This window comes from Papaver somniferum, unplaced genomic scaffold (assembly GCF_003573695.1).
Source record: "Papaver somniferum cultivar HN1 unplaced genomic scaffold, ASM357369v1 unplaced-scaffold_107, whole genome shotgun sequence".
Classification (NCBI taxonomy): domain Eukaryota; kingdom Viridiplantae; phylum Streptophyta; class Magnoliopsida; order Ranunculales; family Papaveraceae; genus Papaver; species Papaver somniferum.
In genome coordinates, this window is record NW_020619603.1 from 6,206,954 (window position 1) to 6,279,042 (window position 72,089).

The 72,089-nt window shown below is 36.4% G+C and overlaps 2 protein-coding genes, 1 long non-coding RNA gene and 1 other non-coding gene across 4 annotated transcripts; 2 read left to right on the forward strand and 2 right to left on the reverse strand.

Annotated features, from left to right (window-relative positions):
• The first annotated feature begins 21,770 nt into the window (after nt 1-21,770).
• LOC113328277 (wall-associated receptor kinase 2-like) lies at nt 21,771-24,763 on the forward strand. The gene is made up of 4 exons (XM_026575393.1): nt 21,771-22,681; nt 23,035-23,214; nt 23,295-24,152; nt 24,261-24,763. Exons 1-4 carry the CDS (start codon nt 21,784-21,786, stop codon nt 24,299-24,301), a joined length of 1,977 nt encoding a protein of 658 aa, XP_026431178.1. The 5' UTR covers nt 21,771-21,783; the 3' UTR covers nt 24,302-24,763.
• LOC113328278 lies at nt 24,526-26,442 on the forward strand. Its single transcript, XM_026575394.1, has 6 exons — nt 24,526-24,615; nt 24,746-24,819; nt 25,238-25,478; nt 25,582-25,695; nt 25,843-25,912; nt 26,011-26,442. The coding sequence occupies exons 1-5, from the start codon at nt 24,600-24,602 to the stop codon at nt 25,896-25,898; spliced, it is 501 nt and encodes a 166-aa protein (XP_026431179.1). The 5' UTR covers nt 24,526-24,599; the 3' UTR covers nt 25,899-25,912; nt 26,011-26,442.
• A 1,710-nt stretch (nt 26,443-28,152) lies between these two features.
• Nucleotides 28,153-29,745, reverse strand: LOC113328394. The gene is made up of 2 exons (XR_003349383.1): nt 29,539-29,745; nt 28,153-28,742 (listed from the first exon to the last, which is right to left on the reverse strand). It is a non-coding gene; the product is annotated as an uncharacterized LOC113328394 (long non-coding RNA).
• Nucleotides 29,746-54,314: 24,569 nt separating this feature from the next.
• On the reverse strand, nt 54,315-54,385 carry TRNASTOP-UCA. The gene has a single exon. It is a non-coding gene; the product is annotated as a tRNA-Sec (tRNA).
• Between the last annotated feature and the right edge of the window lie 17,704 nt (nt 54,386-72,089).

Genomic DNA, 72,089 nt, shown 5'->3' on the forward strand with positions numbered 1-72,089 from the left:
GATAAAAGGAGTATTTATACCAAATGACTGCTCAAAACGACCAACGACTGAAGAATATGAACCAGTAATCGACGGTTACGAGGAAAAGAGAACCACGTGGAAGACGAAGAAAGGGAGTAAAGGCGGTTATCAAACTTCAGACGGTTCTTATTCTTCTCTCTTTATGATCGAGCAGAATAAGAAAAGGAAAAATATAGTTACCAAAGTATAAGCCGACACATGGCCATAGGAAGACGCGGGAATCTGGTGAAAAGATCTTACTTCAAGCCCCGAGATTCGTCGTCAGGGACTTGTCAAATCAAGTCAGATTTATCCTTATCCGCACGGCAGCGAAGTAAAGTTGGAGACGAGGTAACTCGCCAAAAGGGGGAGTAAAGTGCGAGAAGAATCATATGTCTATTACGAAGTAACCACGAAATAACGAGACTTGGCTTGGAAGAAAAGCTACCCTCACGAAGTAGATAAATTATCGGGCAAAATAAGGACAAGTGTCCCGACAAGACCACGTGAAGTCAGCGAAAGTTGGGGGAAAACTTTATGGAATATGCTTCAGGCGAAGCATAAAGTAACCTCAGCGAGATGATATGAGTTGTATGACACTAAGGTTGCTTAGGCCTATAAATAGAGACCTTTGAACAATGTAAAGGGAGAGATTTTTTGGACAGGAAAAGGTCTAGGATATGAGAGAGAGATTTAGGGTTTCCTAGTAACCCCACGAGTGTAACTTGTATTTCGCTTGAGATTAATAAATAAATTTAAGTTCTAGTGTTTATTATGTCTTAGATCTTGCTTATTCTCCATTTGGGTATGTTGCTGGATTTCCAGTAATCACATGAACAGTTATGAAAAGACTTGTGGTTCTCAATAAATAAGACCTCCAAACTCTTCCTCAAATCATCAAGATATCAACCATCATCATATTACGTACTCAAAACTGCTCAAAGTAGAAAAACAACACTCATATATAATTTAACAAGATGGAAGGAAAATCCCCTGCTCTCATTGCTGCGATGATCAGAGTACTCCTAATGGGACTGTTCATTGCATGGACTCCAGTTGAAGATTCTAGTTGCACTCATAATGGCTGTTATATAGCGTGCATGCACGAACCAAATATGTTCCGCGCATTTTGTGAGAACAGGTGTGATTGTGAAGTTACACCGGGTATGTATATAATTACCCTAAAATAAGCATTTTTTTTTGCAGTGGGTGGGAAAGATAAAGAGGAACAAGAGAAGGAGATTATATTCATTAGAGGTGATATGTGTTACATGGATACAGTCTTTATAAACAATAGGAATAAAGCCATAGATACTATATTGGGCCGCACATCCATGGGCGAAATCCCTACAACACTCCCCCTTGTGCGGTTCAATAGAATTTCATACTCAGTACTTCACATACATTGTGTAGGTCTTCAAATGTCTGCTCTCCTTGATGACTTATGTAGAAATCAATTTCCTAATTAAAACTTCGAAAAGGAAAAACCCAGTGAGATAAAACCTTGGTACAAATCTTCATATGTAGTACTTCACATGTTGTCTCATACTTTACATTTAGTTCATCACATGCAATACGATATTCAAAGATTGACGAGCCAAAGGAAATTGCCTCGTTAAAACTTCGTCAGGAAAACCCAAAGGGACAAAACCTGAATTAAAGAAAAAGAGTACAATATTAAGCAAACTTAGAACATAGTTGGACTCAAATATGTTGTCTCATTAAAACCCTGACAAGGAAAACCCAGTGGGAGAAAACCTTGAGGGATGGAAAAGAGTACAACGCGACAGATGCAAGTAAAGGTGATCAGTTGCATATGAAAACTTTGCTCCATTTAAGTTGACTAGTTTTTTCACAACTCTTAAGGCATAAAATCCCCGTGGAAAAGACAATAGCCTTAGCTGGGAAATTACATTCCCGGTGTTTGTTGTTGTCTCATTAAAAACCTTATCGAGCAATAAAACCTTGTGGGTAAAAGTAACCTCGGTGAAGGAAAAGAGTTCAACACACCATTAGATGCTCCTCCTGATGTCAGACAATTTTCATTAGTCTAATGCAGTCAAAAGGAGTTTATCACACTTTACTTTGGTGACTTGGATGTTTATAGAACCATATTGTTGATTCTGGAAGTTACGTTGCTTATCGGACTATCGTGTTTCATTTCTTTGATTCAGATATTTTCAATAACATCAACGCGATCTTTATGTCTTCAATGTTCAACATACTTGATGCTTTTAGTGTTGTCTCGCTAAAAACCTTGTCGAGTAACAAAACTCTTTGGCGAAAACTATTCTCGATCGAAGGGAAAAAGAGTACAACACAACTTCAATTTCAAAGTACAATATGTCGACATCATATCCTTGGATCCTCCCCCTGATGTCGGCATCTCCCCCTGATTACTAGCTTTCAGAGTTGTTCCAGACAGTTCCTTTAGTTATGTATTTTTCGAAACTGAATATGGGTAATGACATAGAAAATAGTCTACCATATCTCCCCCTGATTACTTTCATTGGATAAGAGATTATTGTTCCTTCATAATCAAAAACTTTTGGGTTGCACTTTCATTAGCATTCCTTTTTATGTCTTTGCAGGGATAAAACAAATTTATGTCAATGGTTGCTTTTAAGTAACTGATTACATTCAATATACCATTCCAATGATGTTACGTTGGCGCGGAGCTATATCTAGATAACAAGTTCCCTGAGGATGTAAAATTTAATCGAGTACATTATTATACTAAGTAGAACAATGCGTCTATTGTACTTAGATATGGGAATTTCATCTCCCAACACATCTTCGTCATATTCCTTTGGATGAAATGGTTACTTACTTACATTTGAACCTCGACTAATCATGGGAGTGCTATCAGAATGCATGTCTTTGTTAAATTGCCTGAAAACTTTAGACATATGCAAACTGGTGGAATAATATACCACAATCTCAATATTCGATCGAGCTTTCCCTTGATTTTTCATCTCAAATTCGGATTTTAAATAGCTTTTAAGGTCTCTTATCACATCAAGAGTACACATCATGTCTGTACCATCAACATAAATAGCTGCAATTCCAAATCAGGAAATTTCTTATGAATACGGAAGGAAAAATAACTTACTTGTCTATCCCCTCCAATTCAAATAATCACTTAGACGGGTATACCACATCCGTCTGGTTACTTGAATCTATAAGTGACCGTTCTATCTAACTGTAAACGCACTCCGTGCTTTAGAGTCATTTGATTTGGGAAACAAAAGTCTATCAAGTACTTTTGTAAATATCTTCTATCTCTTTCAGAGATACGTAACAACCACATACATATGCTGCATTTCAAGTCCTTTTGAAATTACCAAGCTAACTAGGTAGCGGAACTCTATAACGTTCATTACAAGAGAACAATTCCAGGGCTTTGTGAGAAACCTCGCGCCACAAGGCGAGTCTTTGTACTTTAAGACTACTTTCTTCTCATTATGCTTTATGACAAATTAATTATGGATGTCCAATAGGCTTTACACTTGGTTGGTTAGTACTACCACACCAAATACCCGTATATTTGCCAAAGAACTAAGTTATACCTGGATTGTGTAGGCCAAATATGCAGTTTATTTGAAATTAATCAAAATAAAGCATGGTTCGATCTTATTGTGCTCTACTTCTGAAGCAACTATTTATAGATTATATCATCATTGTGCACGCATGATCCTTCCATCGACTCATGTGCATTCTCATAATATGTTAGGATTTCATTGTTCTCTAGAATCATTTAAAACTTCGGAGCGTCCTCCAGTATTAATTCATGGACATAGTCAAAGACAATCAAATGAGATGATTTCATTGATGATACAAATTAGGTGGTGCCTTACTCATATACTTCCATTCTAGGTGAGCATTGATCGAACCTGATGGTCTCTCCATTTTCCTTTATGGAGCCACAGCCTCAACTACACTTCCACCAAGTGTAGTTGCAACACCTTAGTCTATGGTGTACCCCATACCGTGGATTTCTAACCTTGCAGGAATATTTGCAGCTGGTATGTGTGATCTTGTCACTTTAGCGACATCAGTGTACATTTTAAAAATTGATTATTCTTTGTCACTTCATATTTACATTTATGGATTACAAGAAACAATATGAGACACAGTGGGAACACACCACGAAAATTCATGTTGTTACCTTAGAAAATACTTCTTATCTCCCCCTAACGACGGGAAGACTGTCTCATTAAAGTGATAACCTGCAAATCTAGCAGTAAGAGATCTCCTGCCAAAGGTTTTTAAAATGCGGAAAATTGTTGAGAGTAAATATCCAACAAAATTACTTAATCATTTTCGTGACCTTAAATTCAGTTACCAACTGGTACGTAGAACAGGTTGACTAATATTGGGTTCTAAAACGAATTAAGTAAATATGCGCGTAATATTGCATATCCCCAAAGCAATAAAAGGTAGGTTGGTACACATAACCTATTCCTTAGACACCATCTGTAACCTTTGATAGTAGCCTTTGCGAGACCATTGGGTATAAGATGTTCTATATTGATCTTATTAAACATGCAATATTCATCAAGTTCTTTTGATGTAAATTCTCTAGCATTAACAAGGGTGGTGATCCTTTGCACTTTGCTTTGTGTAATATGTTTTAGGAATTCTAAAAAAATTAAACGCATCGTTTGTTCGGAACAACAACTGATTCAATGCGTCGAATCATCCACCAGAGCCATAAATCACTTTGAATGGTCCGCATTCTGCGTGTATATATATTCACTAACAACACTTTATTTCTTTAGAGAATGAGTTATTTAACATTTGCATCTAAGTAAAACAGGATGGTCTCAATCATGTTTCACTAAAGAGAGACTTTGTAAGATGAGTGACGTGCTTTCTTACTCTAAAGCATAATGGGGAGAGGCAGTGCAAATCTAGTAACTTTAGAAATCACTGATTATGATAGATGTCGTAACTTCGCATTCTATTAGTTCATTTTCTTATACACTCAAATGAAGTGATGCTCGTGTTAGTACTTTCAAAACGGAACATCGTGTCACAACCAATGTGCCTTATGGTTATGTAAAAGTATTTATGAATCAATCCCAATCATTTCATTATTGGGGTTAATAAGGATTCAGTAATTCAAGTTCCAGTGATTTACAATTCACTAGATTGACACATTAATTTTCTAAGAATATGCTTCATTTCACATTCATTAGAAACAATTTATAGATGCAATCAAATCCATTCTCACTGTAAGGGAAGACATATGATCTAGTTCAATTAAATAGTCAATTGGCCAGGCAATGTTCTTGTTGCTATTAAAGTTGATGTGAAAATTGGTTGCTACTATGATACACACTACATTGTATATATCAACACCTATGTCCAGGTGCATTTCCAACTATTTCATTTATGATGGGAGCTAGAATTATATCTTACCTTCATCCCATATTCAGCTGATACCGGTACTTTGGTGTCATTACTACTGGGAAAAAATACATTTCCGTCTCATGATATATATGTCCCTTTTCACATGCTTTACATGAGTCATTACGTCTAACCCTTATCACTTCGGGGTTCTTTCCATTTTCAATTTTGCTACATTTAGCTTAATTTGAGAAATTTATTTATCTCAATAGGCCAAGAGAATCTCACTACACATGTCAACCACTTACTTTGGGTTGAATATATTATTAAAATTAGTTAATTCTCTTGTTGTCATACTTCAACATATACTGGTTTGTCAGTATTATGGATGAGGTGGAGAAATGAAAATTTTCTGACTCATATCATCTTTTGTGAGTTCTTCCACAAAAATTGGAATACATGTGATTTTATTTGAACGTATGTTTTGAAACAACTGACATATTAATAGTCGAGCAAGTGGATACATTTCAAGGAACATTCAAATTTTGGGAGAAAAATATCAAGTACACAATAATGATCCAAGTACTTCTAAACCCCAAATAAATACATTGGAGTTGGTACAACCAATTGAACAAAAGACACCATCCAACTATAACCAATATCATATTCAAGAGACTAAAATAGCATTAAGACCAATATTCTTAATGATCGAGATTAGCAATCATAATTTAAATTGACCACTTATATACCGTGGAATTATCTTAAGACAAAAATAAACAAAACTAGGCATATTCTTTAAAAAAAAAAAATAAGCCTAGCAAGTAATCAATGTAAAGATCCCACATTATGGTTACATACCTCGTACTTAATTTTAAGGAAGCGTTCAATTCTTCTCAGTGATTCCATTTAACCCTTAGCCTGCTGTTAAGCTATACAACGGCTTATTGAACCGTGTATGTTGTTCCTTTGTTCCAACGACTTACTCCAGCCCCTGTGTACTTAAGATAAAGGTCAATAACCATTCAAAAAGGCTAAAAATAAGTTGTCATGTCATAACTAAGAACATCAAAAGTATTTTGTATAGTTGCTTGTGAACTAAACACATATTTCTATTATAATAAGATGGATATGCCATTAGACATGATGGATTGCATTCAACTAATTTAAAAACCGTGCAACATGAAAAATTTTAGATATAGGGAGATAAGAATGTTCCCTGCTTAGTTTGTTGTTCTCCAAGTGATTCGAGTATCGTGGTGAGTTTGGAGAGCATGGATGCACCATCGTTGATGATCCAAAAGGAATGGTTTTGGCAGCATATGATCATTGGCTTTGAGATGACCATCTAAGATAGACTCCATAGAAGAGTGCCTTTCCAGAGCATATTTGTATACACTTGTTGTGCATGAAGTGTATCAAATTTCCTTTAATTCAAACAACAATCATTTAAGTATTTATGAATCAGCCATTTAACTATTATTAACCAAAGAACTGATTAGTGTAGCATGTATGCAATAATCCAAAAGAAATCAGTAAAGAAAGATGGGATAGTATGTTATCCTGGTCCGATGTGAATCACGAGTCAGGTCTGATGTCACTGTCACGATTCGAGTTGAGTTCGAGCCCGAGTTTTCCCTGGTTGGATCGGGACAAGCAGGAATGGAACTGGACCAGACAGGCTTGGACTGCAGCCGGGACTGGACAGGCAGGAATGCGACTGGACGGGACAGGTTTTGCTTTTCGTTTTCTTTTTCCTCCAGAAGATTACAGCCGACGGAGAACATGAACAGACGGGTGTTCTTTCTTCTTGATTGGCTAATCCCAACAGCTGACCTACAGCTGCCATTCCCAATCTTAATATAATCAATCAAAATATCTCCTCCTCGAGAATTAATCCACCATAATCAAATGCAAAAAATTGATCAAATGGAAAAAATTGAAGTATCAGATCTAATTAGTAGTGAACAGTACCAAAAAAAAATTAAACCAAAATAATTCCTTATTACACACGATTAATCAAAATAATCCCTAATTCCTAATTAAATCAATTTTCGCCACAGATTTAATATACCCAATATATATGCCAAAATCAAAAACAAGTGAAAAGAAAAAAAAAAAAAAAAAAAAAAAAAAAAATCCAACTTAGCTTATTTGATTCCAGCGTTGATGGAAATCATCCATGCAGAAAAAGAGAAAAAAAATCAATCGTTCCCATATAGCTCTGGGGTACGCTTCGTGGCATGATAACGTTTTGCAGTGGATGTGAAAGATAAAGAGGCACAAGAGAAGGAGATTTTATCCATTACAGATAATATGTGTTACATGGATACAGTCCTTTATATACAATAGGAATAAAGCCATAGATACTATATTGGACCGCACATCCATAGGCGAAAGCCCTACAACACATTTTTTGAAAACCGGTATATATATGATGTAAATAATAACAAGTAAGTAATCAGTGACGGATGTGGAGGGTGGCTTACCTAGGATGTAACCCACCCCAAATCCAACAAAACCTTACTTACGCCATGGGAATTATTTACAGAAAATGAAAAGTCCAGGTAGAAATTTGGACAACCCACTACTATCTGGAGAAAGCGAAGTAAAATTGTTGTATCTCGAATAAAATCCAACGGCATACAATACATGTATAGGTTTGTTATGTTTTTAACCAAGATCCAACGGTATTATAGATTACAGTTAGTCACATGAGAGGAGAGTAAAGCACGCATCTCAAACTATATACTTGTCCCATATTGATTCAACCACGTATTTGTACTTATGATATAATACGAATATGTCCTAAAAATGAAAATCTAGCATTTATTCATTGTTTCTATGTAATTGAAAATGTTAAAATTCATTGATTCAACCGTGTATATCTAGATTAGCCTTACATTATAAATTGTTTCTATGTAATTGAAAATCTAAAAATGCATATTTTATCATTAAATAATTATTTTAATATTTTCGCAAACCAAAAAATAACTTAATAAACCGGAAAAAATTGGGGCCTTCGGCCGCAAATTAAATCAAGATTATTATTGTCGATATACAAATTTGAATTTCTGTTTCCGTCTCTGCTGCTCGTGTATATAATGTAACGTCATTCTAGATATATCGTTGTTTACAAGGTAAACAAATTTGATTCTAAGCTTTGGACTTGAAGGGAAGAACATAGTATTATGCACCGTGTTCAAGTTAGGTATTCCCCAGCGGTTGAGACGAAAGAAATCGAGTAACTGTTGAAACAATTGTTGAAGTATGCCTGCAAAATAATCAACAAAAAACAAACAAAACATTGTTATGGCTGAGTCGAGGACTAAGTCGCTTTCTTTAAAACGTTTCGCGGCTCTGCCAAGATTGTGCAAGCAGTTCTTCAATGGCGCGTCGTCTCCAGGATAAAACAGCCGAGATCAATATCTCTTTCACAATCACTCTTGCACGGTGAGAGGATGTGAAACTTCTACTCTTTATTCTTGCTCAGAAACTCATTTAGAAAAATAAGAGATGTTCACACACTTATTTTGCTTTCACTAAAAATCTTTTCTTTTTTAAACTCACGTCATATAAGAAAAACTTTCAAAGACTCTCCAAGTTCTTTTTAACACCAACAACATAAAAGAAAAACTCTTTCATAAGAAAATTTTCTACAACTCCTCTAACCCATTTTTCATAAAAAAATTCTGATTTTATTTTTAATATCCAAGGAAATAAATATGAGTAAATGAAGGACATTATTAAGATGTTAATTATCTTCATTAACCCACTCAATAAAAAACAGTTTTTGGCATTAAAACAAAATAAATTCATTTCTTAAGAAAAAGAATAACGGTCACATTAAAACCCTTCAATTGTGAAGATAAAATTGGAAATTTATTAATATTTTTAAAACATATATCTCAACAGTAACCATGAAAAAAAAATTAGCACACCCGAATAGAAATTCCTCGTTCCGTGGCTGTCAGTAATATTTTTGTTTATAACCCATTGATTCAATTCATTTAATCAAAGTTGTTTTGGACACCAATAGAAGTTATTAATGAAGCCAACACAGAAAAGAAGACATACGCGGCAAATGACTTCTGCAAGATGGGATGTGTGTCCTCTGTCTGCAGTAGCATTATCCCTCTTCAGAAATCTGCAGGTAAAACAATGAATATCAAATGCGGAGTATATTTTATTTGTTTGTTACTTGTATATGCATACTAGTTTTGCCTAACAGTAAAAATAGCCAGAATTTTTCATTATTCTATTTAATGCTAGTTGGACAAGAAGCGGCTGAGGGCCGTTGTTAGTTTAGTCGGTGGAAAAGAGTTTGGATTTGCTTCAACTCTACGTTGACTAAATTTGTGCCTAAAGTTTAGTTACTTCTAAATTAAGTTAGGAAACCTTGTTCCTAAAGTAATGATTTTTTAAGGGCTAAGTTTGTGTCTCTATATTTAGGACTAGACTCGTAGGTTTGTGAATAATTCAACCTAGAAAAATGGTAAATCCTTGTGCTTGAAATTTTGGTCTCTTTGTGAGGGAGGATCGTGTGCTACCGTGAAGGTCAATATCCGTGTAAGAAAAAAACTTGCAGAGAGAGGATTTTGGTGTTCTAGTGATTAGGGTTTGGGGCTTTGCCCTAAACCTACTTTCTAGTGTTTCCATGTTTCTTTTCTGTTACTAGCGACTATGGAGACGGTGTAGAAGAGAAGATATGAGCTGGTTTGGAGAACGGTTTAGAGAGTTGGTTTATATGGTTTCTTCGATGGTGTTATCGGGTATGTCTTGTTAACTCTTTGGTCTTGTCTTCGATTGCGGAAAGAACATGTAATGGTCTTTGATTTAATAGAAGTTTTTCTAGTGGTGTTGGCCGTGGATGTAGCCTGTAAAGGTGAACCACGTATATCTTGTGTTGTGGTTGTGTGCTTGTATATCTTTTGTCTCTTTCTTATTATTTCTCCCATATTTGATTCAAATCACCAATTTTCTTTTGTGATCCTGATTTCCGTTGTATTCGGGGTGCCAATTTTCCCAACAGCTGTAACAAAGCCTGCTTGCTGCTGCTTAGTAAGCAAAGACATGCTGACATGCTTGTGTGGAGAGATATCACGTCCAAATGATATTTGTCGTCCTAGCCACGTCCTTTCCACCTGTGTTTGCTTATGTCGTTTATTTCTTCTGTTGAAGGGTCTGGATTGTAATCATAAAACCAAAGTGATATTTTCTCTTATAGACATGGAATTTTGCTAGTCTCATATGTATTCCTGTGATCTTTGTTCTTGTCCAATGAAGTCCTCTCCTTAATTACCCAAAAAAATTATTTTTCATTTCGGCATTACTTTAGCAACTCGCCCGTTTAGAGAAAAGGAGGATAGCCGATTTAGAAAAAACAATGTAAAACATTTTTCTGATAACATGAATAACATTAAAATCACTTTTTCTCGCCACATTGGTTGCCACGTTAAAATCAGCTGTCAAGTAGCTATTAAGCTGCCGGTCACATTTTCGCGTCCCATGACACTACACAGACTTCAAAAAAAAATAATCACCATAAACAAGTCAAGACTTCAAGTTGATTATGTTTTCTTAGATGATAAAGCAGAAGCATCACAGAACAAGGCCAAGAGAAGCAACCGCAATTTGCTAGCAACCACGAAGATAATTAATCTGGATCAGTGAGATTAGGAAAGGATGTCCCTAAAAAACAGACATATAGCCATTTTATGGTGTTAGGTATACAAATTTATGGGTGTCGTTCATACCGACGTGTTTACTGTGAAAAGGCTTAAAAATGATGCAAAAAAATATTTTATGGAAAATGGGTCATTTGTCCAAATATGTTTAAATCAAATGGACGAGTAAAAAATAGTTTGGGTGAAATGGCCAAAAAAAATAGTAAGTTTCATCCTAACTTAAATTTAAAAAATAACAAGGATGAAACTAGATACATCCTGTGTAAATTAAAAATAAGAAAAAATATTTGAAAATGGGCACGATGAAACTGGTTACATCCTGCCTATTTTTACATTTTTGTCCATTTAAACAGTATCAAAATCTAACTGTCTATTTCACCCAGGAATTGTTGATTTTGGTCTTTTTAACCAATTTTATGAATATTTTACTATTCTTTATCAGAAATTCCAAAAGCTGACATTTTGACTGTTTTCAATGCGTTTATACCTTTTTTTTTTTACTTTCTACGGCAGTAGACGTTCACAATGTTTTTGGTCAGCGAGTCCTCTTAAAGTCGACAAAGGCTAGTTGACCAGTCAAGGATTGGTAGACCTGTCAGAGCAAGTTTTATGGTGGAATCCATCCTATTCCAAGTGTGAAAAAATTGTGCAATGTCAAGTCTAGTGGCTTCCAAATTGGTGTTTTTCATGAAAAATCCAAACAGGATTCCAAAATTTCGTGAAAGGATGCGCGGAAGATAAATGAAAACGCTAATCTGATTCGCATCTAGCGCTATTCAAAATAGCATAATATTTGCCACAAAAAAAAGCAAAGAACGCTAAAAGGAGCGCGTCAAGCGCTAATCAAATTGGCGTTTCTAGAAGTTATATACCTCTAGATTAAATCAACGGCTGTGAGTCAATTGTATGGACGGCTTTTAATCAATCTAACAGACGCAGTAGCTTAGGTGTACCACTTTTCTTCCTTTCTAGTTTGCATAGGAATCATTCTTAACAGACCACGTTCAAAAACAATGCAAAAACCGTCATTTCATATGGGACGGATCTCATCCTATTTGAAGTTGAGCAAGGGGCCACTGTAGGGCCCACCATAGGAAGACTGTGAGGGGTGTAGTTTTTGTGTGGTTTTCCACTGAGACTCAGTTTGTTAAGAATTTTTGTTTGGCGTAGTAAACACGTGGAAGAATAAGATATTTAGTAATAGTTGACTCAGTCAAATGCTAAAAAATGTTGGCATTTTTTTTTTGAATTTCACCGTTAGACATGCACTTCCATGATCTATTCCAACTAATGAGGTGGCATATAATTTGGAAGATGGAATTCTTTCACCATAAGACTTATTCTCAATGGTACTTATCGAAAAGAATATAAACTTTATTTTATCCGTTAGAGCATCTCCAACAGTGGATGCTAAAAATCCTACGTGGAATTTTTTATTTAGATCATTATTTATGGGGTTTTTATATGTTGGAAAAATAACAATATTTCTCATGTACCATTGGAGATGGTACACGAGCAATATTGTTATTTTTCTCTTCATTTCATAATTGCAAAAAATTTCTGCTTTTCTCATGACTGACAAAACAAGTTGTATTTTTGTTCTTCCATAATATTTTTATGTCTTCATATATTACCAAGTTAACTACTAAATATATTGTTCAGAAAAAGAAAAAATGTTTAGATTTGCACTAGTTAACATATATCGAATATTTTCTTATAGGATAACCCATTTTTCGTGTTCGTTTTATTAAGATAAAGAATATAGGATAAGGTATCTGTATCAGAAACTTCAGATGATATTTGTTGTGCCAACTATTTAAACGTGTTGTGTCGAGCTGTGCTTTACTAGTCAAAAGCTAGGCACAACACAGCCCACGGGCACAACACACGAATAAACGTGTTGTGCTATGCCATGCTGGCACACGTGCTATAAACAATTTGAAATCACTTAATGTATACTCTAAGTTGGACATTATCACGATATTTTAAATAGACAACATATCATTTGAAATTATTTCATGTAAAATTAACAAGTTTATTCAATAAAAACAAATAGCTCATCAAATATATAATTGGATCATTGTCATGTAAATTAATGTTCTAGTCAAATATAGGTAACGACATTATAACAACGATATTGAAATATATTTTCCAAATATTAAGGTATTTTATGTGTTGTTGTAAAAACAAGTCAGCATAAAATGTCAAAAATTAGTTAGAATAGTGACTCTTTTGTGAAATATACACAAAATGTGATGTATTATGCCTTGTTATATGATTACATGTGCATGTTATGACGTGCTTTCTTAACTTGTTAGGCTGGGCTGGGCCACGTGCTTATCGTGCCGCGTGCTGTGCTGTGCTACTGTGCCGATTAGGGTAACTCAATACAACCCACGAAACTAACGTGCTAGGCCGTGCTGAGCTAAATCACATGTTGGACTGGGCTGGGCTCAGATTTTAGCGTGCAGTGTTGGGTTGTGCTCGTGCTAGCACAGCCCAATTTACACCTCTAACTGCCGCACTCGAATAATGTAGTTGACCAGTTAAATGAGTGTAATTGACCAGTCAATAATCAGAACGCATTATTAGTGCAATTCAAAAGGTATTCTTGCTGCAGTCATATATGACATCATCTCAGCGATATCAGTGGTATCTTCTGGTCTTATTTTGGTTACATGTTCCTGGTTAGAAATTGTCAAATTGACGAAGAGGGCACAAAATTTTACCTTATTTTAAGCCCCACTGCCACAAAAATCTCGTTTATTCATACTTTAGGTTGAATTAGTTTAAACGGAAATGACGTTCAGATATCCTTCACATCCGGCCAGTTGCATATGTGGCCATCCATCTACACTAAAATACAAAAAGTTCAAACCGTACTGATTTTGGGGAATTTGGTAACAATAAAAACATTAAACATCTGCACTAAAATTCAAAAAGCTCAAAGCCTCGAACCGTAATGATTTGTGGACCTTGGTAACAATAAAAACACCTTTCTCTGAAGGATATATTATGCAGATTCTCTTTGACTCTCGTTCATTTTATAATCCAAAATAATTTACATCCCGCATGTTTAATTTCACAGGTTGTACAACAAGAAACAACAGGATGAGATCTACACTAAACCCACCCCTGCAAATCTTCCGGATCACAAGGGACCACCCCCATTTCTTTCTTGCGGTACAACCGGTGGGATTGTGCTTGTGGGATATGTGTCACTTCCGTTTTATAATCGAAAGTCATCCCAGCTCTCTTTCCTTCATTTTTTTTTCTTCCAAGTAAAGTAGATGATGCCTATATGTCTTCTTACTAGTGTTTATAAGATCTTAGCCAAAGTTCTATCTACAAGGTTGAAGTTAGTCATGACAAACTTATATCTCCGGTTCAGTGTGTTTATATTGAAGGGAGACAAATTATTGACGGCACACTCATTGCAAATGAGTTGGTGGGCTCAAGGTTAAAATCTAACAAGACGGGAGTTATATGCAAGATAGACTTAGAGAAGGAATTTGATAGGGTGAATTGGAGTCATCAGGAGTTTATGATGCAAAAGATGGGCTTCAGTAGTAAGTGGCGTATTTGGATGAAATTTTGTTACTCTACAACCACTTTCTCTGTTCTTATAAATGGATCTTCTTTTGCTTTTTCGGCAGTACAAGGGCTGTCCATTATCACCTTTGCTTTTCAATATCGCAATGGAAGGATTCTCAAAATATATTGACAGGACTGCAAATGAAAATCTTTTTAGTGGTTTCTCTATGGTGGACAATGGCACTATAGTGAATCACTTGTATTATGCTGACGACACAATTTTCTTTGTTGAGAGTAAAAAAGAATAGCCCATTAATCTATTTTCTATTTTACATTATTTTGAGTACATTGCAGGTCTTAAGGTTAACACCGCAAAAATAAGACTTATTGCAATAGGTGATGTGCCTCATATAAAGGTTTGGGAAGAAGAGTTGGTTGTGTAACAGATTCTCTGCCATTCATGTATCTAGGTATGCCTCTTGGTGCTAAGCCTACCTCAAAATCTATTTGGGTGCCAATTGAAAGATTTGATGCACGTCTCTCCATTTGGAATCAAATTTCTCTTTCTGTGGAAAACTTGCATTGCTTAATGTATTACTTCTCTCTTTTTAAAGCTCCAATATCTATTATTAAGATAGTTGAAAAGAAAATGAGGAATTTCTTATCGGAATATAGTGGAGGCCGTGGTTGTTCTCATTTAATCAAGTGGACTATTATTTGTGCAAGTAAGGAAAATGGAGGTCTTGGGGTTCTCCATCTAAGACTTATGAATCAGGCATTACTCGCAAAATGGTGTTGGAGATTTGGCATTGAAAAAGCTCATCTGTGGTATAAGCTCATGGTGGAAAAATACGGTAGTGATTAATCAAATTGGGTTCCGAGTAAAATTACAACTTCTCATGGTGTCTTGTTGGCGAACCATCGCTGATACGACAACACTCATCTCAAAAAAACTTTACATTAACTCTGCACTCTGGTAATCTCATCTCTTACTGGCATGATGAGTGGGTGGCTAATATTTGTCTTGCAAGTGCTTTCCCTTCCATTTACATGTTAGACAGATTACTATGTGGCAATGTGAGGGATCATATAACGGCAGATGGATCATGGTGTTTCGATTTTAAAAGAAATTTAACGTCAGCTGAAACGAACCAATTTGCCGACTTGATTACGGTGGTTGGTTCTAATCCTCCTATCAGAGATACACTTAAAGATACAAGAAGATGGTCTCTGAATTCCACAGGCCAATTTTCAGTCAAATCATCGTATAGATCTATGTCATCTGGAGAAGGAGTGGATGAGTTCCCGTATAAGTTTGTTTGGAAGACTGAAGTTCCTTCCAAGATAAACTTCTTATTATGGTGTGTTGTGCACGGTAAATTGAATTCTCTTGATATGCTGCAATATAAAGGTATTGACATTGACAATTCTTGTATTTCGTGTGGAGATAGTACGGAATCACAGTATCACATTTTGCTCCACTGCAAGGTTGCATACAATGTGTTGATGTCTATAACTCCTGCAAAGGTGTGGTCTTGGGTTTTCCCGGAGACGTTGCAGTCCTTTGCTCACACCTGGCCAAATAATTCTCTTTCAAACACTGCACAAATTGTATGGGATTTAATTCCGGCAGCTGTTATTTGGGTCCTTTGGAGAGAAAGGAACTGTCGTACTTTTGAAATCAACAACAACTTTAAGACTGATAAGGATTTGGCGAATGATGCTAAAGCTCTAGTATTGTCTAGGTCCGCTGCTTATGGGACGAGAATACACATCAACTTCTCGTATACACTGAACAATTGGGAAACTATCTTTGATTGATTTAGTATTGTACTTGTTTTCTGCTTTTGTTTCTGTTATCTTATCTGTCTACGTTTGGTAGACTGTGTACATTCTATCTCTTTAATAAAATCTCTCTTCTCATCAAAGAGATGACGCCTACAGGGGCAGAATCAGGAACCGAATCTAGGAGCGCATCAAAAAAGAATTTATATGAATATTTGAATATATTTATACTGGTTTGACAATAGATTCTACTTGATGTAAGCTAAACTGGGGTAAACATTAAGCCTAATATACTGAAATCTTTTTGTTTGGGGGTGGGTTAAGCCTATAACCAATTCTTCCAATAGGGTTGGGAGGAATGTGTACCCCCGTTTTAGAGGGGTGCACAAATTTGGATTCCTTCTACGGGATATAATCTTTTGGTAATGTTGTGTCAACCGACAGGGGCGGAGCCAAGAATCATGGGAAGAGGGTGCAAAAAGTTGCTATGGGTGTTGGATTAACTTCAACATAGAAGTCACTAACAAGCTGGTTAGGACAAGATTAGGAAATTGATGTAATCCTAAGGGAATTAGAAGTCATCTAGTTCTAAGAAAAGGAAAGACATGTAATAAGGTAATAGGACTAGAAAAAGGAATTCATAGTTCTATATATATATGATCACCAAAGTTGTGGTTGATCATAAGAGCAAGATTAGAGCTTGTTTTTAGTTTTGAGAGATTTTCTAAACATCAATAAAGAGAGTAGTCTTTATACAAGCTAAGTTTGATCTTGCAGTTGCCATTAATTGGTATCAGAGCTTGTTTCTGAGCCATGGAAAACGAAACCACCATTGTGGGTTCAAAACAGTTCACGCCACCATCAATACAAGTTCCAATCCTCAACGCCACAAACTACACAGTATGGGCCATGAGAATGAAGGTACTGATGAAAATCTACAAGGTGTGGGAAACAATTGATTGGACCCAGACAAAAACAACGTTGCCATTGGATTACTCTTTCAAGCAATACCAGAATGTCTTGTTCTACAAGTTGGTGAAAATGAAACTTCAAAGACAATTTGGGATGCAATAAAGGCACGTAATCTCGGAGCTGATCGAGTTAAAGAAGCCCGTCTGCAAACCTTAATGTCTGAATTTGAAAGAGTGAAGATGAAAGACACTGATACTATTGATAGATTTGCAGGAAAGCTATCAGAGATAGCTTCAAAAGTTGTGTCACTTGGACAATCCATTGATGAAGATAAACTGGTAAAGAAGTTTCTCAATAGTTTACCAAGATCCAAGTATATTCATATCATAGCTTCTCTCGAACAAGTCTTAGATTTAAAGAAGGCTAGCTAGGAAGATATAATTGGAAGATTGAAAGCATATGAAGAGAGAATCCTTGATGAAGAAAACAATGGAGAAACTCAAGGAAAACTCTTGTACACAAACTCCTACCAACAAAACTCTACGACAAGAGGAAGAGGTCGTGGAAGAGGTGGTAGAGTAAACAGAGGCCGAGGAAGGGGAGGAAGGTTTAACTCACAAGATAGAACAACAAGTCAAAATGATCAAAACCAAGGGAAAGAAAAGAAGGATAGATCAAACATTATTTGTTACAGATGTGATAAACCAGGACACTTCTCCTCTGTGTCCCCTGAAAGAATACAAAAGATGGAAGAAACAATTAAGAATGAAACAAGGGAAGCAGATACAGCTCTTTTCATGCACAAAGTTGTATTCTTAAACGAAGGGAAACTAATACCAAAGAACTACGAATCAAAGGATGGTGAAGAAGGAATCTGGTATTTAGATAATGGAGCCAGCAATCACATGACTGGTAAGAGACACTACTTTTCTGAACTCAATGAGAAAATCAAAGGACAAGTGAAGTTTGGGGATGGATCTTCTGTAGAAATTGAAGGGAAAGGATCAATTCTATTTCAGAGCAAGACCGGAGAACAGAAGCTTGTCACAAACATCTACTTCATCCCAAACTTACAAAGCAACATTCTAAGTTTAGGAAAAGCTACAGAAGTTGGATGTGATGTTAGAATGCGACAAGATTATCTAACAGTTCATGACCCAAGTGGAAGACTTTTAGTTAGAGTCTCACGCTCACATAATAGACTCTACAAGATAAGTCTCGTGATTGGAAGGCCATTGTGTCTGAATATGATACTGGAAGATCAGACATGGAATTGGCACGCAAGGTTAGGACACATAAGTTTCAGAACCTTAAAAACTATGTCTCAGAACAAGATGGTTCGAGGGATCCACAACAAAACAGAGTGGTGGAGAGGAGAAACATGAATCTAATGGAGATGACAAGAAGTTATTTAAAGGCTATACAGGTACCTAATTATCTATGGGGAGAAGTTTTACGACACTCCACATACCTAATAAACAGGATACCTACGAAAGCTCTGAAAGACATGACTCCATATGAAAGTTTGCGAAAGAGAAAACCACACATAGATCATTCAAGAGTGTTTGGTTGCAAAGCATACGCAAAAGTTGATTCTGCAAATTTTAAGAAACTGGATGATCGATCTCAGACTCTTGTGCATCTAGGAATTGAGCCTGGATCCAAAGCTTACAGATTATTCAATCCAACAACGAAAAGAGTAATAGTGAGTCGAGATGTGGTATTCGACGAAAAAGCAAACTGGAACTGGAAAGAAACTAATGATGGACCAAGTAGGGATCCAGGAATGTTTCACATGAAATGGAGTCAAGTAATTGATGAAGGCGAAGGACCCAAAATCATCAATACTAATGGAAACAATGATGTTAATCAAGAAGATAATAATGAAAACACTGAGAATAACGAAGAAGTAGAAGACGAAGATGAAGAAGAAGATGAGATCGATGAAATAACTCAACCCATTCCACTGCGAAAATCAACAAGACAGATACAAAATCCACAGTATCTGGAGGATTATGTTCTTCAAGCTGCAGAAGAATGTGAGATTATGCTACTTTCTGTTAATGATGAACCAAGGAATTTTCAGGAAGCAAAGGTCTCGACTAAATGGACACAAGCATGTAGAGAAGAGATTAATTCAATAAACAGAAACAAGACTTGGTTTCTAGTTGATAAGCCTGGTGGGGTAAAAGTGATTGGCCTCAAGTGGATCTTCAAGGTTAGAAGAAATGCTGATGGAACTAGTAACAAATATAAGGAAAGACTTGTAGCTAAGGGATACGTTCAAGAATCAGGCATAAACTTTGATGAAGATTTCGCACCAGTTGCTAGACTAGAGACAATTCGTCTCTTAATAGCAGAAGCTGCGTCAAACTCTTGGGAAATACATCATTTAGACGTAAAGACGACATTCTTGCATAGCGAACTAAGTGAAGATGTGTATGTTGAACAACCAGAAGGTTTCGAAGTAAAGGGACAAGAACATAGAGTTTACAAGTTGACAAAAGCTCTCTATGGTCTAAGACAAGCCCCTCGATCCTGGAATACAAAGTTAGATCAAATCTTAAGAGAAATCAGATTTGTTAAGTGCTCTAAAGAAACATCAGTATACAGAAGAGAAGAAAAGGGAACGCTTCTTGTGATTGTAGTCTATATAAATGATCTATTTTTGACTGGCAACTCCCTTAAGGTGATCAATGAGTTCAAGAGAGAAATGTCATCAAAGTTTGAGATGTCAGACCTCGGAAAACTCACTTATTACCTTGGCATAGAAGTCCATCAAGGAGTAGATGGGATTCAGATTAAACAAGAAGCTTATGCAAGGAGAATTCTGAAAGAAGCAGGACTTGAAACTTGTAATCCAACTAAGATACCAATGGAGTTTGAACTTAAAGTTTCAAAGGCACAAGAAGAAGCAGAGATTGATTCAACGAGTTATAAAAGAAATGTTGGATGCCTAAGATATTTATTACACACAAGACCAGATTTGGCTTTCTCTGTGGGAGTAGCAAGACGTTATATGTAGAGTCCACGCAAGTCTCATGGTGATGTAATAAAGCAGATATTGAGATATCTAAGAGGAACAATCAGCTGTGGATTGGAGTATGGTCGAGGAGGATTAAAAGGAATTGTTGGGTTTAGTGACAACAGTCATAATATTGACCAAGATGATGTAAAAGGTACAACTGGTCATATATTTTATCTAAGAGAAGCACCTATTACATGGTGTTCACAGAAGCAAGACACTGTTACCCTCTCATCCTGTGAAGCTGAGTTTATGGCTGCAACAGAAGCATCTAAACAATCAATATGGCTTCAAGAACTGTTGAGGTGAAATCAAAGGAAGAGAACCTGAAAAATTTCTCATCAAGATTGATAATAAGTCTGCAATTGCACTCACTGAATATCCAGTGTTTCATGGTAAGACGAAACACATTCACAAAAGGTATCATTTCATACGAGAATGTATCGAGAAGGAGATCATCAACGTTGAACACATACCAGGAACTGAGCAGAAATCAGATATACTGACAAAGGCACTAGGTCGGATCAAGTTTGAAGAAATGAGAAAACTGATTGGAGTACACGACATGTCACAAGTGCAGTTGAAGCTTAAGGGGGAGAATGTTGGATTAACTTCAACATAGAAGTCACTAACAAGATGGTTATGACAAGATTAGGAAATTGATGTAATCCTAAGGGAATTAGAAGTCATCTAGTTCTAAGAAAAGGAAAGACATGTAATAAGGTAATAGGATTAGGAAAAGGAATTCATAGTTCTATATATATATGATCACCAAAGTTGTGGTTGATCATAAGAGCAAGATTAGAGCTTGTGTTTAGTTTTGAGAGATTTTCTAAACATCAATAAAGAGAGTAGTCTTTATACAAGCTAAGTTTGATCTTGCAGTTACCATTAATGGGTGCAATCCAAAATTTTAGGGGTGCAAAAATGCAATAACATGCTTAACTAAAAAAAATAATTCTTAAAGGGCTTAAAATGGGATTTGGAGACAGCTGAGAAGGGGTCCAAATACACATCCTTGTTATGGGCTGGCTCCGCCAATCAACTGACAAATGTAATTTTAACAGCAATGAAGTAACTTAAGTTAAAACAGGGTTGGATGGTGATCATAATAAGGTGGGTACGTGTATAAATCTGTTTAGTAGGCTGTTGCATGCATTAACTTCTATTTAAAGACTTTTTGGCAATAATCGAGTCGAGTGGCAGAAAAGAATTCATCTAACAATTGAAGTGGTTGCAGTGTAGATGATAGTGAAAAGTGATAACTATTGAAAGAACTTAATAAGCGTAGTGTAATCCTCCACGTCCCATGCCAAATCAATACAATGAAAAAAGTCCTCTTGGCACATAAATGAACGCAAGTTCCGGATTGGACCACGAGTATGACTGTCTAGCGAGTTGGTTGGTGCGTAAGGCTTAAGAATACAGATAGATACAACTACCAACATTAAGATGCATTTGATATGTAGGAAGAAATTTGTAAAATACCCAATGGGGGATTCACATGTTCTTGTGAAGTTTCAGTGTTTCACTTTCTTATGGCTATGGCTGCAAGTAGGAGCTGCAGAAATACCAACCAATACTTCCCGTCCAATAACCAAACCTGGTTGCCGAGATCGCTGCGGGAATGTCAGCATACCTTACCCATTTGGTATTGGTGAAGGTTGTTCTGCAGGTGGTTACTTCGAGTTAACATGCGAAGATAGTTACTTCGATTCCGCCCTACCCACTTACGAGGACTACAATTTCTCAAAGATATCAATACCGGACGGCCATATAACGGCGCTTCTCTGGGTTTCCATGGATTGTTCCGATGAGAAAATGCCAGGCTGGACAACGTTTAACCATTTTTCACCGTTCACATTGTCTAATACAAAAAACAAGTTCATAGCCATGGGTTGCGACACCTACGCATTTCTACAACTTGGAGATAAACGAGATAATACAGCCCTGGGATGTACGTCAGTCTGTGATACCATGGAAGATATCAGTGATGGTTCATGCACTGGTTTTGGTTGCTGTGAGGCCTCAATTCCACCTGGAATAGGTTCATATAACATCACAGTTCGAAGCGTGGGTGAAACCCGAAGGAATTTGAGTTTCAATCCGTGCAGTTATGCCTTTTTGATTGAAGAAAGTTCGTTTCAGTTTTCTAAATCTTACCTCAAAGATTTCTTGAATAATGGGAACGGAGTGGTTCCGGTGGTCGTCGATTGGACTATTGGTACTGAAACATGTGAAATAGCTAAAACAAATCTGACTAGCTATGCATGTGGACCAAATACTATCTGCACATCCAGTAATGTTTCGTCAGGTTATCGTTGTAACTGTAAAAAGGGATATGAAGGGAATCCTTACCTGAACAGTAGTACCGGTGGTGAATGCCAAGGTAATATTTACATTGTGTTTTTCTTTTTTTTTTTCGGACTTGCGTCTGGATCTGACTCAGGCCGTTTATTTTTTTGTTTTGAGTCAGATCAGACTCCCAACTGAGCCAAATCTAATTTCTGACTCGGACCCGTTTAAGTCGGATAATCAAGTACTCCTGATTCATGAGAACAAATCACCGACTCATTTTCTGAGTCAGATGAGACCAATCTAACTCAAACAACAAATATATTGAGTTAAATCTAGATGAATTGGGTGATTTTTGTCCGATCCAATAATGATTTGAACTTAACTAAGCATTATATTATTAAATTCGATTTTGTTTTCTTTTGGCTGTTTATTTGTGTGGGATAGATGTTGATGAATGCTATGAGAAACGATATGAGAAACGATGTAGAATTGAAACAAATATTTGCATTAATACGGAAGGGGGATACACATGTCCTTGCAAACATGGATTCTATTCTCAACACGAAAAAAATGGCATCTCAGATTGCATTCCCCGTCTGAGTAACTCCAACAGGATTGTTGTTGGTATGTAGTTTAGTTTCAAAATAATCTATGCTAAATCGCCAAAACAAAATTCTCTTTAACTTTTAATTGTTTGCATGCAGGTGTGTGCTTAGGCTTAGCTCTTCTAGTGGTGAGCCTTGTGGCTAGCTTCTGGTTGTACTGGGGATATAGGAAAAGAAAGCACATGCAAGTTAAGGAGGAATTCTTCAAGCAAAATGGTGGGTTGATTTTGAATCGTCTTCTTTATGAACGGGAAGAAGATACTGAGACGTTTCGAAATAGAAGGGGAGGAAGAAAACACCGGTCAGTTGCTACAATATACACCGAGAAGGAGCTGAGGAAGGCGACAGATAACTATCATGAAAGTCACATTCTTGGACGAGGAGGGTTTGGCACGGTGTATAAAGGCATCTTATCTAACGGAACCGTGGTTGCAATTAAGAAGACAAAAGTTGTCGATATGAACCAAAATGAGCAGTTCATAAATGAAATTGCTGTTCTGTCACAAATTAATCACAAAAATGTGGTGCAGCTCTTGGGTTGTTGTCTAGAAACCGAAGTTCCTTTACTAGTTTATGAATTTGTAACTAACGGGACGCTTCACCAGCACTTGCACAAAGGACGTGACAACCAGACTGGTTATGCAACACTCTCATGGGAAAATCGTTTGAGGATAGCATTGGAAGTTGCAGGAGCATTAACTTACTTGCACGCTGAAGCTTCCATACCCATCATCCATAGAGACGTCAAGTCAAGTAATGTACTTCTAGATGATGATTACAAAGCAAAAGTTTCGGATTTCGGTGCTTCTAGGCTAAACCCTACGGATCAAGCTCAGCTAAGCACAGTAGTTCAAGGCACTTTTGGGTACTTGGACCCAGAATATATGCAGTCTAACAAGCTAACAGAGAAAAGCGACGTGTACAGCTTTGGTGTTTTGCTTGTGGAATTGCTAACAGGTAAAACAGTATTTTGTCTAAGCAGGGTTGAAGAGGAAAGAAATCTGGCAAGTTATTTTCTTTCCATGATATGATGAAAACCAACAGGCTGTTTGTAATCCTTGACAGAAATTTGGCAAGGTATGATAATGAACGGATCAGTAGTGTAGATGGACACCGACAGATCCAACAAACGGCTGAACTAGCACAAAAATGTTTAAGCATAAAGGGAGAGAATAGGCCTACAATGAAAGAAGTAGCAATGGCATTACACGGATTGATGATGACGTCTTCTAGTTACTCTGGCGGTGTCCTATCGAATGATATTCAGGATTTATATCCGATTACTAGCAACGGAGGATGGATGCTCTTGTCAGAATCAGCAAAAAATTTATCTTACACAGATAGCTGTACTACAATTGGTGACAGCAGCAAGGAGATTTCGGCTTTAGAAACTGAGGGACGTCAATGGATTATATATACAGTGAGTAGTACTCCTCTACTGGTTCACATTCATTATCAAGGGTTGTATCGGAGTATTTTTTTTGTTTCTAATACAAAGTTCAGTGAACTTATCGGACTTCTATAATGGTACTTAAACCTGCAAAATGCAGGCGTGCTTTGTCATTGCCTATTTTTAGTTGGCCATCAAATATGCGCGAATTTTAGGCTTAAAGCGGAAATCGGGGTATGAAAATGCTTAACGCAACTGGCAACATTTTTTGATTTACCTAGGCTGGCATCTCTTTAAAATTTTGAAAAATTTCATGTCACTTTAAAAATAGGAAATTCTAACGGTCCCGTTAGAGATGCTCTTAATTTAGTATAGCTAGGCTGTTATCTCTGTTACACTTGTCGAAGAATTAATCCTCCTCCTCACAGAAACTTTGCTGCCATCTAAGAAGAGGTAAGAAAAACTCGTCTGTATATGTCTTATCAACTGGCAACACTTGTTAATTTAGTTTAGTTAGTCTGTAATTTAAGACTTTTAAAAGGACTTCTCCTGGCAGAAACTTTGCCATCCAAGAAGAAAATTCTCAGGAAAAAAAGAAACCCAACTTATATCATCATTCATGGCTTTATTACGTGCTCTATTAATGTTCCAGTGCTCTGTCTTATTACTGTGGCTGCAACTGGCTTCTGCAAAAAACTCGCCGGTTCATCACAGTCCCCCACCTGCTGCTCCCGATATGGTTCCAAACTGCACTGCTGACGGCATCGCGTTAACGAATTGTACGAAACTTCCTAATACTGACTGTTATCAATTAAAATTTGGTGAACTACCAATTTTTACATGTTTGTGTAGGAAAGGCTATGCGAGAGATCTTGGTGGTGTAGGCTGCCGAAGTAATATTTACTATACTATCCTCATGAATGTTTTAATTAGATAGAAATTGACAGATTTAACCTCAAGTAACAACTGACATTTTCTTTTTACCTCTTTTCTCAGAGATGTATGACCCAAAATGCGATCCTAGAACGGTTCGGGATGGTTGCTTAGCTCCGCCTCCTAAAACAGATAATGAAAGCTTTCCTCGGAGTAAATTAAACAAGATCGTTGCTGGTAAGTAGTTATCTAAGCAAATTTTTAAGTGCTAACCTATATATATCTACGAGACCGGATCATTATATATTGCGGCTAGCTATGTTGAAGGGCGCCTCACAGTGTGCATCATGTAAATTTGCTTTTGGTGGTTCTTCTACGTTACAGGTGCCTGCCTAAGCTTATCTCTTCTACTGGTGACCAGTTTTATTCTGGGGATATAGAAGAAGGAAAAAAGGTATATACAGAAACTCATCAAGCGAATTAAAGGTTGTTTTGATTTTAAAATTGATTACTTGATGAACGAAAGACTAACAGAACAATTAATCCCTGCAGAAGACAAGAAGAGTGCGATCAATTTCCCAAAGGCGGATCTCTGCATCGGCTACCCTTACATCCTTGGCTGCGTGCAGCCTATAGTCTGTAATGTAATGTGATGTTGATGTTGATGTTAACGTAATGTAATGTTGATGTTAAGCGTACAACTTACTGTTAAGTGCATATTTACTGGAAGTGCGTATTTTTTTATTCTTTGTTTTGGTAAAGGGGGTAAACTTGTTCACAGTTTCCACGCGGATGTAGAAGCTGCTTGTTTGTAGACCCTTTCATTTTTCTAGCAATTCGCGTTAACACCAACATGTGTTACGGTCAAGGGTTCCACACATGAGCGCGGACATGTGTGTACCAATATAAGTGTACTCTATGATGGTCCTTGAGCCGGGTGGTTATATTGTATCATCGTCATAAAGTTTGTAAAGAGCCTTTTAGACTCAGAATCGGCACTGATTAAACCTCTCATTCGAAAAAGTAACGCAGTCGCTTTCAAACGTATTGCTATTTGATAATGAGTTATTCCATAAAAATCTCAAATATATCGGTTGTGACACCCCTGTCTAGTTAGATGGTTGCAACTTGCAAGCATTAACTTCTGCACTTTTCGGCAGTTTGTCTCAACCGACAAATGTAATTTAAATAACAATATAGTAGCTTAACTTCTATTAAAATCAATTGTTAACAAAAGCATTAACTTCTATTAAAAGGCTTTTAAACTTTCAACGAAAATTTTAGGGACAGCAAAAAAAATTCATCTAACAATTGAAGCGCTAGCAGCCTAGCATTGTGAAATGCAGTAAGTATTGAAAGACCTTAATAAGCGCGGACTCCTCCGCATCCAGATTAGTTGTCCAATGCCCATTCAATACGTCGAACAAAGGCAGAAAACAATTCTGTTTCTAAGTGCTGGATTAGACCACGGACATAAGTACTGTTTAGCATGTCGGTAGGGTAATCTAGGACTTACAATGAAGTTTGGGGCACTGATATAACCGGGTACATATAATGCAATATGATGTTTACGATTTATCATAGAGTGGGAGAAAAAACAAAACATGTCATCTATGGCTTTATAACATGTTCTGCTGAAGTTTCAGTGTCTTGTTAGTACTTTGGATCCTATTAGCTTCGGCACAAATATTGATCCCTGCTTCTAGCAAAACCGAGATAGGAACTAGGGAGTCGAGCATATTGCACCTTACATAAGTCCATAGATTTATGCAGGAACTAGTAAACTCATATAAGCAGGTATTTTTAGAAGAAACAAATGCAACAGACCAGTGTTATGTGCAGGTTAGACATTGTTGGCAGATCCAATCAGGGTGAAATGTATATATGCGGATCTAACTGAACCTCAGAGTTTAAAATGATGCACTTTAAGATGTATATGAACCTCAGAGTTCAACAAGAGTGGAAGTAGGCATGAAGTATGCGGAGAAATCATCCATTTAGCGAGAGATTAGCTTTCAAGCAGATATGGAAACATGGCATTATTAGAAGAAAAACAATTAGCTTAGTTGAATTTAGACAGGTGAAACGTAAATCTTGATAGCTTTCACATAGATCCCTACCTACTTGACTCTATAGTTTACTGAATTTACTGATGAATGATTGATGACAGACTTTAGTGTTGTTAACTATTCACACTTTCAATTTTGTGGTAGGAAAGGAAAGTGATTGAACCTTGACATAAAATACGGTCCAAATTTGGATTCCCCTATGATCTATCAATTATATGAAGCAAGTTACTAAATGTGCATAATATTCTCCAACTGGATTTATATCGAGCCCGCATCAAATTGCACATCCTCAAAGCTTAACCAAAATAAACTGATGACCCCAAGTTGAAATTGATGAAACAAAAACTTAAAAACACGGTAAGATTCATATAATACTAATTAAGATAATGCCAAAAGGTTTAGTAAACTATCAAGTTATAACCCATACTAATTAAGATTCATAACCTATAATGTTACTTCAGAAGCACAGAGAAGATTACCAGTTATTAAGTGCATCAGCGATCTGCTAGATGGTTTGTCTGAAAATCACAGCTTTTGTCTCCTCATTGTCGTCAATTTCAGCTAGCTCCATTGGTTTTACATCATTTTCTCCTAATTCTTTCAATGAAACTAAGGTGCTCTTGTCTAAAAGAGAAACATTAACATCACTACTAATGTCTAAAAGAGCACAACAGTTGAAACATCCAAAACATTAACATCACCAGCCATGCCTAACAAACACCACAATCCATAAACAAAGACAAAATAAAATAAATCAAACATCATAAGGAACCTTGGCCTTTCTCTGCCTTTTGGAAGAGAGCTCAGAACTGTTAAATGACTGTTTAAAGTTAACAGTCACACTTGAACCACTACATGAACCTGCCGTGAAATTAGAAGTTAGGGTCTTCTTACTCCTCTTTGGAACTGCAGTTGCAGAAGGCGATGTTTGACGTCTTCTTTGTAGCAACAGTTGAAGTAGATGTTGCATATTTCTTCAGCTTTCTCAACAAATGACACACCATCAACTTGACACTCTGTTCGTGCTCCTTTATTCTTAGTATTAGATCCAACTGCTCCACCTTGACAAGTAGATATGTTGTGATTTTCTCCATCACATCTAGTACAACATCTAGGCTTTTTATGTTTGTCCATCTCTGTCCCAGACCACTTCCTATTCACAGAAGGTCTACCTGGTTCTCTCAAGAGCACTGGATGTCTGATTTTAGTTTTTGCCTGTAGAAGATAAAGAAAGATAGAAGATGCAGAAAAGGCGGAGGATACAATTAGAATTGGTAGAAGATGCAGAAAAGGCGGAGGATACAATTAGAATTGGTATTCTTTAGATATATCTAAAAAGAAACAGTAAAAAGATTCTTAAAACATTCATGATGTAATTACATAATTTTAAGAAATACACAACAATTAAAATAAGACTACGTGAGTGCTCACAGCCACAACTAGGCTAGATTCTTCATGTCGATAGAATATGACTGCTACTTAATTTCTGGTGACAAAAATAATAATCAGTCTTCATTGTAATATCTCTCTCTCACTGGTATAGCTTTGAAAATCTAGACTGGATTTTTATGTAGAATCTTGGACTGTAACCAGTCAACTGAACATATCTATACCACAGACAGGGCATGAACAAGAATTAAAAGAAAGATTTAAGGGAAAAATATTGTAGAATTATTATTTTTAGGCAAAGACCATTCCATCATGAAAATGATATAGAAGTGACACAAAGACCATGGCCAACAAAGACATAACATACAAATTTTCAAATAATCTCATTCAATTTTCAAGTAATCTCAAGTGTTAATACCTAACAGAGGTTGATAAGAGCCGAGCTTTACTTTCTGCACTGTCAAATGTTGTCGTTACCCTAATTTTACCATTTGAAACCCTAATTTTGATTTTACCCAAATATGAAAAGAAACCTTAAGTGAAATCGAAACGTAATAACTAGAAATAAACACAAAATTTCAGTAAAACAAATAGAACTAGAAATGGGTTTCATAAAACTTACGGTTTATCCTTCTCCATTTCTTCGACTCTTCTCTCAATCGCAACCCGTAGTTGTTTTTCTTTTTATTTGTTTGTGAAAAGAGAAAGGAAGGAGATGAAGAGCGAAATAAGAAGCATACTCTTGATTAACTCCTCACCATCTTCTCTTCTCTGAATCGCAACCTATGGTTGTGTTGTTTCTCCATCTTTTCTGGTGTCTGGATGAAGAAGATAGAGATCGATACCAACAAAAGAGAGGTAGAATACTGTGATATACGTGTGGCCAGTTTTGGGTAAAATGTGGACGAGATCTAGCGTCCAAAATCCACGTGTCACAACAGGACCAAATAAAGTGTGGGTAGTAAAACAATAATTATAGTGTTGCCATTTTCTGGTACCAGCAGAAGGAAGGTTAATCTGGTAATTTTGCCCCTAAATAATATCTTTGCAGATGAGATACTGACCGGTCAATATCGTGATTTTGACTATTTAACAACATATGGATGGAAAAGTTGACCGTGCGACATTTTTTCATAACTTTTTTTTATAGGGCATTTTTTCAATGGGGCATCGAAATATGGGGCATTTTCCCAATTATCTCTAACAATATATGTCCAATGTTTACAAACTAATTTGCACTCTAGAATTCATTAAGCTGGTAAACGAGCTATAATGTCGAGTAAAAGTTCTGTTGGCAGATTCTTCAAATTCCCATCGACAATCGGACCTGAATACCTGTTTGTAGGAAATGAGAAAAAAAATCTAGGGATTTTAGAAACGGAAAATTTTCTAGGGTTTGGAGAAAATTTGGTTGCGAAGAAGATGAAGAAACGAAGGTGGGTCGGTCAATGTATTTAAATGGAGAGGATAAAACCCCAAGTGGCTATATAGTCTTATAGCCCAAGTGCCTAACATTGTTGACCCGTAAAACCCATCAACCTGCTTGCCGACCAAATTTTGGGGTGAGCATGAGCTCTATAGACCGATTTTTCACAAATCAGCATCTAATCCCGATTTTTCACTATAGTTTTATTTTCCTTTCTTTGTTTCATTGTTGCTCTCATAAACAACAGTACGATGTAATATGTAGAATTATGGATAACTTACGATCATTGGTTCTTTATTACAGGATACACTAAAATCAAGCTCACCAAAAACAACTTAATAATGAAAAAGACGTGTACCATTAGAGTTGCGACTACATCTAGGAGTGAGTTAAATACGTTCTGTAGAATGATGGATGATGAGTAACAATATGTGTTCAAAGTTTGCAAACTAATTTGCAATCTAGAGTACATTCAGCTGGTAAACGTGCTATAATATCGTGTAAAAGTTCTGTTGGCTGATTCTTCAAATTCCCCATGAACAATCGTACTTGAGTACGCGTTTGTGGGGAAACGAAACAAAAATTTAGGGTTTTTAGAAATGAAATTTTTTCTAGGGTAAGAAATTTTGGGTGTGAAGAAGATAAAGGAACTAGGGTGGGTCGGTTAGTGTATATAAATGAAACCTGTTTTGAAGCATACTGATTTTTTTGGGGACATACTCATTCATTATCCCATCTGGTACGTTTATAAGGGGTGACTAAAGATAGTGCAATTACCTATATATCCTTAAACAACTTAAATTACTAGAGTGCCCTTATCCTCAAAAACCTAAAATCAAAAATGAAAATAACTTTTAAACTTAAGCATCTTTGACTTCAATTCAATCAAGCAATTAATCAAGCAAAGGAAACATGAATCGAAGTGAGCGATGTTGGAAGAAATCCAAATTTCAGTTTCTCTCAAATGTATTTTAGAATGTATTTGTAACAAACCCATCTTGTTTTTGATTGATTTTATTTTGTTTGACCGGTAGCATATGATTTCAAAGATGAAATTAGGGTTTTTAGAAGATCAGTTCGGATGATCTTGGAATATCAATTTTGAGCCGAACCATGTATATGATTTAGAGAAACACTATGTTCGGCTAATGCGATTCTGCTAGATTTTGTTCGAATCAGCCGAACCTAGCCTTCTTCTTCGTTTTAAATTTTCAAAAGATCAGTTCGCCCGATCTTGGGATATCAATTTTGAGTCGAACCTAGTATATGATTTAGAGAAACACTATGTTCGGCTGATGCGATTTTGCTAGATTTTGTTCAAATCATCAAAATCTAAAATTCTTCAGTTACAGAGTGAAGTTCGGCTGATAACTTTTCAGTCGAACCTCTGTTTTTCAAAATATAACTAGGTTCGGCTGACAAGTTGTTAGCTGAACCTAGGTATATTTTCAAAACCAGAGGTTCGGCAGATCTTATGCAATTGCTTTAGACAATGATAGGAAACTTCACAAGTTGCAAGCTGAGAATACTAGACTGAAACATGAGAAGTCTACTCTTTCAGATGCGAATGTGATCCTTGCGAACGAGAATACCAAACTTAAAAATGAGAATTCAACTGATTCTCAATTGGTCCTTCAAACTCGAGAAAGAAACAAGGAACTCATTGGTATGTAATTCAGACTTTCTCACACTTTTTCCTTCATTCAATCATTCGCACTTCTTACTTAATTGTCTTCTCAGACCTGTATAACCTTTCAGATGAAGCGGCTAATCTTCCCGATGCTGAAACTCTTTTAGAACATCTCAATTCCTCTTTAAGTAATTTCCCCACTCGAAGATTTGAAAACCTTAGCTTAGAAGAATTAAGATTAAAATATAATACTCTTAGAGAACGCCATAAAAATGCATTATCCGCTGCGAACAATTTTAAACGACGCTTTTATGAGGAGAAAGAAGCAGTTCAAATATTTGAGGCAAAGAAGAACGATCTTATTACTGAAAAAGATGAAATTGCTCTTAGGGGTGCGAAAGCATTAGAAAAATTTCAAGAATCCCTTATTCAGATTAAGATAGAGCGTGATTCAGCTTCTCGTGAGAGAGATATTCTTGTTGAGGAAAGAAACTTAGTTCGATCTTAACTCTTTATAGAAAGTGAAACTGAGTTCAATTGGGCTGCTAGAGTTCTGAACGATGCTAGAAATAATTTAGGTGCAAATGTTAGTCTTCATACTGAGCATTCTACACTGGTCGCAAACATTATTTCCAATTATGAAGGTCATCTGTTGTTCTTTGATCTTCATTTTTATATATCATTTTTTTGTTTTTATATCCCTTAACTGTTTTTTTTTTTTGTTAATACTTCGCAGAGAAAGAGAAGGAACAACAAAAGAGAATTTCAGAACTAGAAACTCGCTTAGCTGCTAAAGAAGAAGAATCGTCTGCTCGTAATTCAAAGTATCACAAACTGAAGCAGAATTGGTTTAATTTAGTCCAGAACAACAACAACGATGCTAATCGTTCTCGTGAGGCTGCTGTTAAGCGAGTTTGTGTCGAGAATGGTATTCCTTTGTCGAAGTACGATTTCCCAGCTATCCCTGAAAATGTTCCAATCCCTGATATCCAAGTTACTGATGAAGAAGAAGATTCTGAAGAAGAAGTCAGCGATTCTGAGTCTGAGCGAAATGAGAAAGATGAAAATTGATTGCTTCTTCTTGTTGTAATATACTTGTAAATTCTTGTAAACTCAGGTTTCATCTTTTTAATATGATTCTTCTTTTCTTCGCTTCGTATTTGTGACTTCTTCATATGCAAGTAAGATTATCAAAATGTGGCAAATAACACTTCTTTCGCATTCTCATTCTTGCCTCTTGTTATTTGTTGTATCTTTGATTATACCAAGATAATTGCTATCCTTTATCCAGAGATTCTCTTGGTGCGAACATATGAGAAACTTTTAGAATTAACTTTATGTATTATTCGTGAGGTCTTATTTGCGCCTTCCTATGTAAAGGTCTTTATGTTGCCTCTTTTGTGTGCGATGAAATCGCAGGCAGTCGTTACACCATAGTGTATTGACCCATTGATCTCATCTTACCATTTTCTCTTTGTATTATTTCCTCTTCAGGTTAATTCGCATAAATATCTCAAGTCTTAGTACTCCCTTGAGTAAAAGTCTTGGAACATTTACATCTTTTGACACAATTCAGCTCCATAATGGAGGGTACCGTCCTTATCTTCCCCCTGGTTGCCCATTCAAGGAAGCTTACCTCTATCTTGTTAAGATTATGGCTCTTCTCATCCGGATTTTCGACAACCAGTTGACTTCGCAATATCGCATACACTACCTATAGGGTTTATGGCAGCAAGATCGCACCCTAAGTGGGGTATCTTCGGACCGAGTGCATCATCGTCAGGACTTGTCAAGAGTGGCAAGGTACGCTCCAGACGTCCCGGGCACTCTTGACTCAACCGTGTACCTCGGTTCCCTGATCGAGTTTCTGCACTCCTTAGGAGAGCCTTTCTCACCTTAGGCTCTCAATCTAAGATTAGTATCTTAGACTGAAAATTTAAGGTATCTCTCCCGGATGGGAATTATCGTTTAATTCTCACCCCAAATCTCCACAACTCAAGTTCCGGGGTCGGCGTAGCCTTCCTTTGAGTCATGCCTTCTAGGTCTTTCCAATTATGACGTGCGTTAGGTCTTACTATTTTGCCTCTTGCATATGAGCGAACTAGGGTGCACGCCATATTTGGATTCCTAGCCAATGTGATAATAAATATCATTTTCTGTAGCCTTTTATAAAGGTCTTATTATGAAGACTTCTCTTTGTATTTTCTTATTATGGATTTACCCTATGAATTTAAAGTTTTTCATTTCAATCAACTGTAGTACATAAATGTTGTTATCAAATCATTTGATTCAAAGAAAATCATACACATTCGTTATATGCATTTGTCTTACTCATTTCTGACTCTTCCGAAATTCGCACGTGTGCGACATACCATACGAATATGTCGCACATGTTTATAATCATTCAATTGGCATTGTGCGAACATCCTTTTGCTTTCCACCTTATGATGTTTTGTCTCCACTTATTTTGTTGCTTTTGTTGCTATTCATCTGCATCTTTTATTATCCATTTTTACTACTTCCATTATTGATTTCTTCTACCAACTTCCTTCCACCATGAACTTTCCATCAAATGTTGTTTTCTTTACTTCTGTTACTCGATTTCATTATACTTCCTCAGACATCGACCATTAATCTCTCTGCTCTTTTACTATCTGCTGCATTCTTTTGTCAATTTCTTCGCTTAGACTCCCTTGCTTCGCATCTATCAATATCAATTTCTTGACAGCTTTTACTTTTAACTGTGTCCCCTCTTATAATTCCAACACCCTTAGATAAAGGAAACTTGATACACTGATGAAACGTTGATGCAACAGCTAGTATACTATGCAGCCATGGTCTTCCAATTAAAGCATTGTATGGTAACTCAACATCCACTACACAGAATGTGATATCTTTCGGTAAGCTTTGTAGAATAATCCTCATAGTCACCTCCCCTTTTGGTTTGTTCGCAGAGCCATTAAAACCATAGATCTTGTATGTTGAGGGGATCAATTTGTCGTCTCTGCCACCCATTGTTTTGTATGTGTGATAAAATAGAATATCCACTGAACTTCCAATGTCTATAAGAATTCTATTTATCGCCCAGGTGTTTTTCTCATTTTCTTCTTCATCTTCTTCTAACGTTTTTTGGTTAATTCCCAATCTTACCACCAACGGGCACTCATGTGACGCTTTACCTTATGAAACTTCATCTGCTGAACGAAATTTTCTTCTTTTGCCAATCCTTCAAAGATGGTATTTTTACCAGGTTGAAAATTTCCCTTCCTTCATCATCTCTTGCATATACTCGACTTAAGATATTATCATGAAAATCTTTTATGTTTTTGAATGAATGTATGATCGAGTTACAGAATAGATTCTTTGCCTTCGCTCCCACCTCAATGACAAATGTGTTCCTATCCATTTCCTTTACGTATTTATTTCCTTGAGATGGTGGTCGTGGTAAATTTCCTGTTTGATTTAGTAGGAAGTGGTCTAACTTCCCCTGCTCGATCATCCGCAATATAATCTTCCTCACATTTGTGCAGTTGCTTGTTGTATGACCATGGAATCTGTGATAGACACAAAATTCTTTACTCCTCCTCCCTGGTTGTGGCTCTTCTCCTGCATTATGTGGTTCCGGAATATCATCCATTAGGAGAGCAGCTTCCCATACTTTATCCACTGTAGTATTTAATTTTGGCAGATTTACTTGTTCCCACACTATTTTTCCAACTTTCTTGTCATAATTTGTTTGTTGTCCTGTAGAGTTACCTGGCTTAATTGTATCATTACTTCAATATTTTTGAAGTTGTTTATCTCTGTACTCTTTTTCAAACTCTGCCTGATATGCACTACCCATAGCCACTAATTTTTGTTTCGTTTCTGAATTAGTCATTCCTTGATTTCTCTGCGATGTACTCGCAACAGTAGTTGTGAGTCTCGGAAGTAAGCTTGTATTTCCACCTTTCGAATCGGATAGTGAAACTGGGTAAGATCCCATATCTCTTTGCTTTTCTTCGAGGGCTATATTCTTCTTGAAATTCGCGTAATTCCAACATTGTAATTGTATCTTTTACTCTAAAAATTTGGGTGTACAATAGATTTGTTGCGAAAAAAGCATTTATGAACGCCAGAATAAGATGTCTCTCGTCCACCCGCCTTCCCATTTCACTACACATTGTTATCCAGCGAGTCGTTAGATGACGTAAGCTTTCATTTGTTCTTCTGTGAAGTCCAAATGCAGTTTCAATCCCCGGTTTTGATAGATTATTACTTATGTACTGCCCCAAAAATATGTTTTGTAAATAATGGAACGAACCAATGGACTCTACAGGTAGTCCTTCAAACCACTTCAGAGCTTCACCTGCTAAGCTTGCAGCAAAATACTTGCACATTACTGCATCTTAATTTTCCCACTGCAATAAACATCTAGAGTAAGCTTTCACATGTTGGATCGTGCATGCACTACCGTCAAATATTCTTGTAAATGCGGGTAAACTGCACTTAGGTGGTATCGGTGCTCTTTGAATTTCTTTTGTAAATGGAGTTTTTCCTGCTTCCTCCACTGCTTCTTCTAGTTGTCTTCTCCCATCATTTCTTTTTGCAGTCATCATTTCTCTTAATTCTGCCATCTCCCTGAGTATTTCTTTGCTGAATGATTGATCCAAATCTTCTTGCATAGGTATTTTTAGCCTTGCTTGTATCAATTTATTCTCATGATTGTTTTGGTGTATTGCGTCTTGTATCTCATGTTTTTCAGCTTCCTCTCTTCTTCGCCTACGCCTTTCAGTATTTGTTTCAATATATACTCTATCGTGTCTTTTTTCATTGCATGTGCGATCATATCGATGTCTTGATATTTCTCTTTCTTGTGGTGTCATTCGACCTTGATTCATATCTTCTATGCGATGATGTTCGTGTCCCCTTCTTCTAATATCAATATGACGCAATCCACTTTGTAATTCTCCCTTCTTCGCTGTCTATCTCTTGCATGCGTAACTTCTCGTTCGCACTCATACTCTTCTCTGTGTGTTTCCCTACCATGTAATATCATTTTTCCTTGCCTTGAACATTCTTCTTCCCTTTTGGATTAGTATTTGATCTACGAAGAAGTTCGCGTGGATACTCATAACAATTAGTTGCTAATTCAATTATACGTCTTCTTTCCCTATGATCTTCCAAATTTTCATCTTCTTGCGAGTTTTCTTCAATGACTTCCATATGTTGCTTTCGCCTATCGTTTCTTCGACTAGATTGGCTCTGTCTGGAAGAATTCCTACTGGATCTTGATCTTGAGCGTGTAACGCTTCTTGACCTTTGTTCTTGCAATCTAAGATTCTCTTCTCGTAAATCATCATTTTGACGGATCAAATTCGCACGCTCCTCTTCTTCCCTCTTTCTTTCGATTATTAATTTTTTCCTAAGCTCTGCAATCGTCATATTTTCTTCACTCGCTTTAATTGGTTCTTCGTTCCCATTTCTTTGTTCTTCTTCCGTAGAATTTGTCATCGCAATATGGACACCCACTATATCATAATCAATATTTTGTCCTTGTCCTCGCTGATACCGATTTGGATTTTCTTCTGTTTGATTTTCGTCCATTCTTTCTTCTTCTTGCTCAAGATTTGTAATTCTTCTTCGTTCAGCGAGTCTGTTACTCCTTCTAGTCGCCATTCCTTGTTCCACAATAGATTCAATCCTTATCATTTGCTAAATGTTTTGATCTCACTATTTTCTCTTACAATTTATGATATGATATAAGGATTTATCATCCAGAGCTGTTTTCTAGCGTCAAAAATGTAGTTGTAAGATTTCTTACAACTACACTCCACTTAATCTGGTTATCTCTCTATGTAATCATCATGGACAATTGTTTTATTGATTGAATATTCAAATTACTTACAAGATAAATGGAAATCTACAACAACACTTCTCGTAATCTAAATTCACTTTCTCTCTCTTTCAATCTCTCATACAAGACTTGTCCTAGAATCCTCTACAAGACAACGACTCTCTCCTTTATATAGGATTTTACATAGTGGATGACAGCTAAGAATCCCTTTATTTCGGGATCTCTGTGCGACATGTTCGCTCATATACAATCGCTCATCTTCGCATATCTTACATCTTCGCATAACTCCTCACACTTTACCCTTGACTTTGCTGACATCATCTGATGTGACCTCTCAATTTGTTGTGTGCGATACTCCTCGCGTATGTTGTATTCTTCATTTCACTTAATTATTAACCTATGCGATATTTAACTCCTACATTTGCCTCTTCTCATGTCGCTTGATTCTTCAAAGTGAGTGATATGAGAAATTCTTCTTTTTAAGATCGCACATGCTTATCTTTTTCTATTTTACTTTACCGACAGTTATCCGGATTTCAAGTCCTTCTTGTGTACGCGTGTCCTTTTAACCACTCATTTCTTGACACGTCTTTTTTAACCGCAAGTTTTTATCCGTTCATTTCTTCGCATCAATGAGAGTAAATTTCGAAAAACGGGTCGCTCTTTCCTATATATTCTCTTTCTCACATATTATTTTTCTTTTACCTTATTTTTATCTTCTTCATTCTCTCTCACCTTCTCTGCAAATTCATATTCTTCATTCCCATTCTTTAATGGCTCCTGCTGGTAAAAAGATGGAGATTGAATTTAACAGAATGAAAACCGATTTTAATCAAAGAGGTTATGAACTCTCCCTTCCTCCTTCTTGTAACTTCGCATCCAAACTTAACCTTGATATAATTAGATCTGAGGAGTGGAGTAACCAAAAAATCATCGTTTCGTTAGGTCAACTTCAATCTCTGCCAATCCCTTTATATAACCCTGATATTCCTTTGTTCTATAGAATCCTTGCTGATGAAAGATTTGCACGAGGAATATTTCAACTGAGTGGTGATGCTATTAGGATACCCTTAGAGTATGCTCGTCGCGCAACTGGTCTTGGAAATTCTTATCCCGAGGAAGTGCGAAAAGAAGGTCATCCTAACAAAGTCATAGATCCTGCTGAGTACACTCTTGATAATTTCTTTAAGAATTATTGTACCGCTATCATGAAAAGTAATGTGATGGGCTGTTCGCGTAAGGAGAACAGATGGTATCTCCGAAGATGATAAAATAATGCGAAATGTAGATTGGAATTCAAACTCTAATCGTGCTGCTCGCAGATCTAATGATTCCAGTTGGCTTAATTGTCATGTTATCCTGCAAGGATCCTTTGTTTCTGGTAGAGCTGCGGATGGTTCGGATAAGAACCACAAACCAATAGTATTATTCAATTCCAACAGTCTGACTCTACGGGACCAAAACTTTTCACTTGGAATTTAAATTCTACCACCCCGAAAGTTCCAGCTTCTCAAGACAACTGTATTTTGGTCTCCTGTTTAGAATAAAAAAGGTACGGGAAAATATTTTGGTCCATCGTTGCGCCACCACAATTTACACTTAGACGTCTCTTCACATTCAGCCATTGTTAAAAAGAGATCTGTTTCAAAAGTCAAGTTTCACTATGAACCACAATTCACCCTCTTGCTCTAGATATTGTTGGACGGGTGCTTGGCCTTGCAAACATCCTGATCCAAACGATTTTATTCTAGACCAAATAATCCTAATTATATTTATGCTCTCTTCTTTCCCACTAAATACACAACACTATTATCGATCACTAAACTCCCGTTTGGCCTTCCTTGCTGATTTGGAGATTCCATCTGTTCTAGTTCCTTCGTTCCTCTTCATAAAGGTTAATCTAAGTCAGCGAAAATGTTGTTAGTTGTTCAAAGGTTATTTTTTTCATGTGCGAGAATCATATATATCTGTTTCTTGGCAGTATCAAAGATCTATGCGTAAGCAAAAAGAAATCACGCAACAAATCAGATTTTTAGATGGAGATATTTTAGCGAGAGAGAGATGCATTGAGATTACCCGGAAAGATGAAAGAATTCAAGGCTATTTTGTACCAGAAAGATTCTCATTGAAAATTTTAAAGAAATCAACAGCCTGAAAATTAAAACGGAAAATGGGTCATTATTCCAAATATTTAATAGACGAGTAAAAATTAGTATGGGTGAAACTGGATTCATCCTGGCTTAAACTTAAAAAAAAGCGAGGATGAAACTGGATGCATCCTGACGTAAATTATAAATAAGAAAAATCAAAGATATTCCTTAATAGCTAAAGAAGAATCCCAGGATCGAAATAAATTGAGAATCTTAAATTAAGGTTTCTTAGTTTTTATATGTTATTTAATTTCCAACAATTAAATGCATATCTTTAGAAAATAATAATTAGTAATGTGCATTCACTGATTATAGATTTTTCTATTGGGATTTCGGTCAATATTTGGACAGTGCATTTCCAGGAGTTATGAAAACCGAATTTGTGTTTATTGCATATCTTTGAGAATATTCGGTTTTGGAAATTCTTTGGTGTCCAAACTTCCTTGTATATAAATACGGAAGTGTGTATCTCTAGTAAACTTATCCTCAAAGCCAGCAAAACTACCTCAGTTGTGTTATTACTGGTGGAGCCGCCTATCGAAGAGGAGAGTACCCTAATTAGGAGAAATCTCTTACGGCCGCTTGATTTAAAGACTTCTTTGGGATTGTGAAGCTCTATTAGTACCGTTGGTGGGAAATTAGATAATTACGATTTATTATTAGTTTTCGATTGATTTGGTTGACTAACACTGGTTGAACTTTGATTGCATCTAGTTTGTTTATGCTTGAGCATCTTCTTTTCTGATATAAGATTCACTCAAACTAGATCGAACTTTGGACAGGGATCTTTAGACTGTTTGTAGATCTAAAGACGTCTTGTGATAATCCAACGTTACCAGACTCTATTCTGTGTGTGATTGATGACCAGAGATTCAAATTGATTGTGTGCAGGTGTTTATTTAAGAAAAAAGAAGATTTGAAGACAAGACGACTTTTTGGATTCATAATCTTTGGTGTGCACAATACTTGATTCGGCTGGAAAGGGATCCAACTATAATCAGTTTATTTTTGTCACTATCGTGATCAATTAGTTGAGTAGATCGACATCAATACACTTCTTTGTGATTAATAGTATTGATTGCATAAGTCTTAAAATTGCTTTGGTGATTGGTAAGAGATAGATCTAAGGACTCGACAAAGGAGTTCATGAGTTAAACGGAAGAGCCTTTGTCAAACTCATATCACGTTGTTTGAAAAGAGTTGTTACCGAACAGATTTGTTGTTCCTTTACTTTTTGGCATACGAACCAAAAGAATTGTTCCAAGTGCGTGACTTATTACAAGTTGGAGGCGCAGGGATACTAAGGAAACTAGGTGAACTATAGGTTTAGTTGCTTCGTCTCAACTATACGAAGTTGATTTAGATTTTGTATAGCGGCATAATTCTGAGAGTATCCAATCTGGACTAGGTCCTGGGGTTTATCTGCATTTACGGTTTCCTCGTTAATAAAATCTTGTTGTATCTTTTACTTTTCTATTTCCGCAATTATAATTGTTTTATTATAATTAGAAGTAAAATACACAAACATTAATTACTATTTTACTTGATAAGTAATCCTATAGTGTTTGGTTAAGTCCGAACCTATTATCAAGTAAACCTACTTCGTTGTTGTATTATGTGGATCTCGTATCCATAGACGATCACACGAAGTATGAACCGATTAGTTGTATTATCTCGACTCAGTCCATAGACAATCATTTTCGGAGAAAGGACTTATAGGTGGAAAAGTTTTAGATTGAGGTATATTTGGGTGCCCTCGTCTTTTCAACATGTGCAAGAAGTTCGTAGAAGATGGGGATACATTAGAGGTTTCTAAGGCATTAAAGATCATTCAAACTGAAGGTCTTAAGAGGGGGTTGCACTTGAACATCAAGAAAACAAAACTCTTTTGCCCATCCTTTGATCCTAGAAGGGATATACCAGGTGTATATTTTCTCTCGATATTGGTAAGCAATTTGTGGATGTCTAATTGCTTGGAAGACCGGTCAATATGGACCTCCAATATTGTAGTGATATGGTTTCAGGTAGAGTTGACTAAACTATACTTCTCATGAACAAAGTGCAGCAATTACAAGACCCACAGTGTGGATTATTGTCATCGCGTAACTGTTCTGGAGTCTCAAAACTCTACTTTATACTTCGTAAGACTAGCCCTACAGCTATAAAGTCTGCTACAGCTCAATTTGAAGGCCACATAATGCAATATTTACATCAGATAATGGTCGGAGACGACACAGGCTTTGGTTTAGTTCAACAGCGCCTAACTACTTTACCTATGAAAGATGGTGGCTTAGGCGTCTATACTATGGCTGATACAGGTAAGTATTGCTTTCTTGCTTCCTGTGCTCATACTCAACCCTTGCAAAATAGGATTTCGAACCTTCCATCTGCATCTGACCCAAGTCCTAGATATGAGCAAGCTATGCAGTTCTTTATACAGGCTTGTGGACTCTTAGCTTCCACCTTTAACATCAACGATGCTTCCCCCTTTATATGAAGTTCGTGGAAGCTTTATACTTTGGTGATGTTATGGAAGCTATTCCAACCAACTTTGCTCTTACATATCGGGACTCTCACCTATGGCAGTGTAATAGGATTGATCATGCAATGATTTTTTAAAATCTATTCTCATAAGTGGTTTGAATCAGGCAGTAGGGACTCGACAATTCAATTCAGTCTTGCAGTATCGCTTCGGAGTACCCCTTTTTGTTGAAGGCAGCAAGTTTTCATGTTGTGGCAAAGCTGTGGATATATTTGGTGACCATGCCTTGTATTGTGCCATCGGACTCGGTCCCAAGTTTCGTCATGATTTTCTCAGAGATGTTGTCTCAGATATGTGCTACAAAGGGGGTGCAGTCGCAAGAAAAGAAGTCTCTTTAGGGTTCTTATCAGATGATATCAATGGAAAGGAAGCGAAGCCTGCCGATGTTTTATTATACAACCGGGAAGATGGGAAGGACGTTTGTTTTGATGTTACGGTTGTATCCCCTCCTACGAGTGCCAGAACTCGCAACTACACATCGGGCCATGCTATCTCCTCCGCAGTTTCACGTAAGTGTACCAAATACTTAGATAAGTGTTCTTCACATGGATATGGGTTCAATGTTTTGGCTTTTACTACCTTTGGCGAGCTTGGCGAAGATGCTATCATATTCATGAAGAGATTGAGAAACTTCTTTATGCATCATGATGTTATGCATAAAGTTGGCGGCTCTTTGTTTCATAGAATAGGCATTACTATTCAAAAAGGTGTGGGTGCCCAGCTTGTCGCTCGGCTACCTTCTACCGACGTGTATTGATTCTTTTGTTAATAATTGTAGCGCCCCCAAAGCTAGCAGATGACTAATCCAAGAGATTAACTAAATAAAGAGGCACTAAGAAATCTAAATCATATACTTAAGAAATCAATTAATAAATGTGCTACAAAACTTAACCCAAAACTTACCCGCTCTGAAATATATAAATAAGAATTCCTCTCAAATGATACATATTCAATAGTGAGCTGATTTACAAATGGAATACAAACACATAATAAATATAGCGGAAGCTAACTAACTAAAGTAAATAATTCTTCGAAGCTTTCATCGTCAATGCACATCTTGATCTGTCTCAGAAACTGAAAGTGGGAATGGGTGAGCACATCATCCCTAAAAGGGGTACCCCGTAGGAATAACAACTAGCTTTCAAGTAAACATTAATATGATTCGAAGACAATGCAGGTTTTATCGAAAGTCGGTAATACAAGGAAAGACAAGAAAACATAATGTAGTAACTTCTTCAAAGACATTCATAAATAACAGTAAACATCCATGTATGAGATGTGTATTTCCGCACATAAGGGAAGAGTAATATTGATGCCAATTCCACACCGAATAGGTAATACAACGGTGTATCGCCCTAGCCATAGAATAATGAATATATATAAAGGAAGAATAATATTTCGGTGTATCGCCCTAGCCATAGAATACTGATATTGTGTCAGCACACATCTCATACCACACATAGCATACAAAGATATGCATGAATTTCACAACACCAAGATTGATTTGTAAAACAATAATGAATACAAGAAAGTTCGTTATCTATTCCCACCTCTTTTGATGACAAGCCACGCCTACCTCGAGATCCACGATCCTCTGGTTCGTCCTTTGAATCGATCGTTGTTAATAACGACTAACTGTTAATCACACAAGAAGTCTAAGAAACCTAGCCAAAATGGGTTGTACAAGAATCATACAAGTTTATCTAATGGTTCTAAGCCCATTTATGGTTCTACACATCTTCATTATCCATCTCTTGCATATCTAAAGGTTTACTAATACAATTAGGTTGGTTTTATAGACTACTATCTAAGTCTTAAGAAGATCTACAACTCTGTGGAAGGAGTCAAAGGCTAATTCAGACCATAAGGTTCCAATACATCATAATGTGAAAACTAAACCTAAGCCCAAGTCCACCACACAAACCCATTACCCAAAGCCTGACCCAACGAGGTCAATCTAACGGTCACTGACGGTCGAAGGGGTCAACTAACAGTCCACTTCCAGTCAAGATCAAGTCCAGGGTCAATGGTCAAAGAAACCAACTCAGTCAAGGTTCACTGAGTTAACTCAGTCAGATTTACTAAGTCAGACACACTGAATCAGTTAGACATCAGACTGGACAGCAAGGTTTAAAGCTAAATCCTTTGCACAGGCCAGAGCCACTGCTCAGGCCAAAGGACACTAACGCATAATCAAAGTGCAATACATAACCTAGTAAGGCTAGAGTGATGCAAACATTACAATTATACTAACAAACTCAATACAGTTATACTAAACAAACTCTGAATTCCGGTTACAATCAAAAGTTACGCCTACCTGCAACTGCAGCTTTTCCAAGCTTCTACAAGAGAGTTTCAACTCCAAACAAACATCTAATCCATCAATCACCTGAGCTACAACTACACTGCATCTTTAACCGGAACATACATACAATTACATATAGACTTGAACTCCACAGTCACATCCATTGTGTCTTCACCACAACAAGAGTCACACCAACTGCAAACCCAGTTCTTCCCATCAAATCAGCATCAGTTACAATTCCAGTTACATATAACTCATACTCCAACAAGTATCACTTATATCACTCACTGCGTCACACAACAACTTCAACTGAGATCCGATACGACCCTAGCCATCCACTTCCACATCTCTGTCAAACTCAATAAGCTACAATAACTTACAAAGACAACCACCACCCTTAGATACCACCTGCAATTAACTTAACATTCATCCAAAACTCCATTCATTCGAGACAAGTACAATCTCTTTAGTTCACAACATCACCAGTTCAATATCATTACCTCCAAGTTCACTTCAATTTCATCACAGGTTGAGCAACTCCATGGTAAACTCAAGTGTACATTAAATTCTCACTAGATACAACTAAACCATCTTCTCAAACTTATCAGAAACCCAATTTTATCAACATCCTTTTATAAACCTAAACTACCACATTAACTAACTCTTCCTCCTGAATTTTAATTCAAACCTAGCTGCAATTCTAACTTCATGTTATACCTATTTCCATATCAGACACATAACAATCATTTTACTCGACGAATTCAACTTCAAATTCAAACACACACATAAACTGAAGATAACCAATATATGAAACCTTAATTTAAACTTACCACTTCATCTGAGTTATCCATAATGATCGAATTGACACCCATAACAATTCCATCACTTTCTCATAAAGACAATCAACCCCAATTACATCTGCAGCTTCAAACAATCTCAGCTTCACAAACCCTAACTTCTTCAATTTCGAATTATTCTTCATCCTTAACCAAAAATCACTCAATTGATCAACACCCATATCAAATCCCCTTTCTATTCCATATTTTAATTCTTCCTTGAGCTTTGTCGTGAATCCCTAATTCTCAATTAGAAAAACACGAAACCCTAACTCTCTGATTCATCTTCAATCTCGAATACAAACTTAAAGCATCACTACAACTCCAATCAAACAACAACCCAGTTGTTCTTTATCCTTTAATAACACCTCTTCAATTTCATAAAACTTCTCAAACAACTCTAGAACCCAAATTTGATTCTCCGTTTTTACTCTTTCTTTAGAGTCTGAATCAATTACTTGGACTAGCATCACCATCATCACTCGTTTCTTGCCAAGTATACTCTCTTCTCGATCACAAAGTTTCTGATTTTATTCTCAAATCTTCCACAGACGCAGAACAGGGTTAAGAATCAGAGAGAAGAAGAAAAATGAAAATGAAAAAGAAAGGAAATGAATATGAGTTTCTCGATCTGGTGTAGGTGATAAGGCCAAGGATATTGCTAGGACACCCACCTGCTTCGATAAAGGTAGCCACGACGTGTTCGTTTTGGGATAAAAGCGTTTAAATGTGAATTGACGATTTTACCCTTCGTACTAATCTGATGATTTCTTCTTCATCTGGTATCCGAATGATACGTTCGAGTAGCCCATTTCGCATAACTTTTCGAGACCTATTCAATGATACTAGTTTCGTTTCTAGATGGTTGTTATATTAATTCGTATTAATTAAAATCTATATTAATTAATCGAGTCCTTAGCGGGTAAATCGTTTTTTGATCATCTCTTGACCGGTCTAAGAGCGTTGACGATCTTGAGGGTCCTTACAATAATAGCCTTTGCGGAGTTTTTTCTTTATAATAATAATAATAATAATAATAAAAAAAAAAAAGAAACTACCTACTGGATTGTACAGAAACGGATCCCCAAAAATTAACAACCTGAAAATTTGGGGATCAACCCAAAATAAAGTATTTACAAACGACAGCTTCACAATTCTGTTACGAAAATTCGGGGACAATGAAACTGTTAGAAATCGAGGATTACCCCCAAACCTAGTTTTTACCACACAAGGAAGTGTGTAAAGAACATAATATGGGGATACTATCGGGACTGGGAAATTTTCAATTGCCTCATGCACGGTATCAGAAACAGGGACGCCCTCTGGGTACTTGGATGTAAAGTAATCCAACAAAATTTTAGAAGCACATAATTCTAACCCCAAATTAGGTAACTTTCGGAAGTCTAGGGGTTTAGGAACAACCTCTAAGTCGGGTGAAAGATCTTGTGAGATAGATTCTTCTAAGGGATTAGGCAAATCATCAACACAATCATCCACAGGGTTATCTATATACTCTGTCAGAATCAGAGAGTCGTTACATACTTGATCATCCTCAGCATATTATCTTTGGCATTCCAGAATTCTCATTCTTTGTTCCAAACTAAGTGGTTTGTGTTTGTAATACTTCTCATATATCATTAGAGATGATTCTTCACTCACCACATGTGGAGCAGGAACATCCCTATGCCGTGACGTAGTCATATACTCACCAAGCGTCATCCCAGATGAGGTTGCCAAATAATTTGAATTTCTGCGATTACATTCTGCCAGTGTCATCTTAGGTGACGTCTCCTGAGCAAGAGTCAACATCCTCAAAAAATCCCTGAAATGAAACACAAAAAGAAACGCATAAAAGGAAAAAAGAAAATCTAAAATGAAATGAAAATATTGTACTAAATAAACCTAAAAATTAATCTAAAAACAAGTCCGCGTCGGTTTGCCCAAAAATTGATGGTATTTTTCAATGATGTTGTAGTAAATAAGATTCGAACTCTAAGACTTCTGAAGATTAAATTTTAAGATTTAATTAAAATAATAAATAAAAGCGAGAGTTATTAGGGCTAAGATTCCACCGACTTCATAACATAAGGTTCAATTATTTATTCTCAACAATTATCGCTCAATAGAATAATATCGACACTAATTTTGTCAAGGTAGATTCTCAAAATATTAGTTACAAATCCTAAGCATAGAAATCAAACATTTAAGCAAGCATGACCCATCAAATAAAATAATAACTAACTAATCAAAATCATAATTCTATTTAAAATAAGTGCAAAAGTCATAAAAAGAATAAAATAAATTCACTCATGTATAAAATTTGGATTCCTCCGTCGACCCAATGTAGGGTTTAGCTCCTCATGTTGACACTCTCAAAATATATTTTTTTATAGCTCAAATGGTGCTTACAATGAAGAAAATAAGAGAAAATACTATAAACGGGAAATTTGCAATGGTTAATGGCCGCTACAAACAGACCGTTGCAACTTACGGAAGAACTATATTTGGGAACTGTCGTAGAAAAACTGTCGCTAAGCCCAGAAAAGGTGACAGTTTTAAAACGACGGACCTACTTAGTCGTCTATGTTCTTGGTCTTCGTCTTCTCTGTTGTAACTCTCTATTCTTCTCCCCAATTATCGGTACCTTTTCTCAGCTCCCAAACATTCTATTTATACTCCACAGGTCGAGAAAATCCTTGTAGTACCTCCATATATTCCTTCTTTACTTCGCTGCATTGTTACGAGATTTTATTTCCATTCTTATTCTTTCTTCTCTTCTCACACTCCAACACGCTAAAGTATTCTAGCAAGATGAGTTAATCTTATGCTGCCTGTTTGTGCCGTGTATAAAATACACGGAAGTCCCATTAATCAAGCCCGCTAATCAAGCCCGTAAAGAAGATTCTAGAAGTTTCCAGAAGTCTTGTTGCCCGAGTTGCTTGCATATCAAGTTTACATCTAAATTAGGGTTACATAACACTATAAATATATGTATTCTAAACCCTAAGAGACATGGGAATATTAGGTTAGCTAACCCAGAGAAAATTATTGTATCCCACAATCAATAAAATATTTCTCTGTTCCACGGTGGATGTAGGCATTACTTTCCAAACCACGTTAAATCTTTGTCTCCTCTATTTACTTTTTATGTGTCTTCTAGCCCTAATTACATATCATCATCATCATCAAATCAATCGCGTTTTGTGGCTAGAATTTATTTTGGGTACAAACATAGTCGCCGACTAAGGGGCACTACACCAAATCCAAGTTTTTGTAATGGAGACAAAGTGTTACGGAAAAATATAAGCTAATTTCCCTACCTAAAAAAAAATGGTTACCTATAGGCAGTTATATAATGTGTTAGTATTTTATCTAACCCTTTTAATCCATTAGGGAAATTGAATAGGCTAACACTTTACTTCCATTACAGTATTTATCCTAACTATTGACATTTTACACTTCATATTTACTTTGTAACGTAGAGATTATGTTATAATCTTTGCTAACTCTTTCTTTAACTATTGAAATGACCACTAAAGAGATGACATGTGTCTTTATATTTTAATAGAAAAAAGATGGCGCTTTCAGGTGATCGGAAACTAAAGTCTCGGTGGCCTGAAAGTTTCAGGTCACCTGGATTTTCCGGTCACCTGAATTTTTTTTTCTAAAATCATAAATATTACTCTTTAATGTACAAGCCATCCAACAACAAATGAAGTCATCAAAAAAGGATTGAACAAGAAAACTTTATATATTATGTAATCATATCACATCCAAGAGCACATAACACTTCCTTAAGTTTACATCAAGTATATGCAAAACATCACACATTAAAGACTTCAGTACTTTACAAAAAAAATGGATGCTCCTCAATACAGCACAGGCGGAATTAACCTTTTATTTGCAATATAAAATCCCAAATAATTGTGATTATCATCACCTTGAGGATGCTCAGGTATAAGACATATAGTTGGCAGGATGTTGGTTTATAGTCTGCATCTACATAGACTGGAACGCATCTGGGGATGGATTATAGTTGGAAGGATGTTGGTTTTGTTGCTGCTTCCCCGTTAACTTGCATCACAACCTGTAACAAAGATCAAAATAGTTGGTTAATTTACACAGGGCCACAGGGGACATAGAGCAAAACCTCATATTGCTTATAATACAATGCGAACAATAAGATATGGGTCCAAGAAGACTTCGATTACATAACTCACTATAACTAGTCTCGTAATTTAACCTGCCATATGATAATTAACTTAATATAATTTAATGTATGACTACATAAAATTGCAACATACTAGGGATTCCCACATCTAAAACTGCACTTGTGACGCATAAAGGATAACTTGTTTTACAAATTACAATAGAAGAGTATGAACTGTTTAACATAAAAAGCTTGCAATACGAATTTGGGTTACACAGTCCCCAATATCAAACACACCTCACAACATAATTAGTTGGATCAAACAAAATGAATATGCTACAGCAAGCCTCCATAGCATCGCAACTAATTAATGAACTATACTAGTAATTTAGATGCAAATGAAAACAAAATTTGTAATTAAAATTTCAAATTGGTCATCAGTCAGTGCTGTGAACAATACAAGACTTACAGTTTGCTTTAAAGATCAGTACCGGCATGAAAGAGGCAACGTCAAATTGATCAGGAGCGGCTCCAGGCACCACCCTTCTCTCAGCTGCTTAAAACGAAGGTGGAAAGAGTAATTTAGGAGGACAATTGGGGTGACATAATAGAAACCTTTAGGAATAATAAGGAGTTACTGCATCAAATCTGACCTGTCCCAACAGCAAGAATTCCAGCTTGAGAAGGACTGACGATACCAGATAATTGTTCAACTCCAAAGGGAGCTCCCAAGTTTGAGATGGTAAATGTGCCTCCCTGTAAGCCTCAAATTCTCAAATTGATAGGGGAAATTTGACAAACCACTCGCCTCAAAATCATCATGTTTGAAAATAACAAATTAGATAAAAATTAACAAAGTTGAAAATATAGAACTCAAAAAAAAAAAAAAGATTGTACCTTTGATCCCCACACTTCACTGCAATATCTTGAAGAACCACAGCTAGCAGAGTTTCTGGATACTTTGGAAAGAATACACAACAACAACAACAAAAATTTAGAAAAAAAAGAAAAGATTTATAATATCACATATAAAATGGCCAATCCAAAAGCATTAACTATAACGGCTAAGAAGGAAGGATCACATGTACACAGATACTAGTGAACTGGAAATGATCCGAAAATACTATAAGAGGAAAGCACACGAAATTAAGAAGAACTGACTTATTCAGGGTTAAGGATGGAGAAAAATAGATAAATTTATCAATATTGATTAAGGCTATCACCATATGACCAAACCATTAACAGATGTAATAATAAGGCATGAAGGAGTGGAGGATGGAAAACTTAAGGTGCATTACTACCTGAATTACTGTAATACTCCTTCCACATAACCTCTCCAGCTTCAGTTCATCCAGCAAACAAAACTGCAACACTCTCTAGGCCACTGTAGAACCACCTTCATCTGTCAGTTCCACCATTTCCAGTACCACGATCACCAAGCTACATCTCCAGTTTCTCTTCATTGCATGGTAAGCCCTTGCTCTCAATTGTAGATGCACAACCAACTCCAATATCTCTACCTCGTTCTGACTATCTCAATCAAGTCACTAACCCATTGCAGTGACACTGCAATAACAACACCAACAAACTACTGCATTTGCACTTACACAAAGTACTGCTTGAGCCTTTCTCCGTTTCATTAACCGCTTCACAGTCACAACAACCAATTTGTACCTGGATCCTAACATTCATCTACAAGCCTCAGGCCAACACCACCCATTCAGTCCTGCAATATTACATCCTACACATTCATCTAGACTTCATGGCAAGCACAGCATCCGTTCTTGTTTCCATTTCATCTCAACTGCAGCACCATCTACAAATTGCTGTAGCTTCTTGACCCTAGCAGCACCATTGTGTAACAGCAACTCCACACAACCTGCCTACCCATTCTCTTCAAGGCCATCAGCACACTGCCTACCCATTCTCTTCTTTGCATCAGCTGCACAACTCAACAACAACATACAACCACAGCACCTTCTCAGATTTGTCTTCATGTTCACCTGCAGCACCACACTTCTATTAGAACTCTCAGATTCTTCCATCATCATCTTTCCTTCTTGATTTCAAAAACCCCTGTCCTAACATTCATCTACTCCCTCAAAATTCCTATGTTTCTGTTCACAACTCCACTTCTATATCACCAGATTCAAAATTATTTCAAACCTAGAACCAAATATTCATGGCAAATGATCATTCTCTTGCTCGTTTTCTCAATTTCAACAAATATTTGGTTTACTTTTATATCTACTCTTCATTTCTCTTTCAAGGAAATCAGAGGAAAGGGATAGAGGGCTTGGTGAGAGAGGCGTGAAAAGATTGTTCACCACAGTCTTACCATGTTCATTACCTTCCCCTGTAACCAAATCTCGATTCTTATCTTGATTTCAGGCCTAAAAATCCAAACCCTAATTCTTTGATTCTTCATCTAAAAACATTTTCACAACTAAAATTAAACAATACCCTTTTGTTTCTTCATCAATTAATACTCGATTTACTTATCGATTTCATTCAATTCAAAAGTCAAATTCAAAACCCTAACTGCTTATCTATGTTCATCCCGAATCCATAACTATCCCTAGTAGTTCTCTTACATGGTTCACAGCAGCACCATCACTTCAGCATGTACATACCCACATCAATTGATTCTCTCAAACCGAATCTCAATCTCATCTCTCAAACCCTTGAAAGTCATCACATCAGACAGAGAATGGAGTAGAAAAGTGGAGGAAATGGAAGAAATGAATTTCTTCATCTCTTTATGTATTCCTTCTTTATATCCAATTTCTTAGAATCTGATAGATTTATTGGAGTTCTGAAATCCGATAGATTTAACGGAGTTCTTTTCATATGAGAGATGGGCTTTCTTCTGTTTTAGATAGACGGAAGATAAGAGATAAAATTAAAGCGAGTGAAGGGAAGTGAGAGAAAAAAACTTTCATTTATGTAAAATAATTTGGACGGTGAAAGATCTGATTAAGAGTGACATACGGATTGTGAAAACATCTTGACGGCTGAAATTGTATTTAGGATGCTCATGCGGATTGAGAAGCATGTGTGTTTCTCTTTGTGCTAATACTAACTCATGTATTCGGTTTTATTAGCAACCTTAGAGACGAAATAAATTCCAAAAAAAATATTGATAAATTTAGGACATTGTTAACCACATTCTGATACAAAAAAATCCAAAATATATATAAGAATGAATCGGGAAAATGAAAAATGAATTCGATAATTGGTGTGTTTCTTTTTGCTTTCTCTTTGTTCTTCCGGTTTGAATTTCGATTATCCACATAGGTCATGAAGTAATTTCGACCAGTCATACATGTCATGAAGTAGCTTTAGCTAACATGATACATCATCGAAAATGAAAAATATGAAGCTCAGTGTCGACTCCAACTTCAAATGTGTATAACGGCAAAAAAAAAAATGAATCATGAAGCTGTGGGTGGGTTTTGACATCAAACTTAGCATGATACATCATCGAAATCGATAAATATGGATCTCAGTATCAATTCGAACTTCAAATGTAGTATAACGACAATCAATCTATGAACCACGAAGTTCTGGGAGGGTTCTGACTTCAAACTTAGCATGATAGATCATCAAAATCGATAAATATGAATCTCAGTGTCGATCCGAACTCCAAAACAACAAACAAACTATTAACCAAGAAGCTTCGAAGGGTTCTCATTTCAAAATTAGCATGATACATCGTCAAACTCGATAAATATGAAGCTCAATGTCGATTCGAACTCCAAATGTGGTATAACGACGTTCAAACTATGAACCAAGAAGCTCTGAGAGGGTTCTGACTTAAAACTTAGCAGGATACATCATCGAAATTCATAAATATGAAGCTCAGTGTCGATTCGAACTTCAAATGTGGTATAATGGAATATAAACTATGAACCAAAAATCTCCGGGAGGGTTCAGACTTAAAACTTAGCATGATACATCATCGAAATATTTTCCGAAATCTTAAACAAACCCTTTTCTGACGACTTTGAGAAAGAAAGTGGCTTTGATCTTGAAACCGTGTCGGGAGTGGACTACTATAAGTCTGAAACTTCGTAAGAATGATGATTCCAACCCTTTACAGGTAAGATTCCATCGGAATATTCTCCGAAACCTTAAACAAACCCTTTTCTGGCGACTTCGAGAGAGAAAATGACTCCGAGCTCGAAACCTGGACGCGAGTGGCCTACCATTTATCGAGTACGACCTTTGGATAAACATAAATCCTAAAAAAACATAAGAATGGATCAAAAAATGATAAATGAATTCAATAATTGTCATTATCCGACTTAGTGGAAGATGTCAATAAATATATTATGAATAATATCCATAGGTTTAGGGTCCCGTTGAACTAATCGGGATTATTGGATTTAAGATGCACATATAGTTAAAAATAATTTGCATTACTGAAACACGTCACCGTTCCATATGAACCTTCACGCGCAATTTCACACATTCAAATAATTTGCGCTACAAAAAGAGAATTGATGATAAATGCAAATGAGTGAACCTGGCGTGAATCGAACACGCATTTTCTGCCTTGAAGTCAGACGTGCTACCATTGCACCACAGATTCATTAGTATTCACACATGCATCGTTTAAAGAATTATATGATTATCTTCAGAATTTGTCAACACCTAAAATATCATTTCAAATATTATAATAAGGGAAGCATTCTAAAACAGAGTTGTAAGTATGGATTTAGTTAAGAAGGAAAACTGCAAGGAAACAAGTCTCCTGCGATCACGTTAAGTACTGGAATTCTATTCTTATGAACCTATTATATTATGATCAGAAAAAAAATTAAAAGAATCTAAATAAAGCCGGAGAAAAATGATTACCTATGACACCTGAAATTGCAGATGGATTTCCAAAGGCTTCAAAAGAACAACTCTTCTTGCTGACCAACTTAAAGAAGATCCGAGCTTGCTGGCAGCCAAACTGAGTGAAATGCAACGTTATGCCACCTTTATCGCAGAAACTGCTAACTATAACAGATCAAGGGGGAAAGGTATCAGAAGTTTAGACTTTACACAAACAAGAAAACTTCAAAAAAAAAATGAAATAGAAAAGAAGATCAAATACTTAACATTTCAAGAAATTATCTTCCATTCCATCATTACTAGAGTTTAACTCGAGGAAGCATGACACTCTCTAAACTCCAGAACCAATACTAGTTTGTGCAACATTTACAATAAGTATGAAGCCCTAACATTTACAACGTTACGTCACCTTTAGATATAGAACTATACAAATAATGTTTCTATATAGCTTAGCATAAGATGTTAACGAGTATTGAATTTCTAATGATGGTTTTAAAAGTTTGAACATATAAATCCAGCACTTGAACAAAATCAACAACTAAGCAAACTACAAATAGTAATAATAGGCCACTAAATGTAAATGGCCTGCCATTATTTTGTTCACATTGAAAAGTTTCTCACAAAAACATGTTTGAGATTACAAATGAGCTGAAGCCTCAACGGTCGCGTCAATTTGATTTTGAATTTTTCTAACCGTGATTAATCGTCGATTTAACATACGAAAGAAATACCTTTGCAGTGGTGGTGGTTTGTGGTTGTGATAATTCTTCTTTCACGAGAGAAGTATACCCCTGTTCTGCCTCAAGAAAAGCTCCAGTTATCTCAGATGTCATACCATGAGCTTCCTATGAAATCTCTATGAGGATATCGAAGGCAGAGGAAAAGCACAGTTAAAGATAGAAAAGTTGAACTACAATAACAAAATGAAGTGAAAGAAGGTGCTCAAAATAGTGCTGAAGTAATAACGATAACGAACAAGACTGACATTATATAGATTGAACGCTCATATGAAGATTATAATTTTGACCCTACGAGATTAATATAATTTCTCATCCAAAGGTGAACCACATTTTCTTAACATTTTCTAAGTTTGGTCAGTGGATGAACTATTAAATGCTCATTCAAAAGAAGCCTCACCTCTTCAAGGATACAACCAACCTAATCAGTAATCTCTATATGCCTTTGCATCTTCAAAACTAAACCATTTACAGATCATTAACCATTGAGAAAATAGAAATCCCTTACACAGTCTCTAACAATTCAAATGGTGTGTCTTAGAGGCTTAGCCATTTTTGATCATTCCCAACTATATAAATGTATCTGTGCAGAAAACATAGAAAACTGATAAGAAGAATTACTATAAATTTTTTAAGAAGTTACGGCATCATAGGTTAACAAAGTGCATTAAAATTCTGAATGCATGTGATGAAGAAACGTTATATATACACATTCATAATCTTTACATTACCGTCTCAGGAACTTTTCTGAACACCAATGTCTTAGCAATGGGTGAACAATCAATTCCAGTGACATATGACCAAATCTAGCTTTGGTTTCCAGGAGATTTTAAGGGATCAAGAAACAGGATTTGCAAATTGGTGGCATTGTGGCTGTCACATCTTCAGACATTGGTGGTGTGCACATCCGACTAAATTTTTCACAAATTGCTGGTGCACATAGCTGTTTCAGTTTGTTGACAAGTAATACGAGAGGTAAGTTCTAAATTAAAGGATCTTAATTATACCCATTTGGTGGTGCTGTATTGAATTATATGCGCATATTTTTTTCAAGAACCCTTAATACAGAACACGGATGATAGTACTCGTATGACCACCTTCTCAAGTGCCTTTAAGAACAAATAAAGATCCATCTTATGGTTCTAAAGATTGACAATACAGTAAATGACACGCTATGGATAAATAAAGATATTAGAGACAAAGCTCAAGCATACAGGTTTCAGCGTGGTCGACCACCACACATAACAACTATGATGAAAGAATAAAGTTTGGCTCAACTAAAACAAAAATCAAAGCTGGGGGCAAAGAAAACAAGAAGAAACAGCGGAGTGCAATATGCTACTACTATTAGTTGATTAAGAGATAATGAAAATTAAGCTTATATGTAAGGAAATTAAACTCCCACTGATTCCAGCATTTTGATTAAGTTAATATGGATATTTTAGTTCAGTGTCAACTAAAAAGTTCAGAGACTAATCTCCCTCGAATTTCTAATGACAACCTATTTTTTGGCCAAGAAGTAACAAAAAGATAACATGTTATGGTCAAGTACAAGCTCAGTTCTTACCGTAGGCCGAGTAAAAACTGAACAAACTGTATTCTCATGTCCAGAGAGAGCATAGGCAAGCATCTTCGTACGGATATCCCACACCTGTGGAGCCAAAAAGAAAGAAAATAAATTTATGTGCAAAAAATAGGACTTCTTTTGCATATAACAACCAGCTTGTGATGTCAAAAAGCTCAAATTAAGACCTCCATCTTTCACTGAACAAATCTGCAGAAGTCAATTACGGGATTGCAGCACTTGATAATAAATCATATTGAAGGGTCAATTCATATTTCATACCCGAAAAACAGAGTCCCTTCCTCTAGTAAGTACAACATCAATGGGATGAAGAGCTAAGCAGTAAACACCACTCAGATGCCCCTGATGATCGACTGACCTGCCAAAGATAACTTCATACCATTAAGTTAGTTAGGAAATCCATTAGTATCTAATAACAAAAGAAATCCATCAGAATTTCATAATTGCAGCTTGCAATAAAACATTTTTAGAAGTCACTCTACCATCCACTTCAAGCCACAGGTTCACCCCTGCATATGCACGTACCTGCTACGTGGCGCAACTTAAGCAGAAGACATCCGCCGAGTTTCTCCTCCTCAGCATTTTATCTTTTATTACCTTAATTTCTTTATAGAGATTCTCCTCCTCAGCATTGATCTTTTCAAGTGTGATGCAGTAGGCAACAGGTTTGCACGGCTCATTTGGGTCATGTGATTCAATAGCATCTCTGCTCGCTCGACTGAAATGATTTTGAAGACCAACTCGAAGACAATGCTCTATGAACCTTTGCTGACTTGAAGCTTTTCCCTATAAAATAAATAGTACTTAGAATGGAATTCCTTGTTTCAAGCACAGTAACAACAAACCAAAATCAAGATGCACTAAAATTTACTCATTCAAAAAATGCATATCGATTAAATGCATACGCCAAATGATAGTCCAATCAGTATTAGAGGGTCTTTAGAGTGTCAGAACCCATTTGCCACATACTGTTGTTCAGATGCAAAGAAATCGACCACAATGTAGCTGCCTTAAAATGTCATTCTTCTTATAAGAGTAGGTTAGTTTTTTGGGCATGGATAGTCCAACAAACTCATGAACTTATATATCCCAAAGTCTTGCATCACTCTAGAAAAATAATAAGTATTAAACTCAGAGTTATGCACTCATAAAACAGCAATACAATCGTGTTGTTTCTCTTATGATCCTCAAAATATGCAACCGTGATAGTAAGTTCTTAAAACCAGTTCACAATAACATCATCAACAACAAAAAAAGTAAACTCAATCCATACACCAGAATAGGCAGATATAATCTACACCTTCCTAAAATGACTAAGGTTGCAATGAGGCCTTCGCCTTTCAGCTTATAGACTATTTTTAGGAACATGCATTCAATCATCAAAACTCAATATATGTTTAATCGAATCCAAATTCAGAAATAGCACACCACTAAACTACCAAGCACTGGCAACATTGATGAGAACATTAAACCAATCCGAATTCAATGTGAAACAAAGATTACGGCAAATTGAAATAAAAAACATAACTTAACAAAGACTTTCACCATCAATTGTAATACAAGCTAGAGATAAGAAATTACTCTGGATGGATTCAAAATCGTGACGAATAGAATCACCCCTATTAACTTCCAAGAGAACAGCTACATCTCTCACTGAATCAAAAGCTGTCAATCCAAACTATTAGAATATGAAATCATACACAACAAATGAACTCTTAGATTCACAAACAGATTTGTAGAAATAGGAAACCAAATAAGACTCACAAATTAAGTTAAGGCAAATTTTAAAAAACCCTAGGTTCAAAAACCCCCAAATTAAAACGAATTTTAAAAATCCCGTTCAAACCTAGGTTGATAATTAAAAAATTGTAACAAGAGTAATTGAAGAAGAAGAAGAGAAATCATACCAGCAATTGAATGAGTTGAAGAAAACAAATTCGATCAGTTATTATTTCTCTTCAAGTTCCTATGAAATTAATGAGTTGAATAGAAATAGAAATCAATCATAAGAATGACGATGGTTATTTAATCAATCATAAACAATCAATAAGAACGATAATGGATCTGGGTTCTCTGAGTTCAATTTGAGAATTTTGTTCTCAGGTTTTTGATTGGAGAAGAGATATAGATAATGAATTGGCTTCTGTCGGCCGGGTCCTTTGGGAAGAATAGCTAAGTAAGAATTCGGTTCCCACATCATCCTGGTTCCGGGATTTAAGTTATTCTAAGGTTCTACAACTTAAATTGGTTCCAAACAAAAGATTTATAAATCTTAAAACTCTATTTTGCATTTTCTAATTTTGAAAATAAATCATTGTGTTAGGTATGTCAAAGTGTGTTACCATTAAAAATGATAAAGAGTTATAAACTTGGGGTTCATTTTAGTATACATCCAATTTTGTGTAGAAATAGTTGTAATAGTAATAGTTGTAGAAAGTGTGTTAGAAATGAATAACTAATAATATAACACCATGAATAGTTATTTAATTTTTATGAATTAATTCCTAATTATGGTAATTATTTCTTAATTTGCTAACTCCTTATAACGGTTATTAGAATCATAATGGATCATTTGAGTTAGCAAAATAAAACTAGTTAGGAAAGTCATTGTTACAGAAACCTAGATTTGGTGTAGTGGGGATTCGAGTAAAACGATCGAGTTTTACCAGTGAGAGAAGTCCCGGAACAATCATGCACGAATATCCATGCAAAATCAGCGAGAAAAAAATAAAAAAATAGGGTTAAGAAGAAGAAATCGCGTAACTGTTGCGAACAGATGAAAACCGGTACGAAACCGTTGAAGAAAGTGTGGCGAAACAGAAAAAGAGAGTGTTACTAAACTGTAACAGTTATAGAAGTTGCAGAATAGCTTTGCAAAAGCTTCTATCCTGTACAGCTACAGAGATCCAGCCTCAGGTACGCCTCATCATCCAGAAGTTCCAATCCGTCAGATTTGACGAATCTGGACCGTTAGATCTGTCCAGCCTCCGTACACCAACGATCCAGTGCTTCTCAAACGCTGACAAGTTAGCGCACAGTCAATGCCACGTGGTCCAGTCAACCTGTGCCATGTCACCGACACATCAACAAAGAGACCTGCCACGTCAACAAGCACGACGCCACATCGTCACGCCATCTAGGCAACAAGGACCAATCGGTGACAGCCACGTCATCAAGAACGATCCAATCAGCAACGCAAACACATCAACATGTGGTCAGTGAGTGCCAATTCGTGCACACTCCTTAACGAGTGTGTATTTCACATTTCAATCTTTATCCTTAATTAAATTTAGGGGGTTATGTAACGAGGGTCGTGATTCTAAACATGGAAGGTAATGGGACCATCAGTTAAATAATCAACCAGTCAAAAAAATATGAAAAATATACACTCGTTAAAGGAGTGTGAACAGATTTGGAATCGTGGTCAGTGTTTGATTCGAGTCGTTTGAAGAATGCCACGTCAGCATGCGCCAGATACATCAGCGCTTGCTCGACACGTAAGCAGCTGCATCAGTCCACTCATTGACTGCCATGTTAGCATTCGGATCCAGTCAAGATAGTGCATTGGTAGGCCAAGAAAAAGAAGAAAAATATGTTCAGGAGGGACGAATCGATCTCATGACCTGTAGGTTGCACCTTCCATCCTTGAACCATCTGTGCTACCAATTCTTTTGTGCAACAAAACATGACTTAGTAATCTTAGTCTGTTAAGCGTGTGTTTCATTCAAATCTTGTTTCGCCAATAACTTTTTTGTTTTAAGTCCGAATTGAGTGATTTTTGGATCGTTTGAATCGTCTTTCAATTCACTACAATATGAAAGCAACACATCCAGTTTTTAAGAAACCTTTATGTGCACTTGGAGCAACAACATGATCGAGTTCGAGGTTCGTGGATAGCAACATGATCGAGTTCGAGGTGAGTACGAGATGAGGATTTCTTAGACCCTTCAATATTTAGCCTTGCATCACTTCACAAGCACCTAAAGTCTCACCTTGCACATGAGCACATAAGCCTTGCTCTTATCGCAAGCATAAAATCTCGCCTTGCACGCGAGTACAAAGACTTGCACCTCGGCAAGCACGAAGTATCGTCTCGACCACGAGCCCAACGCACAATGTTGGTCCAAAGTCTCGTCGAACCACGAGCCCAATGCCCGATATTGGTACAAAGACTCGTACTCAACACAAGCAACAGCCAGCCTGCCGAAGCAGCGAGCGCTTCAGCCTTGTTGCGTTGCGAGCAAAAATCCATGCCCCATAAAGCCCAACGAGGACGAATATGGACTTGCAAGATGTGTATTTAGGAAGAAAAATTTCAGGTATGTATCTTTTTTTTTTTTAAGAATGGTAAACTAACCTGAGCATATTTTGCAGGGAAATCCATGTCGGATACGTAGAACAGTGTGCCATGATTCATTTGTGCAGTTATGTACGTGCCTCCGTCGCATGTAGCCTTAATCTTCTTAACTTAAGACTCAAGCACGCACATTACATTTCACTCAAGACTCGACTAGCTCTCGAGCATCACAAGTCCACCACGTGGAAAAAAGTCTCACCTAGCACGTGAGTAAATTTTTTGCAGGTGATTACAGTTGGGGCATCTTCGTAATATCTCTACTCACGCTTGGGGGCGAGTTACGTCATCAACGGTCGACGTAGAAGGATAAAGGAAATTCTTAACCCCCAACAAGTTGGAGGTTAAGAGGGGGCGATGTTTGTACCGTGTATAAAATACACTGAAGGACCATTAATCAAGCCCGCTAATCAAGCCCGTAAAGAAGATTCTAGAAGTTTCCAGAAGTCTTGTTGCCCAAGTTGCTTGCATATCAAGTTTACATCAAAATTAGGGTTACATAACACTATAAATGTATGTATTCTAAACCCTAAGAGACATGGGAATATTAGGTTAGCTAACCCAGGGAAAATTATTGTATCCCACAATCAATAAAATATTTCTCTGTTCCACGGTGGATGTAGGCAACACTTGCCGAACCATGTTAAATCTTTGTCTCTTCTATTTACTTTTTATGTGTCTTCTAGCCCTAATTTCATATCATCAAAATCATCAAATCAATCGTGTTTTGTGCCTAGAATTTATTTTGGGTACAAACACTGCACACACACCAACTTCAGTTATACTCGGTAAAGCACAAAAATACTGAGATATTTTCTTCTCAGTTTCTCTCTTCCACACGTCTTTGGGTTGTGACAAATCTTTCTCAATCGATGATATATTGGAGAATATATTCTTTAACATCTCACGTATCTTCCAAATAAACACAACATGTCCGTAACTTCCCATTCATGTTTTTTCGATATTAAACAGAGATCTTCCTTTTTATTTGAATCTGAAGATGTTACCCTTCCTGTTGCAGTCAAACAGGGTAATGCCAACTCATCCTTACGCAAATCTAACCAAAAATAACTCAGAAATAATCCCAATAATATATACTTCCTGTTTTATGAAAATGAAGAGAAATCTTTCCTCTTTTACGTGCATGGAACTCCCATGTTTAACCTAACAGGCTCAAATCTATCCAAACACGGCAAAAAATCCGAGTAAATCTCTACAGGAATCTATCCAAAAAAAATACGCAGGTGAGAGTTAAACTTTCCCGCCGAAACTGTCTTTGAGTGAAGAAGAAGAAGGTACTCCCGCTAACATAAATGGGGTGCGAATAGCCATGGGGTGTGCGTAGTAAATACGGTGCCCCTTAGTAACTGGGCGCCCTTAGTAATTGAGGTGCCCCTTAACCAACATTGAGATTACGAATAACACGTGTCCGCCGGGTGCAAATAACGTTTTTTCGAGCCAATTATCCAGAAGAGCTTATTCTTCTAAAAACATACTAAAACAAATTTATTAGAGAAATAAAATGAGTCCCAACTAATGTATATATGGGTGAAAATGCGTCGCACTTTCGTGCGTATAAGTTGACTAACGGTGGTTGAACTTTGATTGCACCTAGTTTGTTTATGCTTGAGAATCTTCTCTTCTGATATAAGATTCACTAAAACTATATCGAAGTTTCGACAGGGATCTTACACCAAAAAATGGGCTTACTTAGACTTAAAATGCTCTTCTTTTTAGCTAAGTATGGTTCATCGGGCCTAAGCATTCTTCCCTTATGAGCCAAGTATGGCTAACTAGGCCCCACAAACACCTTACATAGAAGCCCAAGTGCATAGGTTCTAATCAAACAAGTAAGGAGCCCCATCACCACTTCCACGTCAGATGCCACATCAGCAGTAAGGTGCCCCGTCACTGTGCCATGTCAACAATAATGACCGACCAACGGCTTCCACGTCAGCACTGAAGTGTCATGTCATCAACAGAGCCAACAAAAAAGTTTCCATATCAGCAGTAAGGCTCGAACAATAGTTGTCACATCATCGTGCCACATCAGCAATTATGCCCAACAAACAGCTGTCGTGTCAGCGCCGAAATTCCATGTCAGTAATACTGACGAATTAGCGGGTGTCACGTCAACTGGTGATCCAGTCAGCAAGCCACAGTCAGCAATACCTTTTTTGTACAGAATATTCCGTTATCATCGGCATATTCGTGACGACGTTAGCACATTCTTGACGCCATTATCATATTCCCGAGGCTGTTAGCATATTCCTGACGCCGTTACAACCTAAAAGGCAAGCAATCTTCACCATTAAAATTCCTGTGAAAAACTCTAGCTAACTTAAGCATCGAAGGGTTTTTTGCAGGTACCCCCAACACTGTTCACGTGAGGAAAAAGGCAGCGGATCAATCATCAACTAATCACCATCAGACTCGTGTTTGAGGTAGAAATATTTTACCATCCAAACAAACTACCTATCACGTCACCTATGCATTATCTTTGTAGGTTTACATTGGAGATGTTTTTCTCTTCAATGTAGTAAAATCTTATGTGGCCTGCGATTTGAGAATTTTAGAACTTCTCATTGGAGATGCTCTTAGGCTAGAGAAGAAATACGGAGAAGTTCCTGGTATCACCCACCATCATCACCACAAAAAATACCTGCCAAGCATCACCCTCCATCAACACCAAACATCACATTGTCATGAACCCCCATCCCCTCCAAACATCCCACTGCCATGAACCGCCATCCTCACCATCACTGCAGGAAAGTTCACCCACAAAATCATCCACCCCACCGGATTTGATCTACATATCCACCTATAACCCGCAGACCCCACCCCACTAAATCCACCGGATAATACAGTCACTACCATAAGAATTGATTCTTCCTTCACTATACATTCCACCCAAGAGCCGATTATCATGTCACAAACCTTGACGATACATTCCACCAAAGCGCCAATTGTTGTATCGCAAACCTCCGGAGGGGTTTCCTAGGAGGTGCAATTAATTTAGGATGTTGGATACAATCCATAAATTTGAAAGTATTATCTTTCCATGGACCTAATATTAAACTAATGTTGTCCATTACTACTGACCAACGATCACTACTGACCAACAATCACCATTATGAAAACCACCCACCGCCAGTACGTCTCCCACCACTACTAATATTACTTCCTCCATCACTCAATAATGTTCGTCAAAAATATTTTTACATTTCAGCATATTTATCAATTTAGTTTGATATGCGCCCTGTTGTCATAGCTAGTTAGTGGAAATTAAAGAAAATACGTACTTGTTGGGTTAATTAAGGGATATTTAAAATTAAAAATTAATAAATCATTCGTTATGATAAATTAATGGGATCCTAATTAATAAAGCATTAATTTGAAAAAAATTATGACCTTAGATTCATCTTCTTCTAAGAAAAATCCTGACCACCCTTTATCTAGGCTAATTTCGTCAAACTGTGCTATGTATTCTTGAACAGTTGATGGTAGTAATTTCATTCTTGTCGGATAGTCTCTCGCTACCCATTTTGAAACCATGTATCCTTTAAACTTATATAATGTCTTATTATTTATTCAGTGAATATTTGATCCATATAAGAACCAAAATACATTAACAAAATGCAAAATACATAAGGAAAATTGAAATATTAAGGGTAAGAAAACATTTTTTGAATAGGAACTCTAGATTCACCATCCCCATAATATCCACCATCTCGACGAATACTCCACACACAATCAGTTGTACAATGAATTTTCCAATCTCTCTTTGCTCTGTAAGCTATAAATTGTTGCGAGTGAACAAATCCGGAATCATTCCAACTTGAATCGCATACAAATGTAGTTGTCTTCCGAAGATTAATAGAAAATCTCCATTTAAAAGTGTTCAAGTAGTTTAGTGTATGTAGACCGAAATCAGTTTCACTTGACCAGCAATGGAGATTTAATATTATGTTGAAACCTATATCATTGTGCACAGTGACAGTTAGTTTTCCGTCAATTGATTGTGCACAAAATAATGATAAAACAAGAAGACCAAAGAAGATGGCATCAACAGATCCTAAAATTGAAAATGGTTTTGACATTATGATTTGATTGGAATAACAAATTTTAAAAGATCGATTACGATTTCGATGGCGTTTTATAGCATACCAGGGAAATTAATTCAAAAGATCCAATACGATTTTGTGAACATTAAATTGGTTTAATAACTCTTAAATTAGCTTTGTGGGTTTACAAGATAGTTGAAAAAAGATACTCCCTCCGTTTCCAAAAGACAGTTCGGTTTGACTTTGTCAAGATATTAAGGAGACTATGGTAGTTTACATTCCCACCCTTAATTACTTGCCTAATTTATTTCAATAAATATGTTAGTAGTAAAAACTACCAAAAATTATATTGGGATTGTAAATATAAAATAAAAAAAAAGAAACTAAAACATATCGATTTATAGTAACAGTATCAATAAAGATTATATACTTATGGAGTATAACCTTAATAAAGAATTTAATTTGGAACCATACATATATTGTCTTCAAAAGGATATATTTTTTTCCTTAATTATACAGATTTCATTAATATTTTAGATTGGTCTCATTAAAATAGAAATTATGAATATAAAAAACTTAAGGGTGTGCTAGAGAGTTCATTGGAAAAATATGACTATAATCATAAGCTGGACACATTTTTGAAATATGCCAAAATGGAATAAAGGACGGTCTTTCAGAAACAGAGGGAGTATTGTTTTAATACCTAAGAATATCAAAGATACTATTTTAATGTCTTTGATTTGTTTTATCAGAAAAAACAATATATATATCTTTGGTAGGTCCTAGTATTTATTACGGTATTGAAGAACAAAGATAGGAAAGAGAATAAAACTTATCCATTAAATGTCAATAAAGTAATTATGTAGATATAAGCCTTATTTATGAACGATTTTTTGGGGACCATGATTTTTTTGGGACCATGGTTTTATTTTGGGTAAAGACATTAGAAGTAAATCTAGGTCACCCCTTATTTAAATATTTATATTAATACCTAAATTACCCTCCTGATTAATTTTGGGTGATGATTAGTTAGTGTTAATAATAATTAGTATAATGATTAGTGAGATGATTAAGTTAAAGATAATTAGTGAGATTAAAAAATCAGATGGTTTTTTTTTAAAGAAGTAGAATTATTGAGAGAATAAAGTTAGAGAAGATGAAGAAGGAAAACATGAAAAACGATGGATTTTACCAACCACAACCGGAGGAAGGGTATTTGGGTACCCAGGTATGCTTCAAACTTAGATAATGTTGGTTGAATTGCTCCAAACTTTCAAAAAAATGAAATTTTTTATGTAGATTTGGGCCAGTTCGGTTACCATATGTCAAGAACATGTAACCGAACACACCTGAAAGTGTAGTTCGGTTACGTTTTCCAAACACGCAAGTTACCGAACTCGCTCGTTAATGGAGGTTTTGGTCGTACAGTGTAATGTTCGGTTACCTAGGATAAAATGGTAGGTAACCGAACTTTGAACTTAACAATTTATTTGGGTACATCTTGTGTGTTCGTTAGTTCGCAAACTTCAACGCAACCAAGTTTCCAACCGAAGTGCATGTTAAAAGTAACCTAGTGTTAGAAGTTCGTTTGGTTCACAAACTTCAACATATTTTGCGAATCAACCAAACTGGGCTTATATATGCATATATGCAATTAGGAAAACGTTCGGTTACTACGAAATTTATTTCATGGCGAATTAGGTAGAGTTCGGTTACGAAGTTTCAAAGGTAGAGTTCGGTTACAAAGAAAACTTAATATTTTGCGAACGAACCGAACTTGTGGACTTCTCATTATTTTCGTAAACTAAAGTTCGGTGATATCCTTATTTTGCGAAGGAACCGAACTTATGGATTTGTGTTGTTCTAATACAAGGAGTTCGGTTAAGAAAAAATTAATCGTGATAACCGAACTTTTCTCTGGAAAAAAATAACCCTCCATTAAACCTCTCTGCAACTTCCATTTTCAACTCATTTTAATGATTACTTCTCATTTATTCAACCAAAAACGAATGACAAGTAATGGGTTTTTGAGAATATCTATGTTAATGTTTTAAATTAAGCTATATATATAGTGGTGGTGGTGGTAATCGGAGATGGTGATGGTAATCGGTGGTTGGTGGTGGTGATAATCGGAGGTGGTGGTGTGGTAATCGGCGGTGGTGGGCGGTGGTGGTTGTGGTAATCGGTGGTTGGTGGTGGTGATAATCGGAGGTGGTGGTCGTGGTAATCGACAATGGTGGGAGGTGGTGGTGGGAGGAGGTGGTGGTTATATATATATAGGTAATTGGGTTGGTTTTAAATTAAATTAGATTAAAGGTAGGTTAGTCATTTCAATGCTTTAGGACACTCCTTATAACTATAGGGAAGGTGGCCTAATAAAACCATGGTCCCCTCAAAAAATCATGGTCTCTAAAAAATCGTTCTTATTTATGGGATAAGAAGTAAACCTTGGTTACACATATGGGCCTCACACACATGGGATACCCTATTTGTGCAGTCCACACTAGTAGAAAACAAACATTTGGTGACAGTGCTTACTTTTTTAAGGTGACAGGTCAGAAACGATTCTGCTACATGAACCGTTGTTTGTAACAGCTAGTTGACAGCAACAACTACGTGGATGCTAGGAGTTCAAGGTATACAATTTTATCTTCCACCTCATGGAAAAAATTAGTTCGAGTAAAAATATTGAAAGAGCTAACTCGTTTAAGCAATTAGATCTTGAAATCAACTAAATATATACACAAAAATGATAATCACAATTCTTCCTTTCCCTCTTCTCTTCTCTTAGTGAAATCAATATCTCTTAGTATCAGACTTACTCCTAAATATCTTTAGATATAATTCTCTCGGCATCTAAAATTATTCTTTCTCCACCCTATCAATTCATCACATACATATTCTCAAAAAAAAAAAAAATTGATCACATAAACACCTTTTATTCTAATAAGGTAAACATTTTTTCTTCTTGTACTCATTATATATCACCGAGCTCATGGAGGAGTGATTAAGAATCTGATCTAGTTTATTATTGTTATTGATTTGTAAGATTGAAAGTTAAGAAACATAAAGGTTTTTGATGGAGTGATAATTGTTAGGGATAGATACGAGACAGCCATGATTTTGCAAGTTAATTTCATCGATTGAATCTCGGGAAGTTTCACCGTAAACGTGGATAACATACAAGAAAACAGCCATCACCACGTGGTGTGCCACATCAGATTCAGTTGTTATTCAGCTGTCATTTGGCTGTTCAAATAGCATTTTCGGTTCAGAAAATACCTGTTACTAAATATTGGGTAGTTGAATAACGATAACAGTTTCTTATAAAAATGGTTACATAGAGCTTCAGTTTATAAGTATTGTACGGTAACAGTTTTTAAGTGTCATCAAAGTTATATATTGTAACTGTTTCAGAATAACTGTAGTTGTATACCTATGCTATCGTAACAGTTTTAACCCGTCGTCATTGTTGACATAATGATCAGTGGCGAAACTGGAAATTTAACTTGGGGGTGGCTTTGCGTTTTTAGGGGTGGCTTAAGCCTATTAATTAGGCTTATTTTTATCATCCCAAGTAAAATAGGTAGTGAAACAAAAGAGTTTTTGGGCTTCTAGAGCTGGCTTAAGTCAGCCCTAATCTAGGCATAGTTCCGCCCCTGTAATGATAACATATCTTTAGGCTAACTGTTACTAAATAGCTGAGTTATTGCAGCATCTACAACTCGTCCTCTGGGAAGCCACTTTAGAAATTGTTTTACCAGAGGGAGTTTTCTGCCCAAGGCAACCACGATAAGAATGAGATGTGAAGTTATATACCCTCACTAGTACAAGAATGGTTTTAGATGACAGTAAAAAACTGTCACCAAACTGCTTATGTGACAGTTTTGGAAACAATTTGGACTGTCACCAAAGCCTCTGTTACGAAAGGTCTTTAAAAAACTGGTACAGAATCATGAGTATAAGGTAACAGTTTCATCATAAACCTGTCGCTGCTGACAACTTACAATAACATTTTCTTTGTAAAACTATCATCACAAAATCAACATCTTCATTTAAGGTGTCAGTTTTTCCATAAACGAGTCACTGTTGACGAGTTACAGTAACAACTTCGATAAATAACTGTCATGGAAAACTCAATTTTTTCTTCTAAGGTAACAGTTCTACCATGAACCTGTCACACTAGCCACTAGGTAAGATTTATAGACAAAACTGTCATCGTTAACCCTTTTATGTGACTCATTATTTCTAAAACTGTCGTCATACACCAAGCCCGAGGCAACAGATTTTCCATACATATATATGTGATACTTTAAATTGAAGAGCAGGGCTAACAAAATAATTGCATTTCTCAAATACTTAGGTTATTTCTGAAATTCAAGGTTCAACTAAATGATACATAACAAAAGATAAAAATAAATAAAATACCATTATTTCTTTACAAGAGAAGAAAATTCATCAACTTTAATGCTCTAAATTTAGTAGCTTCCACTTCCTCCTGTTTGGAGGTGTTGGTCTCGCCATCTACAGAAAAATTAAGTCGCAGCCATAACTTGAAACTCATGGAGCAAAGTACTCTCAATACCTGCAAAGTAGAACATATTTTTGGAATAGAAGATGGCCAAAACATGCTGGGACAAACAAAGGAAATCGAACATCCTACATCTTAGCAACAAAGATCGGGGTAATGATATATGATCCATCCTATGGATTCAACTGTAATGCAACAAAGAAAAATAAAACATCCGACAAGGCAAGGAAAAATATTATTGGACTACAAGTTTTATTTGATATAATTAGAAACCATTGTCATAACATAGTAGCTAGCATACACGTCTGAAAAATTGGAGATTGTCTTAAGTATCAACATTATCAACATTACTTACAGTTGCTATATATGCATACATGACTACTTGCACGAGGCAAAAGAAAACAGAAGTACAAGACTTCACTCTATAAAAGAAAGCGACGACCACCACCAAATAAATATGTATTTGTTTAAAGCTTACTTGAAACAAGATAACAAAAGCAAGGGACGAAGGCCTCTTCGAATAAATGTATGTATTGCATCTGTGACTGTGAACTCCTGAAGCAAAGCACCCATATAATAAGATAAGTAAAAAACTAAACTACTGCAAACAACTGAACATGCCAAAATAAGCAAACAAGGGAAAAAAACCGAGCATCTTGTATCATGTCCCATGTAATTTTCAACAAATAAATCATCCTAGGGATTCAACAATATTTTCATTCCATAAGTAATAGTAACAACAAATCTCAGCAGAAACTGGAAGCTCAAGTGAGCAATGGCCTGATATGAACTTGATGTAGAAAATAACATTAGATCTCAACAGAACATAATTATGCCAAATCTCAGCATCTCTCATCTTCTAAGATTTTAGCTGACAGAGATGTACAAGGAACTGATCAAACACCTGAAATTTCAAAAAACAAACAAAAGATATCCCAGTCAACAAGGGAAGATCAGTAAAAACGGGATTCTCTATTTTCCCAACTATTGACATTTTGTATAGTAATCCATACTAATTGCAAAAGCATACAAAGTTTCCTATCCTTTCACCAATGACATTTTATATCTTTTGTCTGGATTACCGAACAGAATGAAGCTGTTCCTGCACAATTAAGAAATCAATTATGGCTGCTATGTTTTGTATAAAAAGACGAAATGCTGCAAAAAAACATGACCTCTTTTTTCACACACAATATAACGAATCCATAAAGCTCAAGCCTGACCCTATATTCCATGACCACCAAATGGAACGTTTAATACATGATATATACATAGCACAACTGACTGAACTTCCGAAAAGATCTCCTTACATAAAAAATGCAATATGCATTTTTACTGAGAATAAGACGGTTAAGATCTGAAAATTTTCTTAAGAACCTATGAAGAAAAATCTAAGAATCTGTAATTAAGCTTAGTAGAGGTGATCGAAGGGCACCCAAGAGTACATAATATTAGCACTAGAGTACTAACATGGGTATCTCTTACTTACCTTAACTTGAATAAGAAATCGCGTAGACTATAATAATGTACCGGCAATGAAATATCATTGTCCTATTCATCCAAGACTCAGTTCTGTTATTTGGATACATCCAATTCATATGACAGGTTGTAGTATGATGAATTGTCGTCGTTGCTCCTGGGTCAGAAAAGTTTGTTAATGGCATTCCTCCGTAAAGTTTGTTAATGGCATTCCTCCGTAAAGGTTCAACAACATCGAGGCTTTTACAGTAACCACTATACCTAATATCTTTGCCCTACCACTCATACTTCTCGTATCCATAGTTTTTACCCTGAAATTTAAACAAAAATAGAAAGGTTTAGTACCGGTACTTAGTTTCAGACGCTAAAAACAAACACTGTATAAAGGAAAAGAATCTGCTTAAGGATTTCCACATAATTTTATTAAAAGGTATATTTCTCATGCCAATGGAAGCAAGCAAAGCTGAGACACATCATTTTTTCTAAGTAACCTATACATTCTGAATTTGTACGTAAGAATTCTTGCATCCTTCATATCTTTCCTCCCAGCAAACCCACCACCATCCACTTCAATCCCAGATTCTATCTCTTGGCTGCATACACGTACCAACTCTTTCACCACCAAATCAGCCTACCAAGCGCAATTTTCCACACGCAACTGCTCCTTATATCGGTAATCCAGACAAAAGAATTTGGCCCCTGCACA

Bases quoted from the DNA above. Each gene is read 5' to 3' on its own strand.
- LOC113328277 (XM_026575393.1), top strand. From the start codon at position 21,784: ATGGGGGATTCACATGTTCTTGTGAAGTTTCAGTGTTTCACTTTCTTA. The intron at 22,682-23,034 runs GTAATATTTACA...TGTGTGGGATAG, and splicing joins TACCGGTGGTGAATGCCAAG to ATGTTGATGAATGCTATGAG. The intron at 24,153-24,260 runs GTAAAACAGTAT...AATCCTTGACAG, and splicing joins GCTTGTGGAATTGCTAACAG to AAATTTGGCAAGGTATGATA.
- LOC113328278 (XM_026575394.1), top strand. The intron at 24,820-25,237 runs GTATGAAAATGC...TTAATGTTCCAG, and splicing joins GGCTTAAAGCGGAAATCGGG to TGCTCTGTCTTATTACTGTG. The intron at 25,479-25,581 runs GTAATATTTACT...CTCTTTTCTCAG, and splicing joins TGGTGGTGTAGGCTGCCGAA to AGATGTATGACCCAAAATGC.